The following is a 72089-nucleotide window of genomic DNA, read 5'->3' as shown; positions in this document are numbered from 1 at the left end:
AAGGACACCATAATTTCACATTAATAAGGCTCATGAAATAATCGAACAACTGCATGAAAACTCAACATAGCATTCACATTTTAAAAGTTATGATTCACGTTGTAACTTCCAAAAAAATCACGAATAAATAACCGTTCAACGAAAACTTGAGTTATATTACTTTTTATAATATACAGAGAGTTAATAATTCGTGAGAAAAAGAATGAGGTCCAAAGCTCAAGAATTCAATTTTTAAAGGATTTTACAACTCAGTTGGTCCAAACAAGTATGTGACAGCAATTGGTCCGAAACTTGGGTCAGTTTGCAAAACTTACCATTTAATATAGAGACATCAAGAATTTTCGTGGCTTATCAATTTGAAAACATATGCGAATCTTTTGATCGATGGAGTTGGAATTATGCAAAAATTATTAATACAATTTAAATGAGGATTTTTACAAAATCGTTGGTCGAAACATCACTGCACAGGAACTTCCTGACCACAGCCCACTAAAATATTTATTACTCCTAATCCATATATCCTATAAGCATGAAACCAACGCCAAATGAACACTAACTCACGAGGCTATCTCTCGTAAAATTTTCATCCATAGGCAATAAACAGAAAATAAATGGCAGTAAGGTCAATTAAAGAAAAAATCAAACAAAACGAGTTTCAGCACTAGGTCATTCTTTACTATGTTACAAGCTCTTATGAACATACTATGTATACTAACCCATCCCAACTTAAATCTCACACTTTGTACTTACGTAAACATCTATCCCATAGAATCCCTTCGCATCTCGATCTACTCCTTACATCTAAATCACGATTGCTATGACTAGAAACAAGCAATTCAATAGTGTTTCTGATTACTATCACAATACTATACTAGCATGGCTTCGGGATCACATAACCGCATATCACTAGACATAATAGCACTATCAACACGTCATTCACATCCATCCAGATAAATATCATCAATTCGCAATTATTTTCACGCTCACGATTACCACAATCCAACACTTCATTGATTATCAATCTGAACACGAAAATTTATTTCTCATGTCCACAACATCATATGATCACGTCATCATTCATACAAAATACTTACCGTGACGTTGTCCTGCAGAATGGTTAGAATATATGGGTCTCAAGGTATACATCAACTCGATTATATCCAAGGTTTTCCTTCTAACTACCCCATTCACTCAATTTTCTCTCGGGTTACCTGGTTCAAAACTGAGAGGGCAAAAGAGCACGTATTAAGGGCGCCTTCTTAACCGCACTGTGAGCTCCTAACAGTTTATTCCCAGGGGTTCATTTTATTTAGACACATCCTACGTTCATTGGGTTCATTGGTTTAGGCCTGAGGATCGTTCGCTCTGATACCACTTTGTAACACCCCGATTTATGAAGGAGCCTTTAGCAAGACATTCCCTAATAAACCGGACTATTACCATCTCGGTTTCCCGAGGTAGTGAATAACAAATTAAACTCCAAGGCAAAATATATAATAACTTTAACTTAATTATTACAAAACCTCTTTTACATCAAATTACAAGGAACTAACATAAATGAAAGTGAAAGTCTTCTAAATGATGATCTAGCTACTAAGTCTTCGATCCAAAGTGTCTCACGCCCATCAAGCTCCCAACCTATCTCATAAACCTGTCAAGCCTGCTCCCCAATATTTGGATCGTCACAGGTGTTCACGAATACACAGGGTCAACCACGAGGTTGAGTAGGGAATACAATGAAACAACAAAGTATGATATGTATGCTCCTCCGTCACCTCCATCTCCATCTCAACTCATATCTCATAACCCGAACACCCACCATACCGATCCCCTAGACTATATATCGACCGTAGCCGATCCGCCATTTCCTTGTTGAGGACACCAGGGCAAGTCCTGCAGAACCCGCCTGGGCCTTATCACAACATCATCTTCACCACACCACATCACCACAACATCCTCCATCTCCAATGCATATGAATGCTCAAAAGAAATTAATGCAACACAATATATATATCTTTGAATTGATCAATCATAAAATCATGCCGGTTACCAAATGTTGTGATAACATACTCAATACGATCAATTCAGTCAATCACCTTCCAAAGATATGAATCATAACGTAAATCAACAGCCACGAAGCAAGTCAACGTTCACCGTTTGGTCATACGAAACACAAACAAGTCAACACAATTCAACATCAACGATAATAAGTCAAGTGTATTTCCCTACCTTTTCGCAATCCAAGCACACACAAGCAATCACTTATGATCCTTCACTTATCCATCACCTACATAACATAATTATGTATAATTACCATCTACTCAGTCAATTAATCATGCACATAACCTAGAATCATCATAACTTAATAGGAATATCAATTTAAAGAACAAACACGACTTTTCCTGATTTTCCTGCTCATGGCAGACTCGGTATAAAATGAATAACTAATTCCAGAAAATTCGAATTGATGCAAGGCCAATTGAATTAGAACCCCATGAGTCTTAGCTACAATTTATATCTAACGTGTTTTTCTCAAATTTTAAACTTATCAAGGGTTTTCAGACTGATTTCCAAAAACTGACAGAAACCGTCGCATAAAAAGTATTGATTCATAAAACGAGTTTGACAAATGATTCTTAAGTAAAACCAACGCCTAACTCATCTAAACTCTTTAAATTAAATATATGAAAAAGACCCAGCACCAATTAAATATGTAAATTATGTTTTAGAAGTAATCTTTCAGCCTCTACTGATTTGCGGACTTTTTAGATAGACGTTCACAAATAATTTCTTCAGGAAAAACTACACGGTGAAATGCTACCAATTTTCACAGGAATAAACTAGGCTTGGAATAAACATGAGTCTCTTCTTTAACTTTTTGCATCCCACGGCTTTAAGACAGGTAAAACACTCAAATAACACAGACCAATGAATCTGTAAATTGCTGTAACTATTCCATTCATTTATCTCATACAATTTATAATCAAAAACCCCCAAATCAATTCTAGGGTTACGAAAATTATCCCAATACTACTATAATTATGCTAATAATTGAATAAAGAGGTAATAGGATAGTCTACTTACGAAATAGGATGAGAATAGGTGAGAAAATCGCCTCGCATTCCTCACGCGCTCCCTTCACACACGGCTCCCTCTTCTCTCTTTTCTCTCTTTTCTCATGGTTAAAATGAATATGGTGATAGGGAGATTAGGGTTTGGTTAGATGGGTTATACATATAGGATAGGTGCTATTAAGACGATACGGGCCTAGCCTAGTTAGATTAATTAAAACCCGAGTCACATAATTACCCGAGTCACAAATACACTACACGACCCAGCCGGTAACTCGGCCTAATATAATATCATATTAAAAAACCGGGTATTACAGTTTCTTATGGTGAGTTTCTGCTCACACTCTTATTGTAGTGTTATTCTTAAGTTCTTATGTTTTTCTCTAATTTTCACATTATGTTACCTTTTTTCCTTTTCTTTTTGTACAACTTGTTTTTCCGGTGTTACTCTGAGTTTTTTTTACTTTAATTTTTTTTACTCTTTTTTTTTTACCTCGTGTTATTGTGTTTTTTTCTTTTTTACTTTGATTTTCTTTACGACTTTGATTTTTTTTTCTCATTTTTTTTACCATGTGTTATTGTGCTGTTATTCTGCTGTTATTGTTATTCTGGTGTAATTGTGATGTTATTCCAGTGTCACTTAGATTTTTTTTACTACTTAGATTTTTTATTCTTTTTTATCACATGTTATTGTGCTGTTATTCTGGCGTTATTGTTATTCTGGTGTTATTGTGATGTTATTCCGATGTGACTTTGAATTTTTTTTACTACTTTGATTTTTTTACTCTTTTTTTACTACGTGTTATTGTGCTATTATTCTGGTGGTATTGTTATTCTGGTATTATTGTGATGTTATTACGGTGTCACTTTGATTTTTTTTACTCTTTTTTTTTCCCGTGTTATTGTGCTGTTATTGTAGTATTATTGTGGTGTTATTGTAGTATTATCCATGTGTTATTAGACTATTATTCTGATGTTATTGTTGTGTTATTGTTATCTTCTGCAACTTCAATTTTCAATAGATGCAATATTGACTCGCGCACTCACCAATCAGTGTCATCATCTCCTCCATCTTTAATTTTATAAAGACTAAAAATCGATTTATCTAGGCTTTGAACGATTGTCCTTTTTAAACTTCAAAAAGATCGATTTCAAGATTTAAATTTGTCCATTCACCACCATTTTTATACACATCCCACAAATACCACCTCATATATAACATCATCAACGCATCACCATCAAGCCGTCATGGCTCGAGCATCGAGTCCCGTTCCCGCCTTAATAGTCAATACAACCATGTGGAGCAACAATTACATGACTCGACTCCAATCTGCCACACACTTTGATCGACCAGCCCATAAACGAACCCAATTCGAGTCGACACCAACATCATCAACCGTATGTCCGTCTCACCCGACCATCAGCAGCAACACGCCACAAGAGGGCTAGAGGAGCAACCCATATTCGACCTCCGACAACATTCGTCTCCTTTAACAATTTAGCTATCAATACTATATATTAATTCCAAAAACCAAGGGACTTCAATGTAATTAAAGAAATCTATACAAATTAATTATACTATATAATTTTAAATCGATAGCACCGAGTGATGGACCTGATAAAGGGACCTCAATATAAATATTATATAGTTTGGTTAAAAGTATAATATAAATATGCCTTGATGAAGAATATTTTTGGAAATTACATTAAATTAAGGTAATTAAATTTAGAAAACACAAGAATATAGTGATTTTCCTTAAAATTTACATGCCCCGCTTATGGAATTAATTAGTATCATCATAGAATTATACATTAAATTAAATGTAATAAAAGTAATAATAGCAGCAACAAGATTAATGAAAATTAACGGTATTAATGCGGGAGTAGTGACAGTTATAATAATGATAGTTGGAGTAGTGAAAGTAACTACGAATATAGTGAAAGTAACGGTGGTAACAATGAGAAAAAATATGAACAATTAAATAACCAATCGACTCAAGAAAATATTTTATTTATTTAAATATAGGCCGGATAAAATTAACGGGAATAATGAATTTAACAAAAAAAAATAGAGGAATTAGTAAAAGAAACAATAGTAACCACAGGAGTAGTGAACGTAATGATATTGAGAAAGAATGTCGTGAAAGTAATAATATTAATAGCGAGGTAGTGAACGTGTCTCATAATTTGAAAATAAATTTTACATTTCATCATAATTACAAGATATGCCGTAGAAAAATATATTACAAATAGTAAACGTGTGAGTTAGACAACTCCAACATAGTTTATTTCATTGAAAATAAAATTTAACAGTAAATAGAGGTAGCCCGGGCGAAGCCGGGCACCAAACCTAGTAACTACTCATTTGGACTACCACTAACTTCTGCACCAATAACTTCCATCATGCTTCTAAAGTGCAACTTGATGCTTCTGCACGGATGAACATAATGATGATTAACCGTGTTTCGTTAATATAAAATTAGTATGATCAGATTATCTGGTTATTCGTTAATACGGAGTATAAAATTAGCAGCAGTGATAGCGTGAATCCAAACCCGACATCGACAATAATCGTTTGACTCTCCACCGCCATGCTCTCACTCCGTGCACCACTTTACGACCCACCAGCCTCCAATCGATCACCAGGTCGTCCGAATTAAGACCACCACGAGTCCACCTTCGGGGACCACTATTAGACCACTGAGAGCACCGATGCATCATCTTCAGCAATTCGCCCCGATTCATTTAATTCGTACCTGTTCTCTCGACTCCTCAGTGAACTGCACCACCGCCTTTCGGTGGTGACCCAGAAAAAGACGACTAGAACCTACCAACAACGTGTACTACCAATCCGTGAAATTCGGATTCTACTGTAATTATAAACATTTTTACCTTATTGTATTGTGTTCTTCGTCTTATAATCGTAAATCCTCAAGTAGATCGAAATTTCATCTGGAAATAAATAGTACCGAGTGCAGTAAATATTGATTTTGATTGATTATGGTTAAATGATGAAATTTTGATTGAAGGTGATAAGAAATTTATCTTAGGGAAGACATAGCAGCATATGAGAAGGAGGAGAGAGATACAGAGAAGGAGATCTGTTTTTTTATTTGGATATAGGATCACATGAGTCTACCCTATCTTTTTGAGTCTCATGAGTCCACTTATGTATGACACGCTTTACACAAAAATATCACGTTTTTTTTATGAATAAAAAAAAGTTTTTTTTTTTTTTAAGTTATGATATTGTTTAGTATATCCTGTGATATTGTTTCTGAGTCTGTGAGTCCAGTAAAAGAGTATCACAAGTTATACAAAATAATATTACACCTTACGATAAACAATATCACTGGTTGTACTAAACAATATCACGGGTTATACTATACAATATCACATCACTGAAGCTAACTTCGCCTTTCACTCCGCCTTTCACCATCTTCATTGTCAGTCATCTTGTCCACCATTGTAATTCACTATTATGTGTGTCTCCTCTGTTAGATAGCTCAACCTCATTAGAGAATAGAGAAAGATAAAAAGACGAGGATTATCATAGTATATACTAACTAATGTATTTATATAATATATTATTATATATTATACAAATACATTAACTTCCTCCATTTGTTTAGTACAAGTGGACTGAAAGGGAAGTAGGAGTAGCAGAAGAAGAAGATGGTACATACATGAGGTTGGGCAGAAATTTTGACTCTTAAAAAGGGCAAACATTTTAGGTTTACTACAACTTAAAAATTATTTATTTTAACCAGTTCAAAATAGCTCAAGTGAAAACTCCAATCTACTCCTCTAATCATAGTATAAACGTCGTCTCCAACAACCCTAGATAACGGGAGCTTCACAACTTCAACTTGGCTCAAGCACATTCAATTTCTATCCAATTCAGCAAGAATGCATGACATGTGAGACACGTACAGTATCAACTATTGCACATTTGAGTCCTTATTCTCTAAACCACAAATTCATGTAGTTTGAGGTAGCCGCATTGTTACTACCCCCACTGAAAGAGCATTGTTGAGCCATCCTTAAAGTGTCTTAGAAACTTTATCAGCTAGAATCATTCCAGTCCCACATTACATGCAAAAGACTGTACTATGCGGCCATTCGCCATCCACAAAATAGGATTATTGAGTTACAGTTTCACAGCTAGCATACAACTCCTGAGTTGCACATGTCAACAATGCTAGATTGTTACCTATAGTAATATTTAGAGCAAACTACTATGCTCCAGTATAAATAGAATCGTAGTCTCAAACCCATTGTTATTCAATTCGTGATATTCTTGTGTACAGCGTGTGTAACATAAGTGGACTCATGAGACTCAAAAATATAGGAGGGCTCACCGGATCTTGCCTCTCTCTCTCTCTCTCTCTCTCTCTCTCTCTCTCTCTCTCTCTCTCTCTCTCTCTCTCTCTCTCTCTCTCTCTCTCTCTCTCTCTCTCTCTATATATATATATATATATATATATATATTTTTTTCGAGCGATCTGAGAGCGTCCACATCATCAAAAATTAATTTGGGAAAATATCATAAATAATAATTTTTGATGTAAAAAATAAAGTGAAGAATCTTTTAGTTATTATAATATATATATTTCCTAAATTATATTCAAGTGATATTTCCAATTTTTATATCAAACTTTTACATTTCACTTGGCAAAAAAGTATCGTTAAAAAATTATTAAAATAATATAATTAGCTTCGTGGTAAAAAATGCTATCATTAGAGTATAGATTTCATATTATTTGCACATATTAAAACTTCTTAGTATGTAAAATTGTGTAATTTTGAGTATGTTTTGTCCCACATTGGAAAATAACGTAGGTATAGTGAATATACTACATATAAATAGTAGAATTGTTCCACATCAAAAGATTTGTATAAGGTGATGTGATCCTATGATTATAAATAGGAGGCATACTTGGAACTTATGTATCCACCCAAAATTTTTTGAGTCTCATAAATATTGTTTTAAAGAGCTCTTATGATTTTCTATCATTATCTACGATATGATATAAAAAAATAAAGTGAAAATCGTTGGGAACTACAGGGAAAAGAGTTAAGAACATGAACAAGAAGAGTTAAAAACATGAACAAGAAAATCAAAAAATACAAAACTAAAGGTTTTACTAATGGTAGTCTCCTGACACAGTACAAAACTAAAGATTTTACTAATGGTTGTCTTCTGAATGCAGTAATAGAGCGTTAATTAGTCGTTATATGTACGATGTAGTGATCTCTATCTAATGATCGAGACTAAATGGTTTTACCTTCAAAGAAAAATAATATGTATATAATAGTGGTTTTTTTAAGAAGAGACATGTACTTCTTTGGTATGTTATATCTTTCACATTGAAAAATAATGTAGACATGATGAACATACTACGTCTAAATAATTAAATTATTTATCTCACATCAAAAGAATAGTATACGGTAGGGTGATTCTATAAATATAAATAGGAGGCATCCTTGAAACTTAGGTATTAACCCAAAAATTTTTGATATAAAAGATATGTACTTTTTAGTATGTTATATGTCCCACATTGAAAAATAATGTAGGTGTGGTGAATATATTATGTATAAATAATAGAACTGTCCCATATATATATACATTTTCTATATTATATTAAAGTGATGTTTATAATTTTGACATAAAAACTTTATATTTCGTTTGACAAAAAAGTATCATATGAAAATTATATAATTAGATTGTGACAAAAAAATGCTATCATTAGAGTGTAGATTGTATTGTATTTTCTCATTATTAAATCGGGTTGATGTCAAAGTAGGTACGAAAAAAATGGTGTACTTAGTTTGTTATTTGTCCTACATTGAAAAGTGATAATGTAAGAATATACTATGTATAAATATTAGAATTGTCCCACATCGAGAGATTACCATAAGACAGGGTGACCTTATGATTATAAATAGAAGTCATAACCCAAAATCTTTTGATTCTCTTAAGTATTGTCAGAGAGAGCTCTCAAAAGAGTTTGTATTACTGTCTCTACAATAATGATTTCTAACCTAAGTTAATCTTTGGAAAATCTTTTAGTTATTATAATATATACTCTGTATTTCTTATTTTATATTGAAGTGATGTTTCTAATTTTTATATAAAACTTTTACATTTCATTTGGCAAAATAATGTCGGTAAAAAAATTATGAAAATAATATTATTAGATTCATGGTAAGAAATGCTATCATTAGAGTATATATAGATTTCATATAATTTGCACATATTAAAGATGGTGTATTTCATAGTATGTTATATGTCCCACATTGAAAAATAATATAGGTGTGACAAAAATACTACATATAAAAAATAGAATTTTCTCACATCGAAATATAGCATAAGGTGGTTGATTCTATGATTATAAATAGGAGACATCATTGAAAATTAGGCATCAACCCAAAATCTTTTGAGTCTCTTAAGTATTGTCTTGGAGAGCTCTTAAAAGTTTATATCATTATATTTTCTACCTATAGATTTTATATGTCCCACATTGAAAAATAATGTAGGTGTGGTAAATATACTACGTTTAAATAATATATTTAGAATTGTTTTAAAAAAAATTCTATCATTAGAGTATATGTTCATATCATTTACACATATTTTAATTATGATAAAAAAAACATATGAATATTAATAGATAATATAGTATTTGATTATTATTAAATCGGGTTGGATGTCGAATTATGTTAAAAAAATTTGGTGTACTTTTAAATATGTTATTCATCTCACATTGAAAAATAATGTAGGTGTGATAAATATATACTACGTATAAATAGTTGAATTGTCCCCACATCAGAAGATTATCATAAGGTGGGGTGATCTCATGATTATAAATAGGATTTATCCTTGGAATTTAGGTATCACCCCAAATATATTGAATCTCTCAAAGTATACTTATTATATAAGAGACTTTAAACATAATCTTGAATTAAATATTAAATTTTTAAAGTTGTAACATTTTTTTAGGTGGGAGAAAGAGCGATAAAATGGTCAATATTATAACGGAAATTTTTCATGGTACCCTCGAATTTTGGTAGATTACACATAATACCCCTAATTTTAAGTTTCTCCATATAATATCCTTGTGTTTACTTTTTTTCATAATGTCGTTACTCCTGTGAATAACTAGATGAGTAATTGAGCATGACATGCTATTTGTGTTTTGTTATTTAGGTATTAAATGTTAGTTTATTAAATAAAATATGGATTTAGGAATTAGATGATGAAGTGTTTGTGTAATAGATAACAAAAGAAAAAGGCGTCACAAGTCATAGGAGTAATGGCGTTACGACGGAAGTTGTGAAATGGTAATCTGGGAAAGAAAAAGATGAACAAAGGGGTACCATTTGTAGAAACTTAAAATTATTAGGGGTACCATGTGTAATCTATCAAAGTTCAAGGTTACCATGAGAAATTTCCAATATTATAATGATATAGTTAATTAAATTTTCATTTAAAAGAGAGAGATATCTGTACCAATAAAACAATAAAGGGGGTATTATTTTTTAATTATTATTTTATTGCCACGCCATCAAAATTAACGCCCATTTAACAGTCTTTACATTAGGGAGTACCATGGGCAAAAAAATGTAACCTCAAGGGTACCATAGGGAGATTCTTAAAAGTAGGGGTAACCTGGAAAATCTGACAAAATTAAGGAGTACCACGGGAAATTTCCGTATCTCAATTATGATAAATTTTTTTGAAGAAAAACAACGTACAAATATTAATGGAGAGTACTTGATCATATTATTAAATTTAAATATAACTATTAGATATAATGAGTAACAATTGTCCGTATTCGGTATTTGGGATTTGGTTGGATGTCGAACTAAGTGCAAAAAAGATGGTGTAATTCTAAGTATGTTATTTGTCCCACATTGAAAAACAATGCATGTTTGATGAATATATACTACGTATAAATAGTAGAATTGTCCCACATCAGAAAAATAATCCAAGTTTGGTGAATATATTACTTATAAATAGTAGAATTGTCCCACATTGAAAGATTAGTATAATGTGAGGTGATTATATGATTATAAATAAGAGTTAACTCACGTATATATTAATCTTTTATTTTTTTTGAAAGAGATATTTTAATAATATGTAAACAAATCATTAGATATAGAATGTAAACATTAAACCCTTATAACGTTTTTTTTGTATTATAAATAAGTTAATTACCCCGTTGCAACGCACGAGCATTCAAACTAGTATATCTATCTATATTATTAAAGGAAGCTTTTTTCGAGCGATTATAGAGTCTCCAGCTTCTGCAAACTACCTAAAATAAATCTATTCAGTTTTAATAATTTTTAATATAGAGGTAGAATAATAGTCCGTATAAACAACTACATATTCTAAGATAAAATAACAAAAAGATAGTGTTAATGAGCAATAAAAAAAGTAAAAAATAACAATTATTAGGATTTATGTTTAAGAAGTTCAATAAGACTCTAACATATTACCTTCAAAGCTATATATATTGAAAGCTCTTACTTGATCGTCATTCAACTTCTTTCTATTTATTGTTCCACGTAATTTTTTTATTTGCTCATTGACATTGATTCCTTTGTTTGCTGCTTTGACAACATTATTCGTTTTGCTTAGTTCACTGTTATGATGATTATGATATGATGATGTATGCATAATAAGTTCTTTAATTAATTTAATTACAGGCTTTGGTATTTATTTCTTTCCTACGTACATAATTTCTGACATATTTATGTTCTAATTGATGACTTTTCATAATTTTATTCAGGGTACAATTTGCAATATTATGAAAGATTGTGACTTGCCTTTGACAAATACGTAAGTGATTTGAAGCCCAAAAACAAAAATCGCCACATATCATCGATATCGTGTATGTAATTTTGATCTCTTAACTCTGCTGTTTTGCATTCAGAAGCTTATATTTAAGGGTTCATTAATTCTCAAATATTAACTCTAAAGTATTGTACTCCGTAATCAAGGTCTTATATTATGTGTTTATGTCGACTGATTATTTCTCATATGTCAAACACAGGAAATCGAGTTGGAAATCGAGTTAACGTGAGCGAGCAATCGAACTTTGTAGAGACTCTATAATGAATTTAATTGGCTTAAGAATTTATATACTACGAAAGATGTTACAAAATGAAAATATGATTCAAATAAAATTAGCTACCGTTATTATATTTAATTTGCTAATTGCACGTCGAAGGGAAGTTATGACGTACGTACGGCTAAATCTTTTATCACATACGTAGAAAGTATATCTATGTAGGACGATGTCAAAAATTAATATATACAACGTAGTAGTATGATTTTAGCTATCTAGCTAACTCAATTTGGGAATTGATAAAAAAGACAATTTCAACGCGAGGACCAAGGGCTGGGTTAAATCTTTCATACTCCTATTAATATTGATAAGTACTCTCTCCTTTTGGACCGCCTTTTACCTTTCAGGAAGAAAACTTGAAGTGCAGGCCTCGTATTAACGACAGTGTTTGCATGAACTCAGAGTCAACTACTTAAACCGGGACGGGCCCATCCTTCACCTCGGAGATTAGCGCTAGCAGCTTAATTGGATTCAACTTAACCATAGTGTTATAGTTGTATTAGAATTGAACCTAGGCTTTCATCTTATCTTAAGTGGTTAGCATTCATTTGTTGCATTCGGAGTTTATAGAATCAGTAATATTGTCCCAATATTTGTGTAAAAAAAAATTATTGTCCCAATATATTTGTATTTTAGCTTTTATTAAAGAATTTGACGTAAGTGACTAACGTATTGACACATTAGTTTTTTGTTTTCTCAATTATAATCTCTTAACCAAATTCATATAGCTTGGATAGTTCGTAAATGTTGGTCTCTCTCACGTTAATCAAAAGCGTTTCATAAAGACACTACTCCACCATTCCCGAATCAAATTATAAGTAAGATTATCACTTTTTTAGGTTAAAACCCAAATCCAACCGAGCTTATAACGAATGAGGTCACAAATATGTAAAAACAATTAAGAAAAAAACTCTCTAAAAGCTCAAACTCCGGTCTTCACTATGAAAAGTGGGACAATCACTAACATATTAATCAAAACATGGAATAGATTTGATTTCAACAAAAACATTACTTCGTATTTTTTATTTTAGTAAAAATCGTGACATTAATTAAAAAAATCACCAAACAATCAATTTTTATGATAAAATGTACTGTTGACCTTAAAAAAGAATTAAATAAAACGATATTATTTCTAGGCACGTGCATTGCACGGGCATTAAATCTAGTATATATATAAAAGAGAGTTTTTTCGAGCGATATTAAAGCGTCCACATCATCAAAAATCAATTTAGGAAAGTATCATAAATAATATTTTTGGTCTAAAAAATAAAGTGGAGAATCTTTTAATTAGTATAATATATATTTCCTATTTTATATTCAAGTGATGTCTCTAATTTTTATATAAAAAAAATTTACATTTCATTTGGCAAAAAAATGTCATTAAAAAAATAATAAAAATAATATAATTAGATTCGTGGTAAAAAATGCTATCATTAGAGTATAAATTTCATATAATTTGCATTTATTAAAGATAGTATACTTAACTTCTTAACATGTTATATGGCACACATTGAAAATTGTCCCACATCAAAAGATTAGCATAAGGTGGGGGATCATATGATTATAAATAGAAGGCATCTTTGGAACCTAGGGACCAACCCAAAATCACATTAGTTATGAAAACTAATGTAATCGCCTAAAACTTTAGTTGATTCCACTTGAATTGACTTGAGGTTTCATTATATATGATTACATTTGTAAGATTACATCTGTTTAATCTTTGTTGAATTTGTCTCATTTACATTTTCATTTTACATTTGAATTCTTAAGAGTTTATATCATTATCTCCACAGTATGATATATATTTTCTATATTATATTCAAATGATGTTTATAATCTTTATATAAAAACTTATACATCTCATTTGACAAAAAAGTATCAAAAAAAAATTATGAAAATTATATAATTAAATTTGTGGTAAAGAAAATGCTATCATTAGAATATAAGTTTCATATCATTTGCACATATTTTAATTATGATAAAAAAAACATATGAATATTAATAAATAGTATAGTATTTGCGAAAAAGATGGTGTATTTCTAAATATGTGATTTGTCCCGCATTGAAAAATAGTTGAGTGTGGTAAATATACTACATATAAATAGTTGAATTGTCCTACATTAGAAGATTATCATTAAGTGAGATGATCACATGATTATAAATAGGAGTCATCCTTGAAATTAGTATCAATCCAAAATCTTTTAAGTCTTTTAAGTATTGTCTTGGAGACCTCTTATAACAATTTGTTTAACGGCACACATTAGTTACAACAATACCATACAAATATTAATCACGTAAACATTTATATACATTTATAAAGGCGATTACATATTATTGATACTAAGTTAGGTCACCTTCTTCTGTTTTGAAACATGTTCCACTGTTAGAAGCAATTAGTTGTATACTTAGTGCTACACATATTCATTTTTCTCCCTCTCCCTTAGTAATTTCATGCATGGATATGATATGAATGCTTAACTATGTCGAATTTTCACGAACTTGCCATCACATTGCATCGATTTGTTTAGTTTTGCAAGGTAACAAATCAACATATAAATAGATAAAGGAATTACCTGAGTTTATTAAATTAGGGCCTTAAGGGTTTACGGTAAAAATTAATAGATAGTCGTGCAAAAAAGATGGCATACTTTTTCGTATGTTATTTGTCCCACATTGAAAAATATTATAGGTGTGGTGAATATATTATATATAAATGTGGTGAATATATTATATATAAATAGTTGAATTGTCCCACATCATATGATTATCAAAAGGTGGGGTGATCCTAAAAATTAATTTAGGAAAGTATCATAAATAATATTATATTCAAGTGATGTTTCTAATTATTATTTAAAAATTTTTACATTTTATTTAATAAAAAATATCGTTAAGAAAATTATGAAAATAACATAATTTAATTCGTGGTAGAAAATGCTATCATTAGAGTATATATTTTATATAATTTGTACATATAAGATTGTGTACTTCTTAGTATGTTATATATGTTCCACATTGAAAAATAAATGTAGTTGTGGTGAATATACTACATAAAAATAATAAATTGTCGCATGAAAGATTAGCGTAAGATGTGGTGATCCTATGATTATAAATAGGAGGTATCCCCACAACATCTTTTAAGTCTCTTAAATATTGTCGCAGAAACTCTTAAAAGTTTGTATCATTATCCCCACATGACATGATATATATATATATATATATATATATATATATATATATATATATATATATATATATGAGGTGGGATCCGGTGAGAACGAACACTCGATGAGAACGGTGAGAACGAACTACCAAACAAATTATTAACACGCGACATTATCAATTTATCATTACCCACCAAATTTGTAACACACAACATTACGAACCCCATTGTTGACTACTCCAAACTCAAATCTGATACATCTACCACCACCAGAATCCGGCAAACGCCACTCACACCGACACCGAGCTCCGACACATACCGCCATTGACAAGACGCCGACAAAAACACGCCCACTGTTGTCGCCCCTATTCCATTTGAACGACCTTTTATCCCAGATCTACCACCTCACAGGCGTCACCGTGGTCAATTAACTCGCCGGAATCGTCATCGTGGTTATGTGAGTGGTGGTGGCCGTGGTCGTGGAAGCGAATTTATATGGTGGCCGATGTTGGTAATGGTGTGTGGTGTTGTTGTTGATATCGATAGTAATGGTGGTTGCCGGTGATGTTGATAGTACAGGTGGCTGCCGGTGATGTCGAAGGTTGTGGTGGCTGTCGGTGATGTCGACGGTGGTTCCGGTGATGCTGAATTTGATAATTTATTTTTATCCCTCAATAGACGATTCTCCATTTTAATTCATCAATATCTTGGGCTCTTGGCTATGGCTTCAGCAGTCTTCTTAATTCAATTCCTTTTTTGCTTTTTGAGTTCCGAGTTCGTTGGATTAACTTAGTTTGCTTGGATTAATTTATGTTCTTAAATTATTGTACGTAATTTTGCTTATGCTCACTAAGTTTAGTTTGTGTCTTTATTTGTTCCATTAATGTTTGTATTTGTGCTTGAATAGAGTCATTGTTGTTGGAGTATAGTTAATGATTAGCTTAAATATGTAACAAAATGGGTTTCTATAAGTGTATCAAACTTTATTGGATACGGATTACGGTATCTCTCAATTATATCTCGTACTCCGTAGAAAATATATTTTGGATAGAAAAAAGTGTATGTGCATTCTTAAAAGTATACATGTATATAGAATTCGGGTAAAAAATGTATATAGGATAAAAAAAGTGTATTTACATTTTCAAAAAGTGTGTATAAAATTTAGTTTAAAAGTGTACCTAACATAGAAAAAAGTGTATCTATACTCATAAAAAGTGTATAGAATTCAAGTAAAAAACGTAACTACGATAGAAAAAAGTGTATCTATACTCGTAAAAAGTGTATATAGAATTCAGGTAAAAAGCGTACCTTCGATAGAAAAAAAGTGTATCTATACTCGTAAAAAGTGTATATAGAATTCAGGTAAAAAGCGTACCTTCGATAGAAAAAAGTGTATCTATACTCGTAAAAAGTGTATATAGAATTCAAGTAAAAAGCGTACCTAACATAGAAAAAAGTGTATCTAGGATTTGGTAAAAAAAAAAAAAAAAAAAAAAAAAAGTTGCACTTGGTATATATTCCAATGATTTTAGTGCGTTCTCACCGTTCTCACCGAGTGATCGTTCTCACCGGATCCTAATTCTATATATATATATATATATATATATATATATATATATATATAAATTCAAGTGATCTTTCTAATTTTTGTATAAAAACTTATACATTTTATTTGACAAAAAAGTATCGTAAAAGAAATTATGAAAATTATATAACTAGATTCGTGGTAAAAAAATGTTATCATTAGAGTATAGGTTTCATATCATTTGCACATATTTTAATTATGATAAAAAATAGGAAAAAAAACGTATGAATAGTGATAGATAGTATAGTATTTGTTTATTATTAAATCGGGTTGGATGTCGAATTAAGTGCGAAAAATATGATGTATTTCTAAGTATGTTATTTTTCCCACATTGGAAAATAATGTAAGTGTGATGAATATACTACATATAAATAGTTGAATTGTCCCACATTAGAAGATTATCATAAGTTTAATAAATATATATTACGTATAAATGTAACGTTGCTTAATGTTAAATCTTCATGTTAATTTTTAAAGTTTTAACATTTTTTTTAGGTGGGATAAAGAGTAATAAAATGGTCAATATTAATAAAATCTCTTATTTATTATAATGATATAGTTAATTAAATTTTTGATTTGAAAAGAGAGAAATATCCATACCAATAAAACATTACTCCGTATATGTAATTTATATGATAGCATGATTTCAAATTATCATTGTTGGAAATCTATATCTCATTATTCAACATATTCTTATATGTTTCAAATTTAATTTGTCATAAAATTAATAAATGAATCTTATGCATGCAAACTTTAATAAAAGGAGATAAGAAAATCAATTTCTTACCAAATGAAATTCGGTTTTATGGGCACTAACAAATTCACCTATTTGTTAGTTCTTGAGCTTTCCCTTAAATGGATGAACAAAAGGTCCAAATTAGAACCTCTCCCAAATGTGAATACCCAAGGAATACATCTTAAAGACTAAAATAATATGATCTAGTATTAAGATTAGTCTACTTAAAATTGACACAAAACATTGATTTTACTCTTGGAATTTCGGTTCAAGAGATAGTAATTTTGTGACTTTATTTCTCTAGAATTATCATAAATTGTAGAGAGTTTGATGGATTTTCTTACACTAGAAAAATAATTAGACAAAAGAATGAATAATATGGAGAAAACATATTGGTTGCACACAAGGGGAAACCGGTTGGGGGAGGCTCTTTTAGGGGAGCCTATGCATGCAATAGTTGCTCTTCTCAAAAGCTATAGGGTTGCATGGCTAGAAGGTAGTCTTTCATCATTATGTTTTCCACTAATATGAAAACACAATATTAACCCCATACTCCTTCTAATTTCGGCATTTTCATAATTAAATGGATGGTCCATTTTATTTTGTCATTTGTCAATTTTGTCACATGTAACATGTTACATGACATGTCACAATGTAATGTATTTTTAACATATTAAAAATCAACATACTTATAAAATATGTCATTTACAAAATCGACTAGTAATTCATAATTACTTGTGCCAAAAGTGTTTCCGAATTATAAACCACAACATTCTGTATTTATAATAATTTATTCATTCCGTTTCAATTGTTTCTGTAAACAATAATTTCATCTAAGTAATAAAACAATTCGATTACTGACCGTGTCTTATTTAATCATATTTACAATAAAATACGTAAATTATACTCACAAAATCATCCGTCAATTTTAAGCAATTTAATTAACTCGTATCGGTATACGATTAATTAAATAATAAATTAAGAGTATTTCCCTATAGGTATGACCTAAGGGGATCAACTGATCACCACCGTCGCACGACAGTAATGTCAAACTCTAGTCAGCCAATCATTACCGATATGTGTGGACCAGTTGACTGTAAAATATTACATCCCACATGTATTCTTAAAATGAGATTTAATAATGATATTTAAATCATGTGATCGCACTATTGTTGAGGACACATTTCCCAACAATCTCCCACTTGTCCTCGACAAGTGTGCGTCACCAATTCTCTTGTCCTATTACTATCTCCCACTCAATGCAAGGTGTCTTTCGGGTCGTACTTGCAAGTGATCATATCGAGAGTGGTTTTCTCGATCCGAGAATAATCGATTGACCGGATTTATCTATCATAGATACCTTCCGAGCGTGGCCATGCATTTCCAGTTCATTACTCCTCGAGTGGCCCTGAGATATTGTTTTAACCCTGACAAGGGGGTGGACAATTCCTATTGCACTTATTCCCTTCGACTAGCCACAGCCATCATAACCCAAAATATGCCCATTTGACCCCATTTAAGAAGGTCGTAGTAACACAAATCAAAGTTAATCAAATCGTGCCATCTTAGGCGAATGGTCTTTAGTCAAAAGAATCGACTCATTAGAATACTATAGTAGCTCTCGCCACGACCAGGCTATATAAATTTCCAGAACTCTATAAGCGGTCATAAGGCCCGACAAAGTGTTCCTAACAGTCTGCCTATGTGATCGACTAGTCATCTCACATGACTCTATGGCACTTGAACTTGCCATTAATCGCATCACACTCTAGTCACTTCGAGACGTCACCTCATACAAGCGACTATGGGGTAATACTATGTTAATCCGGGTTCACTTTAACGGGGTTCAACGTTGTCTCTACAACCCGTTTGGATGTAACAAAGTATAATAAAAGAGTTTTAAAGTAAAAATCGAACGACAAATGCGATTATCACATATGAATAGTCAATGCCTGATTACTATTCATGTTCTATAATCTAATTTGATCTTGTACGTAGTTGTTCATTTCAATTCAATTGAAATGACATGACTCATCATGTTTAGCCTTTGAGAAGGCTTTGGTTAGTAGGTTTTATCAATTTCTTGTACCTTACTCAACCTTACTACATACTCGTTTTCCTTTGTAATGTATACATTTGTATTACAAAACTTTCTGAGTACATGTCGAGATCCAATCAAGACATAGGCCCTTTAGCCTAAGAATAGCTCCCACTGTTTTCACAGTGTGCGGGACTCATCCTTCTTGCACATCTCATGATAGCAAGTGTACTCAATTTCCGTTATAAATATCTCTCATTGTTCTTTATTGCCTAGAACGATTCTAGAAAATCTACTTCTTATTTAACATTGCCACAATGGTATCTTAACCATCCTAATGTGTTTTGATTATGGTTTCGTCATAAACCATGCGCAATGTCAATTGTCAATTGTCACTTGTGTAACACCCTTACACAAAATTGCATCAAAAACAATTTGCTTTACTTCCTTAATGCTTCTGCAAGCACTTAAGGGTAATCTTTATGGCTTACTTGGTAAAGATTACTTAAATTCGATTTTGAAAACAATTCATCATACTCAAGGTATATGAAGTGTTATACATCATTACTTATTTAATTGATCCGGTAGCGGAAGCAAATGGAATCAATCAAATATGTTCAATTTAATTGAACTAGTCATGAATCTTATCAACATAAGACTTCTTATTGACGCCAATATCATGTGGATTTATCTTCATAAATCCGGATATTAAAGATGTATTATAATACTCCAAAAGTCTTACATCATTCGCAATGATCAATATGTTATTCACATATAAGACTAATTAACATTTTCGTAACTCCCACTAAACTTCATGTATAAAGACAACTTCTCGACTTAACGAGAAAAGTTTTATCACATGATCAAAATGTTGATTCTAACTCATTGATGTCCTACTTAAGATTCTCTCTTAAGTTTCACATTATCTTAGGATTGCAAGAATCTATAAAACTCAAGACATGTATTGAATACATTCCTTCTAAGTGAAGAAGTGGGTTTTAGATTCACTCGCTATGTATTTCATAATAATGAAACACAATCCCTAAGAAGATCCAAATAGACTTAAGCATTTCAATTAGTGCAAAACCCTTTGCAACCAATCTTGCTATGAAATCTCTCTTTATTAGTGCAAAACCCTTTGTCACTAATCAAGCCCTTTTGTTTCGGATTTTCATGGCTCTAAGCCTTGTATTGAGTTGTGACTTAAACACTCTTATGTAAGTCATATGTTCATTACTTTCTAGAAGTAATCAATTTGAATCAAACAATTTCTTTTGTAAGTTATAAGCTCTTTACTTTCTTAAAAGTAGCATAAATTCATCATTTTTAACAAGTGACGAATTTAACCTCCTAGGTTTTAAAGAAACAATGTCTTACACAAAACGTCTCATGTAGCCAAGAAAGACCAGTTTCTTGTAACATAACATTCTTTGTGGCTCTCTTGAATAATTTCTCCCACTCTGTCTTCTAGAAATAAACTTGTATTTTAGAAAGACAGCTTCACGAGCCGCAAACCCGTCGTACTCGTGATAATTGAAAGGGAAAAATGAGCATTTGTTTCTTGTGAAAACTTACAAACATGGTACCCTACCATTTCATATCTCATATGAATCGTTTTATATTTAGTGGAAAAATAATCTAGACAAAATGATAAAATCCCCAAAAGGATCAAGTAACTCAAAGTAACTTGATCGAAGTCCAAACCATATCGAATAGCGTTTGATTTCTTATCCAACCACACATTATCCCATAATGCGTGCTAAGAGAGATTAACTTGTGATACTATATCACATTTCTTTTTGCTTATATCAAAGTCTTCACTTTGATAATCCCATCACGACTAAATCGTGATTCCTTGAACTCTTTGAAATTCTTCAAAGATTTTTCTATTTACCTTATTAAGTGAACATATTAGTGTCAACTTAAATCGTTGGTAAAAGAAAATGATCAACCTATTTTGGATCGATGATTTACAACCTCGATCTCCTTTTCAATCAAAAGGCACGAGACATCTTGCTTTGAATACAAGATACGCATATACCATTAACAATCTAATGGTTTCAAGAGTACTCGATAACTCTTTGCGTTAATCATTCTAGAATTTAAGGTTTAATCTTGGGTTACCAATTTGAGTCTTGCATCATCTTCATGATATATCATTCTAGTTTGGTTTAGAATATAATCACTTTGATAATGGGCTAGCCATACATCAAATCGTGGTGTATAGGGTCACAAAAGTGAAACCTCTTTTGTATCTTAACAAGTTTGTATTCTTATTTAGAGTTTATGTACTTAATAGTCACAATTAAGTACAACTCCAAACCCGAAAACTAGATTTAGTACACAATGACTCTATCTCTCGACTTCATTGTTGCTAGTCGTCATATTTTAATCATCCTATGTATCAAACATAATGATGAAAACCACCACCGGTTTCCAATATTGACGAAGTAGTACTAGCAAAATTTTATGTCAATCAAATAAACATTTAAAGAAGAAGGTCTCATTAGATGTCCCACAACTAACTTGTTGATTCTTCAATAATTTGGGGTAGTCTCCTTTCTCGTGTCCAACATTTAAGACAATGGAAACTTATCGGTCGGGATTGATAGGTTTAGTATCGTCATTCTCAACAACTTTACCTTTAACATTACCTTTGTATCAATTCCATTATAATCTTTACTTCTTGAACCACGTTCCCATCTTAACGGTTTAAGAGAATGCTCCCACTTATTTCAATGAGTCTTTGCTTTGAGAAGCAAAATTGAATTCATAAAGATTACTCTTCATTTGTTCGTTTTAGTCTTAAAACTTTCATTGAAGTGGTTGCGTTATTTTGGTCAATTACGAATTCTGACAAATCTAATTACCAAAATAATTTATCGCTTCAAGGTACTTAATTCAATTAAGTATATGAATAACAATCCATTGTAAGTAGATGTGTTAGTCAAGAATCAAAAACCTGTTTGATAATGAATAACTTTAATCTATACTCTTTACAAGAGATCCTTAGCAATGGTTCTTTCGAGGTCTTTAGAAGAAAATTCAAATTTTGTCTTTAGTTACGATGTTTTAATGGAGTTTTGAATCAAAAATCGAAATGATATCGTATATGAATTGTGGTAAAGAAATAGAACAATATAATAACGAAATAATGGAAAACTTAACATTTATCGTTTTATTAATACTTGGAAAAACAAGTATAGCATTTACATAGTGACCTCTACCCAACTATGATAAATGATTCCAAGATCCAAATTCATATTAACTTGGGCACGGTGTGGCCGATACATCCCTTATCAATATAACTCGGTGGATTAACTCTTTAATCGATTCTACTCTTAGAACTCTTGGTCGATAAAATTACATTAACATTTATCTTTAGCCCAAAACACATCCGACAAGGGCACGGTGTGGCCGATACATCCCTTATCAAAAACTTTTGTTGAGTTCAATCCAAATTTCGAATAAATGTGTCCATGATCCAAATCCACATCAACTTGGGCACGGTGTGGCCGATACATCCCTTATCAACATGAATTCGGTGGATAGACATTTATCACCCACTTCCCCTACGTAACAAGGTTTGTACCCCGGTGTGGCCGAGTGTACTCCCTCACGAAATAGGTTTTCATGGTTTCTACTCTTTGGTAAGGCTATGTCTCAATTGTTTATTTTAGCGAGAGGTCATGTCAATTTATTATCTATCACGTTTTAAGTGAACTAAAGCGGTGAACTATGATAATTATAATTGACACGGTCGATATACTTGATTAAAAGATGATGCATGTTTTAGTTATGGCGATTTAGCGATGCATGCAACATATAAATAAAATGCAAAGCATAAATTAAATAAAATCCTAGTATGGCCTTCCTAAAATAGAAAATCTAATTAACTATTACATATTCGGAAACCAACTCCATTGGTCCCTTGAACTTCGGTTGTGGCACGCATCTCGAGGTAACACCGTCTTTATGTATCGCCTTCTTGAAGAAATCCGTCTTTGGGAACTCCGAAATGAATAAAATTACATAATAAATTACATAATTTCCTATTATACATTTGTAACTATAATAAAATAAATCTATTAAATTACAAGACGGTGATACGAGATCACAATAAAATTACAACCGAATCGATATTCCCATACATTTCGGGCAATACTAATTAAAAACTAAGGCCATATTAAGTAAAAATTACATAATTCAAAAATTACATAAAATAAAATTATGACAATCATAAATAAAATGCAGCATTAAAATATGTATGAACATGCCCAATTTTATGCTAAATCGCCTTTAATTAGCCAATATCGTATATTACTCGGTTTTTACGGATTTGCGTGATTCAACATTTTATAATCACAAAAATTACATAAATTCATATTTATGCACAAGTTAATTATCCTAACTTCTTAGGACTCAAAATTAGTCTCCACTAACTATTTGACCATAATTAACTCATATTTCTTAATATTGTTCATAAAAGGACTCAAAATTACAATAAAATGCTATAAACTTCAAATAAACCACTAAAATTTCAAATAAATTCAAAATTTGAAATTTAAACTCATGAACATTCTGGAAAAATACCATGACACTCATAATGTTCAAAAACTTAGGTTAAATATTTCGAAAGTTATCGGGAAAAACAATGTTGCGGTTTATCGGATTTATCAATAAAAATCATAAAAACATGAGAAAAATTATATTCATCAACTTTTCAATTTTAGATCTGAAAAAGATAATAAAATGCAACATGTGACGTTTTTCCTTAGTCATGAAGTATGTTTTAGCAATTTTTCACTAATTAAGTCACTATTTATGCTATTTTTCATCAAAAATCCATAAATCATGCATGAAGACTTCATTATAGCCTATTATTTTACACACATCTTGTAAAATTTCATGTGACAACATACTAAATTTCTATGATCAGATTCGAAATATTTCTCATCTTAACCTATTTTTCATCTAAATCCGATTTTTATCATGAAAAATCCATTTTTCGAGCATAAGAACTCATAAAATTATGAAAATTTCCATATCATCTAAAAATAATATATGTGAAAACATACCCAAAAACCACTTGAAAATTCGAAGTTTAGCTAATTTTCGTCCAAAAATGACATTTTTATCATAAAAATCACATTTTAATGCCAATATTATATAAAATGAACAATAAAATCCATAAATTAACCAAAATATCCTAAATACATTTTAGGATCAGAAACTTTAACATGAACAAATTAATTTGGTGATATATCATAATAACACAAATTATACAAGTTTTATATGTTAATCTTTATAACTCGGAAAAACTTTTAACCGATTTGCATGCAAACAACCATGGCTCTTGATACCGATTGTTGGAAATCTATATCTCATTATTCAACATATTCTTATATGTTTCAAATTTAATTTGTCATAAAGTTAATAAATGAATCTTATGCATGCAAACTTTAATAAAAGGAGATAAGAAAATCAATTTCTCACCAAATGAAATTCGGTTTTATGGGCACTAACAAATTCACCTATTTGTTAGTTCTTGAGCTTTCCCTTAAATGGATGAACAAAAGGTCCAAATTAGAACCTCTCCCAAATGTGAATACCCAAGGAATACATCTTAAAGACTAAAATAATATGATCTAGTATTAAGATTAGTCTACTTAAAATTGACACAAAACATTGATTTTACTCTTGGAATTTCGGTTCAAGAGATAGTAATTTTGTGACTTTATTTCTCTAGAATTATCATAAATTGTAGAGAGTTTGATGGATTTTCTTACACTAGAAAAATAATTAGACAAAAGAATGAATAATATGGAGAAAACATATTGGTTGCACACAAGGGGAAACCGGTTGGGGGAGGCTCTTTTAAGGGAGCCTATGCATGCAATAGTTGCTCTTCTCAAAAGCTATATGGTTGCATGGCTAGAAGGTAGTCTTTCATCATTATGTTTTCCACTAATATGAAAACACAATATTAACCCCATACTCCTTCTAATTTCGGCATTTTCATAATAAAATAGATGGTCCATTTTATTTTGTCATTTGTCAATTTTGTCACATGTAACATGTTACATGACATGTCACAATGTAATGTATTTTTAACATATTAAAAATCAACATACTTATAAAATATGTCATTTACAAAATCGACTAGTAATTCATAATTACTTGTGCCAAAAGTGTTTCCGAATTATAAACCACAACATTCTGTATTTATAATAATTTATTCATTCCGTTTCAATTGTTTCTGTAAACAATAATTTAATCTAAGTAATAAAACAATTCGATTACTTAGACCGTGTCTTATTTAATCATATTTACAATAAGATACGTAAATTATACTCACAAAATCATCCGTCAATTTTAAGCAATTTAATTAACTCGTATCGGTATACGATTAATTAAATAATCAATTAAGAGTATTTCCCTATAGGTATGACCTAAGGGGATCAATCGATCACCACTGCCGCACGACGTAATGTCAAACTCTAGTCACCAATCATTACCGATATGTGTGGACCAGTTGACTGTAAAATATTACATCCCACATGTATTCTTAAAATGAGATTTAATAATGATATTTAAATCATGTGATCGCACTATTGTTGAGGACACATTTCCCAACAATTATCACTAAACTAATTCAATGCTCAGCATCAATAGAGTGTTATCTACCTTATTCATTCCTTATTCCCATGTGTTTATTCATATTTTTTGTTTTGTTTTGAAAGAGATATTTTAATTATAGGTAAACAAAATAATTAGACATAAGATGTAAACACTAGGGCCTTATAACCATTTATTTTATTATTTTAATTTTATTACTAAGTTAATTACCCCATTGCAACACATGGGCATCCAAACTAGTATATATATAAAAGAGACTTTTTTCGAGCGATTATAAGCTGTCCACATCATCAAATATCAATTTAGGAAAGTTTTATAAATAATAATTTTTGATGTAAAGAATAAAGCGGAGAATCTTTTAATTATTATAATATAGTATATAGTATATATTTCCTAATTTATATTCAAGTCATGTTTCTATTTTTTACATGAAAACTTTTACATTTCATTTGACAAAAAAAGCATTATTTAAAAAATTATGAAAATAATATAATTAGATTCGTGGTAAAAAATGCTATCATTAGAGTATAAATTTCATATAATTTGCACATGTTAAAAATTGTGTATTTCATACTTCATAGTATGCTATATGTTCCACATTAAAAAATAAAGTTGGTGAGGTAAATATACTATGTATAAATAATAGAATTATCCCACATCGGAAGATTAACATAAAGTGGGGTGATCCTATGATTATAAATAGGAGCATCTTTCGAACTTAGGTATCAACCCAAAATCTTTTGAGTCTCTTCAAATATGCTATATGTCCCACATTGAAAAATAATGTTGGTGAAGTAAATATACTATGTATAAATAATAGAATTGTCCTACATCGAAAGATTAAACATAAAGTGGAAGTGATTGTAACACCCCCATACTCCAAGTGCCTTACCAGAACCACTTAAGGCATGAGAATGCTACCATCTCGGTTACCCGAGGCAATGTATATCAAATAGAGAATAACGAAACGTACTTAATTAAGTAAATGAGTTAAACTGATTACAATCCAAAACCAAAACTGTAAAACCAATACAAATGTTCCAAAACCAAACACTTAAAGTAAACTAAGTTCATGACAAATCGGAAGACTCTAGTGACTCATGTGATGACTCCATCCCAGCTATCCCTCGTGCAAGCCATCTCATACCTGCTCAATAACTGCTCACCATCCCCGAATGGATCACCATAATTTTCAAAACATTTAAACGGGGTCAGTACTGATTACACAAACAATACAACAAAAGCAATACAACAATCCAATCCAACCAAACCAATCTCCATCATATCACCACACACCTGGCTACACACTAAAGTGTGTAGTCCTGCCAGAATACTCATCGCAACAAGTATTCCACACCGTCAGTGGGGGACCGAAGCCGTTCCCACCTAAGCCCTGCTCATCTCATCCGAGCGATAACCCAAGTTCCTAAATGTGCACATCCCTTCTGGGGCGGGTTCCACAGAAGGTGAATCAAGGGCGTGAAGCCACTCCCGCAAGGGACTCCACTCAGCCGAGGACGCACCTTGCAAACCACAGACACAATTATACAACAACCACATTATACAATCAACAATCACCAATTCCCAAATCCGATATGACACAAATCAACAACGATTAATCATCAACAATTCCATATAAATAATACTGAGTAGGGAAACCCTACCTGGAATAGCAACCACAAGACCGTCACAGTAGCTAATCAATAGTGTTCCTCTACGAATCCTCCTCCTATAACACATATGCATACAATTATCACCTAATCAATATAATCCTCCCAAAACCCCCAAATCTACACAATTAGGGTTTTAAACAAACTTATCAAAACATTATAAAAATTATACAAGAAGCTTACCCTTGACACGACAATCTTAACGGCGTAAAGAACAAGATAATCCGACGATCCTAGCCTTGAGATTTGTTAACAATGCGAAGAATGAAGACAACGTAACTCTTTTTCTCACTTGAAAGGTTTTAGAAAAGTGTAAAGATGATTAAGGAAGATGACGAAATCCTTTTATACAAATCACGCGTTATTAACGAAACCCGGATAAAATAACCCGTAAGACCAACTTACTCGATCGAGTGAGCCTTACTCGATCGAGTGTCATACGTACTCGATCGAGTACCTATCAGGCAGACTATTGTTTTGCGTAAAAACACACTTACTCGACAGAGTAAGCCCCACTCGATAGAGTACCCATAGACATAGAAAACCGTAATATTACAGTCTTCCCTCATTAAAAAGAACTTCGTCCCCGAAGTTCAACCCATACACAAAAACAAAACATACTATCTCAACTCCGACACAACAACATAACCAAAACTCAAAACAAAACTCCCAACCAAAACTCAAACCGATTCAAGGCAACTACTAACTATACCAAAACTAACATAAAACCACAATAAAACTTTATGCGACCATCTCCTACCCCCTTAAAAGAAAACATGGTTACATCCCCGTAACCACACATACCTGATCAAAAAGAGACGGATACCGCTCCCTCATAGACTCTTCCGCCTCCCAAGCAGCTTCATCAACCTCATGGTTGGACCAAAGAACCTTAAGCAACACTGTTTCCCCATTCCTAGTTTTTCGAACCTTGCGATTAAGAATCTGTTTTGGCACCTCAAGATAAGACAAGGACTCATCCAACTCTATGTTCTCCACCTCTAACACATGTGAAGGATCGCTCACATACTTCCGTAACTGAGATACATGAAACACATTATGCACCCTATCCAAAGCTGCTGGCAACGCTAACCGGTAGGCAACCTCACCCACGCGATCCAAAATCTCATATAGTCCGATAAATTTCTGGCTTAGCTTCCCTTTCTTACCAAACCTCATGACCCCACACATAGGACACACTTTAAAAAGAACTTTGTCCCCAACCTGAAACTCTATGTCACGACGATGTAAATCTGCATAACTCTTTTGTCGATCCTGGGCCGCTTTCATCTTTTGCCTGATCAGCCTAACCTGTTCTATCATCGCCTGTACCATCTGTGGTCCTAAAACCACTACCTCATCTCTATCATCCCAGCAAATCAGACTCCTACACCTCCTCCCATACAAAGCCTCAAACGGTGCCATCCCAATACTCGTGTGATAGCTGTTGTTATAAGAAAACTCAATAAGATCCAATCTATCCTCCCAGCTATCACCAAACTCCATCACACAAGCTCACAGCATATCCTCCAAAGTCTTGATAATCCTCTCTGTCTGCCCATCTATCGCAGGATGAAAAGATGTACTCATCTTCAAAGTGGTTCCCATCAACTCCTGCAACTCTCGCCAAAACCGTGATATAAACCTCGCATCTCTATCGGACACTATATCCTTAGGCACCCCATGCAAACGAACCACATGTTTCCTATAAGCCAACGCTAACTGTATCTTGGTTCAAGTATCTTTCATCGGAATAAAAAGAGCTGACTTAATCAGACGGTCCACTATTACCCATATCATGTTGTTACCATGCTGACTCCTCGGTAAACCCACTATGAAATCCAAAGAGATAGACTCCCATTTCCACTCAGATACCTCAAGAGACTGAATCTTACCTTGTGGTCGTCGCTGCTCTCCCTTAACCCTCTGACATGTCAAACATCGAGCCACAAACTCAACTGTTTCCTTCTTCATCCCAGGCCACCAGAAAGTCTTTTTCAAATCTTTATACAACTTGTCACCACCTGGATGTACCGAATATGGTGTGCAATGAGCCTCTGTTATGATCATCTTCCTCAACTCCTCATCATTAGGAACACTCCATCTCCCATCAAATCTCACACTATCATCTGTATGAATAGAGAATCGAGACACTTTCCCTTTCTCTACTCCAGCTCTCCACTCCTCAATCTTAGGATCCAAAGCATGTTTCTTGCAAATATCATCATAAAGATCTGGTTCCACTGTTAAGTCACCTCTAGCATCCTCTTTCTGTATCATATGTATCCCCATCTTCCCCACCTCATCTCTCAACCTCATCAAAGACATAGTTGTGCATAAATAATGCACACTCTTCCTGCTCAACGCATCTGCAACCACATTTGCCTTCCCTTCATGGTATATAATATCCATGTCATAATCCCCTATCAGCTCCATACACCTCCTCTGTCTCATGTTCAACTCTTTTTGAGTGAAGAAGTACTTGAGACTCTTATAATCTGAAAACACCTTAAAGGTCGCCCCATAAAGGTAGTGCCTCCAAATATTTCAGAGCAAACACAACTGCACCCAACTCTAGATCGTGTGTCGGATAGTTCTCCTCATAAGGCTTCAATTGCCTAGAAGCATAGGCAATTACTTTCCCATTCTGCATCAACACACATCCCAATCCATTCTTTGAAGCATCTGTATATACCTCAAAGTTCTCACAACCTTCAGGTAATTCTAAGACTGGAGCTATGGTCAAACGCTCCTTTAAAGTTTGGAACGCCGTCTCACAACTTTCGTCCCAACGAAACCTGTTCTCTTTCCTCATCAACGCTGTCATAGGTCAGGCTATCTTAGAAATGTCTTTCACAAACCTACGATAGTACCCTGCCAAACCTAAGAAACTCCTGACCTCTGCCACATTCTTCGGTGCCTCCCACTTAGACACTGCTTCTATCTTTGTCGGATCCACAGCTACCCCATCCTTTGAAATCACATGCCCCAGAAAGGCAACTTCCTCGAGCCAGAACTCACACTTAGACAACTTTGCATATAGCTTATTGTCACGCAAAGTCTGAAACACTAACCTCAAGTGCTCCTCATGCTCCTCCTTAATCTTAAAATAGACTAAGATATCATCGATGAAGACCGCAACAAACCGATCCAAAAATTGACTGAAGACCCGGTTCATAAAATCCATAAACACTGCAGGTGCATTAGATAACCCAACGGCATCACAACATACTCATAGTGACCATACCTCGATGTAAAAGCTGTCTTCGGTATGTCCTCATCCCGAATCTTCACCTGATGGTAACCTGACCTCAAATCAATCTTAGAAAAGACTGCTGCCCCGTTCAACTGATCAAACAAATCATCTATCCTTGGCAAAGGATACCTATTCTTCACTGTAACTCTGTTCAACTCTCTGTAATCGATGCATAACCTCAAACTCCCATCTTTCTTTTTCACAAACAGAACTGGTGCTCCCCACGGTGATAGGTCTAATGTATCCCTTATCAATCAAATCATCCAGCTGTTTCTTCAACTCCTCCAACTCCTTAGGACCCATGCGGTACGAGGCCTTAGAGATTGGTCACGTCCCTTGTTTCAACTCCACGCTGAAATCTATCTCCCTCTTTTATCTCCTCCGTAAATACATCTGGAAACTCTTCCACCACTGGTATCTGATTAACTGTCGAACTTACCATATTATGGTCTTTCATATGGCATAGGATCAACGGACACCCCTTCCTCAGATAAGACTTCAATGTCACCGATGCAATCAACTTGACTTTGGGTTTGACAACAAACCCACGATAAGACACACTAACTCCCTTAGGACCCCTCAAAGAGACTCTCTTTTGGTGATAGTCTATTCTAGCTTTATACTTACCCAACCAATCCATGCCAACTATCATCTCAAAACCATCCAGAGGAAACTCTAACAAGTCCACTGGTAGGTTAACCTGCCCAACTATCATAGACACACCCTTATACAACCTCCCACTAGATACAAACTCACCCGACGGTATAAAAACTTCCTCTTTTACAGACTCAAACTCTCTCAAACCCAAAAGCTTAGCATGACCCGACGATACAAAAGATTGTGACGCTCCCGAATCAAACAAAACAAAGGTAAAGACATCATTAACAAGAAAAGTACTCGTGATTACGTGAGCATCATCCTCAGCTGCTTTCTTTTCCATCATGAAAAGCTTGCCACTGGTCTTCTGTCCACCTTCCTGGACAGTACTGGTAGAAGTAGATGGCTTAGCAGCCGACCTCTGGTTGTTGTTCATCGCTGGTCTCTGATATGAGTTACCGCCTGTGCGGTTAGCCCCACCGTTGTTGTTGTTCTGGCCACCCTGATTATTCCACGACCCAGCCGGCCTGTTACTCGCATAACTCTGAGACGTACCCTGAGAGAAACTCCCCTGTGATGGTCTCTGGAAACCCCTGCCCACAGCACTGGTACACTCATGTCTCTTTTGGCCCATACCGCCACAGTTAAAGCAGGATATTCCCCAGCTGCTACCACCACCACCGCGGCCATGCCCAAAAGAAGCTCCACCACTAAAGATCGATCCCGATGAATAGGCCCTTGCCTGGTTATGGCCACTCCTCTTATAACTAGACTGACCACCACCCTCACTCTCAGCCTTCCTCTTCTCAGAACCTCTCTCACTATTATCTTTAGCTATCTCAACCAACCTCTTAGCTCTCCCAGCGCGCTCATATACCTCCTTAACATCAGTAAGGACTCCTACAGGCAACTTCTCCATGATCTTAGGTGTCAGAACCTTCTCAAACCTCAATGCCAAGTTCTCCTAACTCAGCCCCATATCCTCTGCGTACCTAGACTTCTCATTGAACTTGTGATAGTACTCAGCTACTGTCATATCCGGAGCCATCTTGAAATCATCAAACTCCTCCCTCAACTTTACTACGGACATGTTCCGGCACAAACTCTCGACGCATAGCCCTTTTGAACTCACTCCAAGGTATATCAGACATCCCCTGTTTCACATATAGGTCTAAAGCAATCTCTCTAACCTTATCACACCATTCTCCAGCCGCATCCCTCAAGTAGAACGTAACTTGTTCCACTCTAAAGTCCTCAGGGCAATGAACCACATTAAGTATATTCTCCATCTCTCTATGCCAATTATCAAGCAAGATTGGCGCATATGTACCCATCTACTCCAGCCTCTTTATCCTTCCCAAACTTCTTTAAAGCATCAGTGAGAGCGTCTTGGTGCTCTAGCATCTTAACTATCTATTCAATACTCATATTCTCAGCCCTAGCATACAAAGCATTTCTCTTTGGCGGCATCTTGAAACTACATAAGAGAAAAGGTAAACATAAACACACATCCCACAACTCAAACACGTATATAACCTGTGCAGAACCTACTCGATGGAGCAACACAATCTACTCGATCGAGTTGCCCACTTACTCGATCGAGTGCCTCGACTCCAGAACCTGACCAGAATGCACCAAAAACTTTACTTGATCGAGCCCACTACCTACTCGATTGAGTTGACCTCGCTCGATCGAGTCCCCTATCCTACTCGATCGAGCGCCTAAAAACAGTACACTGCCCAGAAACGAAAAACCCCCCACTCGATCGAGTCACACCCACTCGATCGAGTCACTCAACTTACTCGATCGAGTGCCCCTCACTCGATCGAGTCATGCCGACTCGTATACTACCCGCATGCTTGTCTCAACACTTTCCAACCAACTATATATATATATATATATATATATATATATATATATATATATATATATATATATATATACATATATATATATATACATATATATACATATATATATATATACATATATATATATATATATACATATATATATATATATATATATATATACATATATATATATATATATATATATATATATATATATATATAGTGAGCATCCCATGAGTCTAGCATCTTAGATGAGTCTAGCATATCAATAAGAACCGTTGGATCTTATTGATCCAACCGTCCTGATTATGACACGTGTGTTTATTTAAAAAAAAAAAAAAAAAAAAAAAAAAAAAACTAGGCGCGCTGATATATTAAGAACGACACATTCATTATTCATCATAAATTCACTTCCTTTTCTCTCTCTAAAACGCCTGTATCTCCCTGTACAAACCGCTTCACGTTCTTTTCTTTTGCAGTTAATTCACTAAACCATAAATTTTTTCCGTAAATTTTATTACATCAAGCAAAATCGCACTAATCAAGTGAAGATCATTATTATATTTACTCAGAACAATCGTTTCGAAGATGACGAAGAGGTATAAAATCGCTCTATTTCATTATATTGTTTTTAAACTTATTTCGCCACTTCATGTTGTTGTTTATTCTATTGTTGTTGTTGTTATTGTTGTTGTTTTTAGTGTTGATTATACTCTTTTTTCTTCAAATAATCATCGACTTAGGGTTCCTATTTTGCTCAAAGCAGGAAATTGATTTTTCCGCGAAAAATTAGGTTATTATTGTTGTTGTTGTTATTCTTGTTGTTGTTAGTCTTGATTATAGTGATTTGAAGCGTTTATTAATTGATCGAAGAAAGAAATTGAGTTTTCAGTAAAAAAAATTAGGTTATTACAGTTCTTGTTGTTGTTATTGTTGTTGTTGTTAGTCTCGATTATAGTGATTTGAAGCGTTTATTAATTGATCGAAGAAAGAAATTGAGTTTTCAGTAAAAAAAATTAGGTTATTACGCTTCTTGTTGTTAATGTTGCTTTGTTGTAATTGATTTAGGCTAACTGTTTTGCTCAAGAGAGTAAATCGATTTTCTCGCGTTCTAGTTTTTCGCTTCAAAATTAGGGTTAATGATTTGTAATAAATGAGCAATTAATGTGTATTACCGTTCTGCTTTCGATTGATTTATTTGTTCGTCGTGTTGAGTTATTTGTGATTTGCAGGGAATGTTCATTTTCCTGAAGTTAATAAAATTTCGAACAAATCTCATAACAATATTATTGAAAAACTGCATCATAGTAAAAGTGTATCCCCTATCGTTTTAAAGAGTAGCAATTACTTCAATAAAGATTATTACTTGTAGTTTTATATCAAAACAATTGTTTGACAATATTGTAACACTGTCTCATTCTGTGAGGATACTATCATTCTTATTCCATTCCACATTCTTTCTAAGACTCGTCCCACCATCATTCCTCTTGATTTAATAGTTTGTAATTGTTTTAGTTTTAATGTTATTCTGTTTTGGTTTTTTGATAAACAATCTCGGAAAGCGAGGTAGTACTGAAAAAATCTGATGTCGAAAAAAATGCCAAAGTGGAAGCATCGGAAAAGACAAATGAGCAAAAAAGCGCCGACACGTAAGCCTTCCAAACCGTCGGCCAGAAAAACGTCGAAGCATCTCATGCTGATCAAGATGTCCCTATAACTCTTCGTCGTCTTTGAGTGATTTGCATGAAATGTCCCTTTTCCTGAAATTAATAATATTTCTCAACGTATCTACATTAACAATGTTATTCTTTGTAACACTATCGGTAAAAGTGTATCCCCTATCCTTTTCAAGGGCAAAGAATTGCTTCAGTAATAAAGTGTTCTTTAGTAGTTTTATATCAAAATAATTGTTTGACAATACTGTAACATTGTCTCATTCTATGAGGATACTATCATTCTTGTTCCATTCCACATTCTTTGTCGACTCGTCCACCATCATTCTCGCTCATTTAATAGTCGTAATTGTTTTAGTTTTAATGTTATTCTGTTTTGGTTTTTTGATAAACAATGTCGGGAAAGCGGTAGTAATAATGAGAAATCTCTTTGTCGAAGAAGGCTAAAGTGGAAGCTTCGGAAAAGACAATGAGCAAAAAGCGGCCGACACGTAAGCCTTCCAAAATGCCGAAACGAAAAACGTTGAAACATCTCATGCGGATCAGTATGTCCCTATGACTCTTCGTTGTGTTGAGTTGTTAGTGATTTGCATGAAATATCCCTTTTCCTGAAGTTTATAATATTTCTCAACATATATACATTAACAATGTTATCAGTAACAACGATACTGAATAAAAAGTATACTACCCCTATCCTTTTAAAGAGCAAATCATTACCTATCGAAGGTAGTAGTCTGTAATTGATTTACTTTTAATCTTATTCGATTTTGATTTTTGGAAAAACAATGTCGAAAGCGGAGGTGCCCGAGAAATCACCATGCGACGAAGAAGGCAAAAGTAGCGAAAGATCGGAGAAGACACCTAGCAAAAAGGTGCCGACACGAAGCCATCAAAACCAACAAAGACAGAAGGAAGTCGAAGCATCTCATGCATCTGAGTATGTGTCTACAAATCTTTGCTCGACCGCAAGTCACTACTATTAGGGTTTATGATATATTGTCTCATTGTTACAAAAAATGTAATCAATTGATCTTTAAAAAATTATTCGACCGCCATTATTCGTATCCCATTTGTCATTTCTTCAATGACTTGACTACCATCATTCCTTTTCAATTTAATTGTTGTCATTATATTGTTATTGTAAACTTCTGATTTTAATTTTTGAAAATAACAATGTTAGGAAAGAAGAGGTACTTGAGAAATCAGCTCCCACTAAGAAGGCTAAAGTGGCCGCATCAGAGAAGCCACAGAGCAAAAAGGTGCCGACAGAGAACTTGCCAAAGTCGACTAAGAAGATGCAGACCAAAAGCTTTCAAATCCTACAAATGAAAAGGCGACGAAGGTGCCTACAGAGAGTCTACGCTGGCAACACCGCTCCTTCAAAAAAGGTGCCAAAAGGAAAGTAAGGTGCCTGCGAAAAGGTGCTTAAGCCACCAAAGAAGAAGATACCAAAGGAGCAGTGCGAATGTTCCGATCCAAAGAAAAGTAAAAAAGAAACCAATGTGCCGAGGAAGAAGGCGTGCGGAAAAGTGTCGCATGATGTACCAGTGTTGTCGAAGGAGCAATCGGTGCCCATTGAGAAGCAAGCAAGTGCACCTCCTCAAAAGGCAGCAACTGTGGCAACGTCAAAGGCAGCGACTAAGCAATCAAAATCGGTTGCAAAGGAGACAAAATAAGAGGTGCCCAAAAAAGTTATCAGTAACAAAGAGTCGGACCCCGAAAACAAAGAACGGCCAAATCTGCGAGTTGGTGACGAAGAGGTGGCAAAGAAGGTGCCCAAACAAAAGATGGCGGAGAAGGTTGTACCAAAAAAGAAAGTTTCAGCGGCAAAAGAGCCAATAGCAGAAAAGCTAGTAAGCAAGAAAGAGAGCGTGAAGGTGTCTGTAAAAGAGAAACCGACAAACGCAGTGCCAAAAAAGGTGGCGAAACAAAGAAGCCGATCGAGTAACAAAAAAGAGACCTAGAGATAAGCCCATGTCATCTGAAGATGAAAGTGATAGAGATTATGAGGTTTCGGATGACTCGAGCGTCAGCTCCAAAATGTCGAAGAGGGCTAAAACAGAGAAGAGACCAGCCAAGACGGTGGTGAAGGCTGAAAAAGAAGAGGTCTTAAAAAAGTATGTGTCTTTCTAGTGGCCAAAACTTGTATGTTTAAACTTTCAATTTCAGTTTCAGTGTTACAGTAACACCTATACTGTAACATTTTTATGCTGTTTAAGTGCTACTGTAACATTGTCGATTATACTTGTTTGTTAATTGATCTTAGAAGGAAATTAATTTTCCATTAAAAAATTAGGTTGTTCTTTATTCTTGTTGTTATTGTTGTTGTTTGTGTCGATTATACTGATTCGTAATAAATTTAGCCTAACTGTTTTGCTCGAAGTGAGTAATTGATTTTCTGCGTTCTAGTTTTTCGATTCAAAATTAGGGTTAATAATTTGTAATAAATGAGCAATTAATGTGTGTTACCGTTCTCCTTTCTACGATTTATTTGTTCGTCGTGTTGAGTTGTTTAAAGTTTCGATGTTACAAAGTAACACCTTTCTATCGTATCCTTGTTTTGTTGCTTTCTTCTTCTGGTTTGTTGGCATAAAATAGTGTCACACTGTTTAAGCAGTGGTGCTAATTTACACTTCCTTAATACAGTAGGATAAATACCCAACTAAGTGCGGGGCCCATCGTTGGTCGATGTTATGAGCAAGTTTACCGTAAAGCAAAAGAAAGCCATTAAAGAAATTGGTTTTGGAGGACTATTGAAGATGAATATATCGTAGTCCCTTCCTTCCGGCTGAGACTTGCTTGTTGAGGCTTTTGATTGCGACAGTTTGAAGGTTCATGTAATCAAAACAGAGGAGTTTGTCTTTGTCACGATGATGTTCATGACCTATTTTTACCGCTGTGAAGGGTAATAATGTGGTCTTGCGACGCGACCGATCGGTCGCGATCCCATCTTGAGGACACCGAGTTAAAAAACAAATGGAGAAGGAAGTTCAACATCTCTACAAAGACAGAACATCAAGCTAGATTTGGTGACTAGTTGGTTTAAGAATAACAAGGGTGGCTGCGGTGATGAGTTCAAGCAGATGTTCGTTCTTTATGCGCTCTCCACTTTTTTAGCGCCGACTCCAAATTATTCTGTTGATTTCAGATTGTTGAAGGTCAGTGGGACGATGTTGAAAAAATAAAAGGTTTTAATTGGTCAAAGTATGTCTATGAGAAGGTAGTTGAGGGTGTCAAGGGGTTGAAGACAGAACGATTAAGTGTCTTTGTAGGTGTATTGTGGTGTTTCTTTGTTGGCCTACATTCACCGGTTTGAGTTCCATGGCGAGGTACAACCAACTAACTTACCTCTGATACAACATTGGACAGATGAAAGTCTTTCAAAAAGAGTCAAAGACGAAGGAAGATTGGCTGTCTAGGAGCTAATGAGATGTCGAAAAGCTGTCTATCCTATTTGCCTTGGCAAGGATCCCAAATGAAGGTAATGTGGCACTGTCGTGTAATATCGTCACTTAATATGGTCACCGTAATATCGTTCTCGTAATGGCTTTACTTGTAATAAAATTATCATTACCTTACTATATTGTTAATTATTAATATTAATTACTAATTACTAATATGTTTAATAAATAGGATGGGCGAGAATCATGAAGGTGAGGATGACGAGGCAGTTTTTCTTAAGAGTAGTGAGGGAAGGGAGTACATCTTGATGGAGAAGCTTCCCGGCATTGAAACAGATGCCGAGTTGAAGGAAAAAGTCATTGATGTGAGTTGTTTTTATAAATTTAATTGTCTGCAATTGTTACAACTCCCAAATCTGGTATCTAATTCATTTCTTTCTGTCTGGTTTATTGACTTAGGAGACCGACCGATGTTGCTTGATGTATAGAAGGGATTCCAACCTTGTTCACGAGAGATTTGCTCAATGATCAAGGTTTTCGAATCAAAGCGAGAAATCACCACTAAAGCCTGAATACCTTAAATATGCCGAAGATGTTGTGCGAAAGGCTCAATCGTTGAAGAGGAGGGCGAATGACTTCCCGGTATATACAAGGTCCAAAGTCGAGGGAAGTTGGAACCATTTCCAATAGAGAAAAGTCCTAGGACAGTTAAGTCAGAATCCCTGGTAAAGGAAGTATTGAGCAGTTTAAGTGAGCAACATCATGAAGAAGATGATGAAGAGGATGAGGAGGTTCATGACGAGGACAGACAAGATGAGATGGAGGACGGAGTGGAAAGTGATGATGAGGACGGGACTGATGATGCAGAGAATGATGATGATGGCAACGATGATGACGGGACTGATGATGCAGAGGATGATGATGAGGACGGGGATGACGATGGCGGCGATGTTGAGAGTCGTCTTAAAAACAAGAGGCTTCAAGAGGGTGGCACGGACATAGATAACGATGAAGAAAGTGCCGATGAGGAGGAAGACGATGAACAGGATGAAAAGGAAAAGGAGGACGAAGAGGAAGAAGACCAAGAGGACAAAGAGGAGGATGTAAAGGATCTTTGAAAGCCAATCTGTGAAGGTAATAGATCGAGTAACAAAGATTATTCATTATTACTTTTAGTTATAGTTTTACAATAACACTGATACTGTAATATTTTATATATATTAATAGTTAGTAATATAATATTCAATTGCTTACTTCTGATGCAGATGAAGAGGATGATGCAGAGGAAAAGTATGATGCAGATGAAGACAATGATGCAGATGAAGAGGATGAATCTGGCAAAGGTGAAGAGGATGACGGAGATGAAGAGGAGGAGGATGATAAAGAAGAAGAATATGAAGACGACAAAGAGGGGAGTGGCGAGGATGATAAAGATGCATCTGATGAAGGTAATATAGTAACAATACTACAATAATCTAATCACTTGCACTAACACTCATTACATGATCGTTTGTTATAGAGTTTTCATTTTACAAATAATTACTAATAATCAATTACTTTCCTTTTAGATGAAAACGATGATGCTGATGAATATGATGCGTCAGGGCAGGGTGACAAAACAACCAGCGAGCCAGAAGATGGATCTGGTGAAGGTAATAGTGTAATGTTGTTATAGGCTTTCTGTTACTGGGTGCTTTTTTAACAAACAATTTAGTAATATATTTTCATTCATTATCTGATACACAGATGACAAGGAAGAGTCCGAAGGTGATACATCAGGCCAGCCTGAAGATAACCCAACTAGTGAGGCAGGTGAAGCGGCATCTCCTGAAGGTAATTGATGAATCTATTTAAACTCGTTGTGTAAGAGGATGTAACTGTAACAATTTTACTGTGACGTAATTTTAACAAAAATTTACAGTGTATCTATTGTGCCTTTTTTGGTTCAAAGAAAAATTGTTAATATATATTGAATCCAATTACCTGTGACACAGATGACGAGGAAGAGGCGGAAGTTGATGAATCAGGCAAGCCTGAAGACAACCCAGCCAATGAGGCAGCTGAAGAAGGATCTCCCGAAGGTAATAGAGAAATCTATTTGCACTCGTTGTATTAGCTGATGTAATACTGTTAGCACTGTTATTGTAACACTGTTATAGTAACGTTGTTACTGTGTCGTAGTTTTATCAGAAGTTTACAGTGATATATATATTCAATTATCTGCTACACAGATGACAAGGAAGAGGCCGAAGATGATGCATCGGGCCAAGCTGAAGAGAACCCAACGAGTGAGGCAGCTGAAGAAGGATCTTCTGAAGGTAATTGAAGTAGCAAATTTACAGTAACACTGTTAGTATAACTATGAGGCATTGTTGGTCCGAAAAACATTAGTAATTTATATTCAATTCAATTACTTGTGCCACAGATAACAAGGAAGAGGCCGATGATGATGCATCAGGCTAGGTTGATGACCAACCAACCAGTGAGGGAAATGAAAAGGAAGATGACGATAAAGATGAAGAAGAGGATGGGAATGAAAAACCAGATGAAGAGAACGATGATGATAAAGATGAAGACAGTGCTGGCGATATAAACGAAGATAACAGGAAGGAGTATGAAGCAACTGGTAATGAAGACGCCGATGGGAATGATAAAAAAGGCGAGGAAGGAGAAAAACCCAGTGAGGCTGATGATGAGACAGTTGGCGACGAAGAACCAATAACTACTCGGTGCGGTCGGTAGCGAGAAGATGACGACGATGATGAAGTTGATATTGTCGATGATTGCGATGATGAGATCTGTATGACAATTACGACGAAGATACTGGCGACCACTATTTGTTACATGTCGAAACAACTGAAGACTGGATGCGCGTGATGGATCCTCGCTACGGCTGCACAATCGAATGTGGCCTACCAGCTCCGGATCTAACACTTGTGTCCAAGAGTATGATAAAACACAAGGAGATAATGGCGCCTATTCTTGAAGTTAGGAAAGAAACAATTGACTATTGTTTTATCGACGATGACGAGAACCTCTCAGATACGTGAGTACTTTATTTACTCTTGCACTGTGATAAACAAAACGTTTTACTTTGCAAGTGAATACTGTTTCAACTGAATAGTTATTACTTGTTAAATCAAACTCTATTAAAAGGTGTTCTGACTATTAGATCTCATTGTCCAACAAGGAAAGGCTTGTCTCGTATGGGAAGTATCACTTCATTCCAAGGGAAGATTTAATTTCATTGGCTCCTGGTGAGCTTATTTATATAATGGTGACTGAATGTTGGTCAATGTTGCTCAATGACCTCATCTCCAGAAAGGTAGCAAGTGATACACCATTGAGGATCTTCATGGGCTTGGGTCAATCTGTATGTTACTGTAATAAATAAATTTTTATTCTTATTGATTTTGTGTTTCTATAATGTTTATTGACTTTGTATTTATATTTATTTTTGTAGGACGCATTAGCAACTATGTCTGTTGGAAAACCCGTTCAAAACAGACATTTAGAAAGTGAAGTTTTGTCTTTGTCCTTCACACAAAGGATCAAATACAACCCGAGTCCACCGAATTTCGATTTGTGATATGGTAAACCACATTACTGTTAATAATTTTTTTATTCTTATATAAGTAGACTCAGTATAGAAGTTCTCTTAGCAATGATATATATCATGCAATTGCGATATTCATTCCACTCATTCTAGAGGACCACTTTTTCTGTGCTTGCATAAATTTCATGTCGAAAACCGTTGACTACCTAGACAACAAACCCTTATATGTCAGATCCCGAAAAGCAAAAATGGCAAGAAATGCGGTAAGTTTCTCTACTTACAAAATAATGTTATACCTTTAAATTTCCATTAAAAAATTTGGAAATCATTGTTACAATAACATAGATACAATAATGATGTACTTTTTGTGCAGGCAAATATCATGGGGAAAATGTTGTCAGAAATGCAAATTGCAAAAGGCTCCAAAGTGGAAAGTTTCCCACTCTAATGTGAAATTTAAATGGCAGAGCATTGCAAAAAATGTGGATTGTGGTGTTTTCATGATGATGCACATGGCTTTCTACACGGGAAGGTTTTTGACTCGAGTGGGGATGAACGGAAAAGAATGTTGTACCGTCTTTGAAATATGTGCAATACTTGTTCTTAGCGACTTGAATCAAGTACGAAAAGAGGTGCAAGGGAGGATATCAAAATTCAGGAATGAAAGGGAACAAAAGAAGGAAAAGTCACGCAAAAAAAGAAGGCTGGAAGAGAAGAAGGAAAAAAAGGAAGAGGAAAAAACAAAGAAGCCAAAGGAAAAACAAAAGGAGGAAGAGCCCAAACAAAGTAGAGGGTGAAGTCGGTTGCTTACAAGCATTCTCCTAGAGCAATTGGTGAAGATGAGGAGATAATATTTAAATTTCATAAAGATGATGCTATGGGATGTTCTCTAGGTCACGGTGAAATTGACGGTGATATATTCCTAGTCTCTCGAATTTATGAGAGCAAATCGAAAATCTAACATCGATCAACTAATTTGAGAAGGCACGTTCTTGATTATGCGTTTATGGATGATATCGACTTCCATAAAAGGTAAAATACTTGTTACTTGTGAAAGTGTTACTTTGTTACATTTGTTTTACGTAAAAGTGGTTTTTAAACACTGTTTATGTTACACTCGTTTTAAAAAACTCTTGAGTAATCCGACTCTTATGGTTCAGAATGCGGTGAGATCCTGGCTGCGTTTGGAGACAACAGGAGGTTGACAAGAGCTGATATACTCTCACTACGTCCTAGGAGTCACACAAATTGGATGGTGTTTGAATGCTGGTCTCTACTCTTGAATTATGTCGAGAACAAAAAAGAGGCACAAGGGCAAAGGGGCCAACCATACTTTACTTAGGACTAGGTCACATGGTAAGTTGCATCGGTGTTAAATGTCTGCTTTTGTTCAATAACATATGATTCTTTTACAAGGGAAATCTAACCCTTACATTTTTTTTTTTTTTTAAAAACTACAAAGATGCTCTCTTGGGCCGTGATGCGGGAGGATAGTGAATATCGATATAAAGAACGAGTTGTTTGAAATTTGGGATAATTTCATCAACGCGAGCAAGGCAAATTACAGACTTGATGCCGAACTTATTTTTATACCTTGTTTGGCTGGCTATCACTACTTCTGTGTGTGTATTAATTTCCTCAACAAAGAGATTAGTGTGATCGACATATCAATCGTATGCTAATCGGGAGTCTTCATTCACTTACGACATCGCAATGACAAAGTGATAAGTCCCCGAGTTGTCGAATTGTATGTTTACGATTTGATTTGATTTCGATGTTACATGTACGTATACTTTGTAACATTATTATGTTGTTTCAGTTGTTCTTGTTACACCTATCTTTGTAACATTGTTGATTAATCAGATTTCTTAATTGATAGTAAAAGGAAATTAATGTTCTTTTCGACGAGGCCGGTTGCATGAGTCACTACCTGGACACAAAGGGCGACGTGAGGGTAACTGAAATGCTCCGCTATCCCGTGGTAAATGTGAAGTTTAAATGGCGAAACGGGCTTCCGTATTTGAAGAGTCACCAGTATCACTATGACAGCCGTCTCCAATGTTTTGGGATATGCAAACAAGTCTTCTTTGCTCAACAACACATTTTATCGGCGGGCATGTGCTTCCCAAATTGCTGCATGTTTGCTCATGGTCGACATCAACAAAATACGGGCTGAATTGTTGGACGCCGTTGAAATCTTCAAAAATCAAAGAAACCAATCGGCCGATATAGTCTGCAAGGAGGGAAGCCGCTAGAATGCTCAAAGGAAGGCAACGAAGAAGATGAATTGTCAGACAAAGAACCACCGATTGAGAATGAACCGAAGCCACTCAACACCGAAATGCCCGTACTTCGTTTTAAAGTGAAAATCAAGTGATGTACTCTAAAACAATGTTACTTTAACAACGTAATAGTGGTGTCATAGACATGGAACATATTTTCGAATATTTTGGAATATATTACAAATAAGTTTTCTTATTAATAAAGAACTTAATATATGCAAAATTCATTAACTATGTTATCAGAATAAAGGTGACAGTTTTAGAGTGAAAAGAGAAAACATAATTTGACGTTTTGAATTCTTCACTCTTGCAAAATTGCTATAACTCGCACTTCATAGGGAATACGAAACATGGGTTGGATAAATTTCATGTCTTATTTTGTCTTTTCGAATTCAAAAATTAACTGTTTTTTTAAAGCATTTAATTTTGAAAACAGTTTTTAAAATGTAAGTGTTTTTTTAAACAAAAAAAGTCGAGACAAAATGAAAATAATGTTATTGTAACAACGTGATAGTAATAAATGAAAATTATAATAAAAGATTTTGACGCTTTGAATTCTCCACTCGTGCGATTTATAATGGATTTAATTATGGGGAACATGCACGTGGTTAACATCAATCATCATTTAAAAACAGTTTTTAAAGCGATTAATAAAAGTGGTTTTTAAAGCGATTAATTTTTTTAAAAAAATAACTGTTTGTTTTTCACAATTATCTATAAATAATCTCGATTTAAAAAACACAATTATGTTCTTATGTAATGAGACGGTTTTGACGCTTTGAATTCTACAATATGCAGCAGTTATCTTTCTAAAACAGTTTTGCACTTTGTTCAAAGTGACATTTTTCAAGGTAGTTATTTTTTTTTTTTTTTTAAAACTGTTCTGTTTTTTTCAATTATCTATAAATAATCTCATTTTCATTCATCATTTACACTTCATTTTCTAAACAAAAAAATAAGCCAAGACAAATTCAAAGGTTTTTCATGTCTAATTTTTTTTTAATCTTTTGTAATATTAAATATCTATAAAGATTATGGATGGTTTAATATTACGACTGTTGCTAAAATGTCATTTATTATATGACTACCTTGCTCTAATTGAGGGAAAACAGTTTCTGTTTGTTTATAAATAGATTTTGTTTTCTCTAATTTAGGGAAAACAGTTTATTTTTCTGTTTTAATGGGTTTTTTTTTGTTGCAGCAAGAGAAAAATGGAACAAATTCAAAGGAAACTAGAAGACACCAAGTTTGAACTGGAAGAAATGACAAGGCATAGAGATTCATTACTTGAGCAGGTTATATCATCTGATGGTAAGGTAATAGAAATGGTAGAACGAGTACAAGTGCTTGAAAATGACTTGAACAATGCTGAAGCCCATATCAAGTTTCTAATGGCGGAAAACAAGTGTATTGGGAAACAGCTAGAAGAAAATAAGCTGAAGAAATACACTGAAACTGATTTAGACCGTCAATTTCTCCTTGGTGTTACAGCTCTTAGGGAGTCATATGCTAAACTCAACCCTTCGATTAACAGGAAGTGGCCTCTTGTTGTCAAAGCTATTGAAGAGATGGAAGGTTACGGAAGAATCGAAAAGGGAGTTACTAGAGGGCGGCAATGTTCATTCTCCTCCTGTGAATAAACGACTAAGAAGGGAGTAAAAGATTTAATATTTCCTTGACTGTTACAGTTTATGCTTACTGTGACAGCTAATATTTAAGTTAACTACTGTTACTGTTTCTAAGTATTTCGTTTGTAATCAGTGTTTGTAACACTTGTTTTTAATGAATGACATCTTAATTCGGTTAATTGTGCAATTTACTATTAGAGGTGTGGTATATTAAATTGAACAACGATTATGTAACTATGTTTAAAATTCTCAAAAAAAAGCTCCTAAAACGGGACGAAAAAGGGTTTAGGGTCGGATTACGCGGCACCGCTTCGCGGAGCCGCGTAATCCAACCCTAAACCCTTTTCCTTAATAAATCGTGGTGCAAAAAAACCAAAACTAAACCCTAGGGAAGGACGGGTGATACCCTGTCGTGGACGGGATTTAAATTTGGGGAAAAACGCTCCTAAAACGGGACGGAAAAGGGTTTAGGGCTGGATTAGGCGGCACCGCTTCGCGGAGCCGCCTAATCCATCCCTAAACCCTTTTCCTTAAACAAAGGTTGTTCTTAGTACAACAGTGTTACAGTAAAACCAAAACTAAACCCTAGGGAAGGACGGATGATACCCTATCGTGGATGGGATTTAAATTTGGGGAAAAACGCTCCTAAAACGGGACGGAAAAGGGTTTAGAGTTGGATTAGGCGGCTCCGCGTAAACCCTTTTCCTTAAAAAATCGTGGTGGGAAAAAACCAAAACTAAACCCTAGGGAAGGACGGGTGATACCCTGTCGTGGACGGGATTTAATTTTGGGGAAAACGCTCTAAAACGGGACGGAAAAGGGTTTAGGTTTGGATTAGCGGCACGCTTGCGGAGCCGCCTAATCCAACCCTAAACCCTTTTCCTTTAAAAATCGTGATGCAAAAAAACCAAAACTAAACCCTAGGGAAGGACGGCTGATACCACATCGTGGACGGGATTTAAATTTGGGGAAAAACGCTCCTAAAACGGGACGGAAAAGGGTTTAGGGTTGGATTAGGCGGCACCGCTTGCGAGCCGCCTAATCCAACCCTAAACCCTTTTCCTTAATAAATCGTGGTGCAAAAAAACCAAAACTAAACACTAGGGAAGGACGGGTGATACCACAGCGTGGACGGGATTTAAATTTGGGGAAAAACGCTCCTAAAACGGGACGAAAAGGGTTTAAGGTTGGATTAGGCGGCACCGCTGCGCGGAGTCGCCTAATCCAACCCTAAATCCTTTTCCTTAAACAAAGGTTGCTCGTAGTACAACAGTGTTACAGTAAAACAAAAACGAAACCCTAGGGAAGGATGGGTGATACCCTGTCGTGGACGGGATTGAAATTTGGGGAAAAACGCTCCTAAAACGGGACGGAAAAGGGTTTAGAGTTGGATTAGGCGGCACCGCTAATCGTGGTGGGAAAAAACCAAAACTAAACCCTAGGGAAGGACGGGTGATACCCTATCGTGGACATGATTTAATTTTGGGGAAAAACGCTCCTAAAACGGGACGGAAAAGGGTTTAGGGTTGGATTAGGCGGCACCGCTTCGCGGAGCCGCCTAATCCAACCCTAAACCCTTTTCCTTAATAAATCGTGGTGCAAAAAAACCAAAACTAAACCCTAGGGAAGGACGGGTGATACCCTGTCGTGGACGGGATTTAAATTTGGGGAAAAACGCTCCTAAAACGGGACGGAAAAGGGTTTAGGGTTCGATTAGGCGGAACCGCTTCGCGGAGCCGCCTAATCCAACCCTAAACCCTTTTCCTTAAACAAAGGTTGTTCGTAGTACAACAGTGTTACAGTAAAATCAAACCTAAACCCTAGGGAAGGACGGGTGATACCCTGTCGTGGACGGGATTTAAATTTGGGGAAAAATGCTCCTAAAACGGGATGGAAAAGGGTTTAGGGTTGGATTAGGCGGAACCGCCCGCGAGCCCTAATCCAACCCTAAACCCTTTTCCTTAAACAAAACAAATCGTATAACAAATTGTATAACACAGTGTTTGTAAAACTTAGGAAATATGCTCCTAAAACGGGACGGACAATGGTCCTAAAACAATATTTATTGCTTTGTATAAAATGTTGTAAGTCTTTGTATAAAATGTTAACTATTATGAAGGAAAATCGAATGACTTTTTCTTGTGACATGTTATTGCCACAAAGAACACACAATTCTAATTTTTATTTTTACTTTGTGACATATTATTGTCACAAAGAACAACAAAAATCCTACTAATTATTGCTAAGGTCACAATGTTCTTGTTACATCATAACAAAGATCAAACTTTTTTCTTTTTAGTCGCTTTCTCGGCAGCTACATCATCACTATGCGAAGAGGGCATGTTCTCCTGTCGTGGGTAACTCTTTCTTTGCAGTATGCACATAGCCTCTTTGGCTTGGCTGCTTTTTCAATGGCCTCGTTGTTTAGCCGACTTCAATCTTTTTCCGCCCCTTGTTGCGTGCTTGTTCCGGAGGGTGGATAGTGACTTGAGACGACGAGCTGCACCAAACAAAGATCTCCATCTCGTGGTTTTTTGTAAGCGGTTCAATACATAACTTCTGCCGGAACTCAACTAGGAGGATGCTAACTCTTCCGTGTGTTCGGTAGGTAAAGTTTTGAGAACACTAACTATCGACGGAACTCGACCATACGTTGCACAAATGACATTATCGAGGCGTAGCCATATATGAATCCTCAATGACATTCCCATTCGAATCAAGCACGGAAGTAAAACAAAGAGTTACTTTTATCATGGTGACAATGTTATCTTGAAAACAATTACTTGTAACAAGTCAAAATCATCCTTTGTAATAATGTTGTCGAATCAAACCTTTCGCTGCGTGTGTGTTATTTAGCCAACGATCTACAATGTACTTGCTTGGTATTCGCCCAATTCCTTTGCCCTTGTACACCCACAGAATATGCCTGCAGAGTAATCCAATTCTTTCGAACAGTTTACACTCCCATACTGCATCTGTGCTTCTAAGGTCCAACCTCACCTTGAAAATTCTGTCTGTCTCAGCATCGATTACATGAATTATGCGCACATGCTCCTCCTTCTCAAAGTCATCAACACCACATGAATCGGCAGCCATTACTTCTTCTTGAAACACCTTGAACACAGCATGTGTGTATATAATAGCGCCATGCTTTTCTATAGGTAATTCTGTCTTAAGCTCAGGGAATGAGTGGTCGCTGTTATAATCATCGCACCTTCGTGTATAGCGCTGCTGGTCCATAGCAGTTTGGAACCTAGTGTTAATGCAACAAGGATTCGGCAACAAATTATTTATGTAACAATGAAACAATGGTACTGTAACATACACTGTTCCCGGTGTGCGTAAGGAATGAAAAAGAGTTGTTTACCTCATCCAAAATTCGACCAGTGTACCAAAGTGATTCTCATAGCGCTTGAAAAACGAATTTGTACTTTCTACGATCGCTGTGTTGTTCTTAATATGCGGCCCAAGGCAAGGTCACGATGGTAGGCGGGAATCCAATGGTGTCGTAAGTCGAACATTGTAGTCAACCAATCATTATCTTCCACTCGAAAATCTGAAATGACCTTCTGCCACTTCTCTTCGAACTCCGACGGCTCCATATCAGGGTCCCAAACAACGGCGTTGAAGCGAGCAAGGAAGTCCGTGTCTCTCGCAGAGTCTTGAACCAACTTTGTCCGTGATCTTTTGTGTAATATGCCACATACAATAACGATGCCTAGCTGTCTTGAAAATGAAGGGAAAGCTGTTGTATGCCGGCCATAATGAAACAAAGACAAGTCGAACGTGATATTGACCAGTGATAGGGAAAGAGCAAGTGAGTAAATTTAAGTAAGTCTCATTCGATAACATTGTCACACTATTACCTTCTTTATGCCAGGGCATTGATCCGTGATCATGAATCGGCTCTTTTTGTCCCATGGCGAGTCAAGAAATCTTTGAAAGGTCCATTGGAAGGAGATGTCATCCTCGTGTAACGAGAGACAACCGGCAAATAACACCGACTTTCTGTGGTGATTAACACCTGTGAATGGTGTAAAAACCATATCATACTTGTTGGTTCCGTAAGTAGGGTCGAAGCTCACATCATTCCCAAAGAATGAGTAGTTTCTAATACATGTAGCATCAGCCCAAAAGAACTTTGTTAGACGGTTTTGCGGATCAACATCATAGGCGAAGTAAAACTGCGGTTGGGTCGCTTTGAGTTTCTCGAGTCGATCGATGAAAAGGTCAGCATCTCGTAACCCAATGTAGCACTTGATATCTCTTTGAAAGTTCTTAAAATCTATCAATGTAGCACCGATATTTTCATACCCATTGAAAAGTTCCTTAACCTGTCTAAAGGTCAATCCAGCGCCAATATTCAACTTGGAGTTGTCCAAGATAAGCGTCTTCTGGAACATATCAAGGGATCGTGAAATCTTATCGAGATCTCTGTTACGAGACGAGAGGTGAGACGATGATTGTGGACTTGAAAAACTCGTCAATCATAGTTTGGGCCATCAAGGCCATGTAGAAGGGCAAATCCGACGTACGCTCGGCATCCAATTCTTGTGATTTTAACTCGCCGTAATCGAACTAGCGTGGACGAACCATCACCCATATTCTCAACATCCTTGGTTCGGGACGCTGTTTTCGGTTTAGATTCCCTGAACCCTTGACGGTTGCGGACTCACGAATTTTTGGTGTGCAACAGCACCTCGTAGTGTTTTCGTATTGTGCTTCCGAGGGGTAAATCCACATGCCCGAGCATAAACCTCATAGAACTTGATTCCAGCCTCAAGGGAGGTGAAAACTGCACCAATGGTAGGTCTAAACTTGTGCTCAACCACACGCATCCAGCGCTCACCTCCATTAAGCGTGTGAGATAGAACAAGCTGATTATTTGGTTGAGGATTGGGTCGCTCTTGGACAATTGGCGTAGAATGGGGTTGAGTGACGATGATTGAGTCTCGTAATACAAAGAGGAAAATACGAGTATTAGTGACATGAAATACAACGGTGGTATTACAAAGAGTAACATTGTTACAAAGAATACTAGTACTATGACAATGTAGTGACATAAGGATGGACGGGAGAACAGGAATATGCGAAGAGGCCGGACTACAATTTAGAACAAGAAACTAAAGTACATTGAAGTAACAATGAGAACAAGAGGACATCCGGAAGTGGTACAAAAGATATGTTATATGTGCAAGGAAATGAATATATGTGATTGTGTTACTGAACATTGATATTGTAACAAAGTGAGCTGTAAGCATTGACAGAAGTGAAATATACGAGGCAGGGGAACAGGAATATGCAAGACAGGAAAAGAGGTCAAATATAATGAAATTTGACCTAAATTGAACGTAAAAATCAACAAATACAAGGATATTTGACCTAATATTTAAGACAAAAGAACTAGGAGTATAATCAAAGGAAAGGAGACCGTAAATTGAAGTAGAAGTGAACGGATTTCATTAGAATTGAAGCAAACAAAAATCGATTAACCTAAAAAACGAAAAGCAACGAGAATAAAGACAAATTAATCAAAATTGACGGAATGTGACGATAAAGCAAATGCGATTGTAAGCGAAGCGAGAGGAAAACGCAAATATGAAAATTCGATAGGAAAAACAACAAATACAAGGAGATTGCACCTAATATTTAAGAGAAAAGCAAATACGAGAATAATCAAAGGAAAGGAGACCGTCAAATTGAAGTAGAAGTGAACGGATGTCATTAAAATTGAAGCAAACATAAAATCGATTAATCTAAAAAATTGAAAAGCAACGGAGTAATGAAATTACAATAGCGAATGATCAGCGACATAGAATCCAGATGAAATCGCGAAAAGGAAAACTGAAAACGAAAGGATTACGGAAATTACCTGTTTGCATGTTAATGTCGGTAGAATCTGCACCCATTGTAGCAACGAGAACCTGAAAAACACACGAATTTGATTGATTTGTGAATGAATTGATAAAAGCGAGTAAAAAACAGGAACCTAGGGTTTGTTTGCTTGATTCAGAGGATTATTTTCGACTTAGAGAGAGAGATAGAGAAAGCGAGGAAAAGAGACGGAGGAGAGAGAAAGTGAAACTGAATTATGAGAGACAGGTTTGAATTCTAAGCTTTTATACGTTTGTTATAATTTCTGAGATTTAATCTCAGCCGTTGATTAGGAGTAGATCTAATGGATGAGATTAAAATGCTAGACTCACCTAAGATACCTAGACTCACTTGATGCAATTTCTATATATACATATATATATATATATATATATATATATATATATATATATATATATATATATATATATATATATATATATATATATATATATAGTAATAAGATCAAATGACTCCTCCTCTTACATGTGAGTCCATAAGTCCCATTATGGGCCATTGGATCTTGGAAATGGAGGGCTAAGATGAGAACAAAAAAATTAAGGTTAATGCTCTAATTTTGCCATCTTCCTCTAATTTTCTCATTAACTACATTAATCCTCCTCATCTTTCATTCATCAACTCATTATCACATCTCCTCATTCTCTCTCTATATCTCACTTCTCCATATTCTCTCCAAAAAAAACTAAGAAAAAAAAAACCCAAAAAACCAAACAAATAAAAAACCCAAAAAATCCAAATAAATCATTTACTCATCTTTTCCTCATTCACCACCCACCGGAAACCACCAAAGTCGCCAACCGCCACCGCCGCCACCACCACCACCGCTGCCGCCGCCCCGACGTCATTTTTCTAATTTTTTTTTCTTTTTTTTTTTAAACTTGATGTTTGGGTGTTCTTTTTATTTTTTTTTTTGTTTTTTTTCTCCTTATATCGTCTTGCTATATAATATTGTTTCAAATTTGTGAGTTTTTTTTTATTTTAATCTTAGATCTACTAAAATAGATTAATTTTCATTGACCCGTTTTTTTTTTCATTTCCGTTTTGTTTTTTTTTTTTAAATTTTGATGTTTTGGTCTTTTTTTTTTCCGGTTATTGATATATGATTTATTTACACCTAATTTTCCCTCTTCTTTTACGCATTCCGACTCATATCGAGTCGGTTTTGTATGCCTTTCCTTGTATTTTGTGCCCGATCCCCGTATCTCTGATTTGGTGTATCTTCTTGCAGGAATCGAGTCGAGTATGGAGGAATCGGGGCAAGAAAGGCATCCCAATGCCTTTACATGAAGAGGAGGTGAGAATTGTTGAGTGTAGTGTTCTACCGGAAGACCGGCAGCCGGTTTGCCCACCGGCAGAACACCTTCCCAACCCTGCCAAAGAAAAAGGAAGTAGAGGACCTGAGTGTTGTGTTCTGTCGGCAGGCCGGCAGCCGGCCCACCGGTAGAACACAGCAGCTTGAATTAAATTGAATTGGAAGAGAAAAAGAGGCTTGACCTCGCTACCGGTTGGAGCACCGGTAGCCGGTCCACCGGCAAGACGCAACATCAAAGGGATTTGAAGATTCTGAAGACAGTGTTCTGCCGGCAGGCCGGCAGCCGGCCCACCGGCAGAACACACTTGCCAGCTAAAATTCCAAATTTGAAGCCAATTTGACCGCCCTGCCGGTAGGCGAACCGGCAGCCGGTCCACCGGCAGGACGCAGCAGCTGACGGATTCGGGCTTTTCTCCTCTTTACTCATCTTTTCTTCTTAATCTTGGGCAAGACTATAAATACCCCCTCCTTAAACCCTTTGTACACACAACCCTAGATCTGAAAATCCTCCATAATTATTGTAATCTTTCCTTAATCAAGCTTTAATCTTTCCTTAATAATTAGTAATTACTTAGTGAAATTAGTTAGTATTAGTGAGTATCAATTGTTTACACTTGGTTTTTGAAGATTGTATTGGGAGATTTTGGAAGTTTTCCTTCATATTATTCAATCAAGCAATCACCTTTACTTTGTTGGTACATTTCTTCCCTTATTCACTTGTTAATCAATTGTTTACATTTTGGTTTGTCTCTTATAATTGCTATAATCATTTCCATGTCTTCTCTTTATGTTGTTTGTTCTTCTCTTTTTGTTAGCATGATGAATTTCAACATGAGTGAGTAGTTACCCTTCTTGGGTTTAGGGGGAGTCTAAATCGGATTATTGGGCATGATAGGTTGATAGTTTTGAGTCTTTGGTGTAGAAATTATCTTTCTTTGCATTTCATACAAGGTGTTTGACGATTTGTGTGAGTGAAAGCTTGTACCTTTTCTCTTGATAGCTTAATTCCTCCATTAAATGAGAGTTTGTTGGTGGTCTTGTTGCATGTTTTAGAATGGGTAGTTGCTCAATGAGAGTTGGTAATCGCCTATAGGATAATCAAGAGATTGAATCCCGTCCTAAGACAAACCTACACCTTAGACTAGGTTAATCGACTTGTTTGCCCATAGTTCGTTTAGATGACCCCGAAGACCCTAGTCCTTTAATCAATCGAATACATACTTCTCTTAATTACTTACATTAGTTACAACTAGTTTAAACCAAACTCACCTCCTTACAATTTTTGACTAAACTTGACCCTTACCTAGACTAAGTAGAAACCCCCGCCGTCTTCGTGTTCGACACCCGACTAAATACTACATTTAATTGGGTTTTGATAAATTGTTTTGATAAGGGTAGCGACGACAAATCCCCATTATCAAATGGCGCCGTTGCCGGGGATGGGGTTAGGTTATGCTTAGTCTTTGCTTAGAGTCTTTGCTTTAGTCCTATCTTAATTGTTAGTTTGTTTTAGTAGTTGTGTGTTCTTTGTAGAGTGTGTGATTTCTTGCCTTCCCCTAGTGTGTAAAAACACTAGAAGACTAACGATTTGTCAAGTGCATGCCTAGAAGGAACCACCAAGCTCTTCTCTTCAACTCCGACCCCGAAAGGCTTTTTAGAACCTTGAGGACAAGGACCCTTGAGAGAGTTAGGAATAGTTCCCCTCAAGCAAACTTTGACCAACCAAATTCACACATCCCACGAAATATTGATACCACAACCACACTTCAACCAAACCTCACAATTGAGACTCTACTAGAAAACCCTTTTCATAACTTACCTATTCCAAATAGCCCACCTCAATCACCACCACATCACATGCAAAACCCTCCACCACAAATGGCTCTTAGAGATCATAACCGGCCTAACCATAATGATTTATGTAACCCTATCAATTTTGGCGCCTTGGCCCCAAACAACTTTGAAATGCATCCCGCCCAAGTCGGGTTAATTGAGAAGGATTTGTTCGGGGGGCATATTGAAGAGGATGCCCATGCTCATCTCCGGAAGTTTAAGAGGAAAGTTTCAATGATGAAGAAGAATGGGGTGTCTGAAGACACCTTGAGAATGATGTTGTTTCCATTTTCATTGACGGGCAAAGCGGACCGATGGTTGAACATTCACCCACCGGATACCTTCACTACTTGGGATGCCTTGGCTAAAGCATTCATGGCCAAATATTACCCTTCCTCAAAGACCGCGATGCTCCGTAATGAGATTCATACATTTCAACAAGAGGACGGGGAGTCTTTGGGTGAAGCTTGGGACCGTTATCAAGACTTGATAGCAAGTTGCCCCCACCATGGAATACCGGAATGGTACATCACTCAAACATTCTTCCAAACTTTGCTACCAAGGACTAAGGAGATGGTAAATGCCTCTGCGGGGGGAGGATTTGATCACTTGAGTGATGAAGAGGGCACGACATTGATCAAGAAAATGGTAGATTCGGAAGCAAACTATGGTTCTAGAGGAAACATGCTAAGAAGGAATGGGAAGTTTCCTAAGGAAAACTCATCCAACTCCGAGACAAATGCCAAGCTCGACTTACTCACAAAACAATTTGAGAAGTTTCAAAGAAATCAAGTGCACCAAGCCGCAACCTCACATGGGGCACCCATGGAGGAAGTGGCTCAAGTCTCAAGTTGTGAACTTTGTGGAAGAAGTGGTCACACATATGACTTGTGTGCCAACAATTACAATGGTGTCTACGATGAAAATGTTCAAGAGGTTAACGCATTTCAAAGTTTCAACAACAATTCAAGACCCACAAGACCACCTTTCAACAACCCGAACGTCTACAATCCAAATACCAATTTCTACCACCCCGGTTTGAGGAACCACCCCAACTTTAGTTACAAAAGTACCAATGTTCAAAACCCACAACACCTTCAACCACAAGCCCCAAACAATCCACCCGGTTTTGCTCAACAAAGGGGAATATTCCCCAACCCAAGACCTAATCCCGGGAATCAAAACCAATGGCCAAACAACAATCAAAACCAAAATTATGGGAATCAAGCACAAGGATACCAAGATTTTGGTGGAAATCAAGGCAACCAAGGGTTTTACCAAGGGAATCAAGTGAACCAAGCAAACCAAGGATTTGGGCAAGGGTATGTTCAAGGGTTTCAAGAACAAGGTCTACGATCAAACTTCAACCACAATGGTCCTAGAGCTAACTTCCAAGGGGGGCAAAACAACAACCAAGGTTCCAATGCTCGGTATGACTATGGGTTCCCTTTACCCATAGCCAACCAACCTTATCAAGAACCCCAAGGTGAGCTCTCTCAAGTTGAGCTTTTGAAGATAATAAAGAACATGCAACTTCAACATAGTCAAGAGATGGCAAATTTTGCTAAGGCAACTCAACAAGAACAAGCAAACTTGAGGGCTACCTTCCTTAAGGACATGAGGGAAATGGAATCTAGGATGGCTTCTCATGCTATGGCTAACCCTCAACGGTCGCCCGGTGGTTTGTTGGCCCAAGGACAAAGCTCCAAGGATGCCTCAAATAGCCACCATGCTCATGCGGTAGTGCTAAGGAGTGGTGTAGAGCTTGAGGACCCCTACAAGGACCTTGTGGTGGAAATGGATGAAGATCCCAAGAGGAATGAGTTGGAAGTGAATGGGGAAGAGGAAAGCTCACCCATTAAACCATTGGGTAAAGCTAGTGAAGACAAGAAAGGGAAGAAAACTTGTGAAGATTTGTCTAGAAGGGTAATACAAGAAGACAAGGATGTTGATGGATATGTGGAAGACCTCCCTTATAAGGAGGAAGCTATTGAAGAAGTGCCTTTGCAACACTCTAAAAAGGTAACAAAGAATTCGGCTCCTCCAAAGGTACCTTCCAATTCTCAACTTGTTCAAAAAATTCCTTACCCTTCAAGAGCCATAAAGAGTAGGGAAAACCTCAAGTATGCCAAGTTTTGTGACATGCTTGAGAAGCTTGAGGTTACCCTACCCTTTACGGAGGTGATTATGAACATGCCAACCTACTCAAAATTTCTAAAAGATATTTTGACAAAGAAAAGAGTCTTGGGTGACCAAGAGATAGTGGCTATGGAAGAAGCATGTAGTGCTCATATCCTTAATAAAATGCCCACTAAGCTTGGTGACCTGGGGAGCTTTTCAATCCCATGTGTAGTTGGTGGTGTGCCCATATCTAGAGCTCTTTGTGATTTGGGAGCAAGTGTGAGTGTTATTCTTTTAAAGGTTGCCAAGAAAATCGGCATTCAAAACCTTGCTCCCACTTCAATGACTCTCCAATTGGCGGATAGGTCCGTCAAACACCCTATGGGGGTGCTTGAGGACGTACCCGTCAAGGTTGGAAAGCTTTTGATTCCCACCGATTTTGTTGTCCTCGATATTCCGGAAGATAGCCACACTCCCATCATCCTTGGTAGGCCATTCTTGGCTACCGGAGGAGTTCTCATTGATGTGAATAATGGGCGGCTAACCTTCCAAATTGAGGGCAACAACATCGAATTTAACCTACCGAATTTGATGAAAGGACCAAAGATGGAAAGGTTGAGCACTATTGAGTTGGTAGATGAGGTGGTACATGAAGTAGCCCGTGAAGAAGCGGAGATGGAAGAGGTTTTTCAAATCTCCTTGCATGATGAAGCAATGAAGGAGGACCATGAAGTTGATGAGGAACTATTGAAGAAAGTGGAGGGCTTTCTCCCTCCAAAGATATAACTCAAACCCTTGCCTCCCTCACTCAAGTATGCTTTCCTTGATGAGGGGGAGGCCTACCCGGTGATCGTTAATGCTAACCTAAGTGAGTCCCAAGAAAAGAAGCTTTTGGAAATCTTGAAAACTCATAGAGGGGCACTTGGGTATAGCATTGATGACATCAAGGGCCTAAGTCCGAGTTTGTGCATGCATAGAATAGTTTTGGAAGAGGGGAGTCAACCCAAGGTTGACGGTCTTAGGCGGATTAACCCAAAGATGGCCGAGGTGGTGAAAAATGAAGTGTTGAAACTTCTAGAGGCCGGTATTATATACCAAATTACCGATAGTAAATGGGTTAGTCCGGTCCACGTGGTACAAAAGAAAGGGGGGGTACAAATGGTTGAGCAAGAGGATGGCACCACCCTACCTACTAGACCCGTGACCGGGTGGCGCATGTGTATTGACTATCGGAAGCTCAATGCCGCCACCCTAAAAGACCATTTCCCGATTCCCTTCATTGACCAAATGCTAGAAAGGCTCACGGGCCATGCATACTATTGCTTCTTAGACGGTTATTCCGGGTTTTCCAAATTCCCATCCACCCGGATGACCAAGATAAGACGACCTTCACTTGTCCAATAGGAGTCTATGCCTACAGTTGGATGCCATTTGGGCTTTGCAATGCGCCCGACACCTTTCAAAGGTGCATGATGGCAATCTTTTCTGATTTCCTAGAAAAAAGCATGGAAGTTTTCATGGACGACTTTAGTGTCCATGGAGACTCGTTTGAACATGGTCTTGAGAACCTGACTAGTGTATTGAAGCGATGTGAGGAGCACAACCTCGTCCTTAATTGGGAAAAATGCCATTTCATGGTAGAAGAAGGGGTTGTACTCGGTCACATCGTCTCAAGTAGGGGTATTGAGGTCGATGGGGCTAAAGTTTCCGTCATAGAGAACTTGTCACCCCCTTCCAATGTTAAGGGAGTGAGAATTTTTCTAGGCCACGCCGGGTTCTATAGGCGTTTTATCAAGGATTTTTCAAAAATAGCAAAGCCATTGACCTCACTACTCCTTAAGGATGCCCCCTTTGTGTTTGATGAATCTTGTCTTGAAGCTTTTCATAGGTTGAAGAGAGCATTGGTCACGGCACCAATAATCTGGGCTCCGGATTGGAACCTTCCCTTTGAGATCATGTGTGACGCTTCGGACTTCGCGGTTGGTGCGGTACTTGGGAAAATGGTGGATAGGAAGCACCATATGATATATTATACAAGAAATACCCTTGATCAAACACAATGCGGGTATTCTACAACCGAGAAAGAGATGCTAGCAATTGTCCATGCCGTGGAAAAGTTTCGGCAATACCTTGTTGGGTCTAAGGTGGTGGTTTACTCCGATCACACCGCCTTGAGACAATTGATGGTGAAGAAGGATGCTAAACCCCGACTTTTGAGATGGGTGCTACTCCTTCAAGAATTCGATCTAGAGATCAAGGACAAGTCGGGATCCGAAAACCCTGTTGCGGATCATCTATCGAGGTTAACTAAGGAGTCCCGAGGGGACAAAGACGATGGGGTCCCTATTGATAAATGGTTGCCCGACGATTCTATCCTTGCTATTACCCATTCCACCCATTGGTATGCGGATATAGCCAATTTCTTGAGTTCTAGCTTTATCCCCGAAGAATTTGATAACCAAGCTAGGAAGAAATTGAGATATGAAGCAAAAAAATATGTGTGGGAGGACCCTTACCTCTATAGAAAGTGCAATGATGGGATTTACTGGAGATGTGTTTCTCAAGAAGAAGGCCGTGAAATTCTCCAAGCTTGTCATGCTACCACTTATGGAGGGCACTTGTCCACATCTAGGACCCAAGCTCGGGTTCTTCATTGTGGCTTCTATTGGCCCTCCTTATTCAAAGATGCTTATGCCATGGTTCACTCTTGTGATTCTTGTCAAAGAAGAGGTAACATTGGAAGAAGAGATGAGATGCCGTTGAAAAACATTTTAGAAGTTGAGCTTTTCGATGTATGGGGTGTGGATTTCATGGGACCATTCCCATCTTCATTTGGCAACCAATATATATTGGTTGCGGTGGACTATGTGTCCAAATGGATCGAAGCAATAGCCGCCCCTACCAATGACTCAAAGGTTGTTTCCAAGCTTTTCAAAGACTATATTTTCCTCCGTTTTGGAGTACCCCGGGCCGTTATAAGTGATGGTGGTTCATATTTCATCAACCAAACCATTTATGCACTCCTCAAGAAGTACGGTGTCCGGCATAAGGTAGCTCTAGCTTATCACCCCAAAACAAATGGGCAAGTGGAAGTCTCCAATAGACAAATCAAGGCTATATTGGAGCGGGTTGTGAACAAGTCTAGGAAGGATTGGAGTGCTAAGCTCAATGATGTGTTGTGGGCTCTAAGGACCGCATACAAGACCCCAATCGGCACTACTCCTTACCGGTTGGTCTATGGCAAGTCTTTTCACTTACCTCTCGAATTGGAACACAAAGCAAGATGGGCTCTCAAAGAGCTCAACTACGACTTGGATGTCGCGGGAAACAAGAGGTTTCTTCAACTCAATGAACTTGATGAGTTGAGGATGGATGCTTATGAGAGTGCAAGACTTTACAAGGAAAGGACCAAGAAATGGCATGACTCGAAAATCACAAGGAAGGAGATCGTTGTGGGTGACAAGGTACTACTCTTCAACTCCCGTTTTCAACTATTCCCCGGGAAGTTGAGGTCCTGGTGGTCGGGACCCTTTGAGGTAGTCGTCGTCTTCCCTTACGGTTCCTTTGAGTTGAAGAATGACAAGGGAGAATGTTTCAAGGTGAATGGTCATCGAGTTAAGTACTTCTATGAGGGTCTACCTATTGATACCCGAAATGAAGTTGATTTGGAAGACCCCCCATCCTTGGGGGATGATTGATTTCAAAACTAAGCAAGCCTTGGTTTGGTGGAGTTCCTCAAGAACCACCATTTGTATATAGCATGCATTTTAGGTAGATAATGAGAGATTTGGAACCATACTTTGTCAACTTTGGATTGGTGACGGAGGTCACATTTGAAGAAAACAAGCATTATTTTCGTTTGACCCGAAATCCCGACATGATGCGTCAGCGTAGTTGTGGAAAACACGAATCCCGAGGTCAACGAAAAAGCTCGAATTCCGAGTTAAAGAAAATTGAGCAAGTTGAAGGAAAACAAGTGAAAAAGAGCTGAATGTAGTGCTCTGCCGGTAGACCGGCAGCCGGTGCCCCTACCGGCACCGAGACCAAATTGTTTTGGTGAAAATTAAATGAGTGTTGTGTTCTGCCGGCGGGCCGGCAGCCGGCCCACCGGCAGGATACACGTGCAGACTTGAAGAAAAATTGAAACTTGGTGAAAAGGAGTACTCTGCCGGTAGGCCGGCAGCCGGCTCACCGGCAGAGCACTCATGGCAAAATGTTGGGAAGTTTATTTTATGAATGGAGTGGTGTTCTGCCGGTTGGCCGGCAGCCGGCTCACCGGCAGGACACACCTGTCAAAGGGAAATTGGAAATGAGAGGAGCGTTCTACCGGTGGACCGGAAGCCGGTTCGTCCACCGGTAGCGAGGTCAAAATTCTTTGAGAAAAATTCACGAAATAGAAAAATTTGGGGGTATGCTCAGCCGGCAGACCGGCAGCCGGTTCGCATACCGGCAGAACACACCCATCAGACCAAATTAAAACCCGTGAGACCCTTCTTTTCTCCTTCATTTCAACGACACCCTCCTTCATTCCTCCTTCATTTCCTTCTTGTTTTTCCCCCATATCAACCCTAACTCCCTCAAATCTCAATCAAACTTCCCCCTACCTTCACCAATCACCTCTAATCTTCACAATGTCGGGAAGAAGGACTAGAGCCGACGTAGCAAGGGACCAAGCGGAGTTGATTGCTCGAGCCGCTAGCGATACTAATCCCGACCCGGATTTTCCTACAGTTGAGTTTGCCACCCAAACTCAGAAGGGTAAGTTTATTTTATTTAAAAATCGTCCCCTAAGCCCCACTAAGTTTCTTCATCATCCGTCCTTGTCGGCCCTCGGGTTAGCTAGGGAAACGGAAGCTCTTTTTGCCGGGGTAGGAATGAGGGGAATGTACTCAATGCATGAATATACTTACCCCCGTATCACTTGGGAATTTTTGAGTAGTTTGCGGATTACAAAGCACCGACAAACAAATTTGGTGGCTACCCTTAGTTTCCGCCTTATGAACCGGGAGCACAATATTACATTGGGTCGGTTGGCTAACATGTTTGGGTTAGAAAATGCCCCATCACATAACTCACCCGCTGATTTTCATTATTCCCGAGTTTGGAAAGCAATTTTTGGTCTAGAGGATAAAGTTGGAGTGAAAAGGGCTGCGATTAGTTGCCACAATCCCGTCATTCGGGTGTGGCATCGATTTATGGGATGCACTGTTATTGCGGTGGATGAGCCGTGGGTTTTCCGGACCAATGAACTTGAAATTTTGGGGTCCTACTTATTTACAAAACCCACCGCCTTCAAAATTAATGTGGCTCACCACCTTGCCATTCATTTGTCGAAAATTGCAAGTTCCCCAGGGCAAAAAGTCCCAATACATGTGGGTGGCATCATCACCCGTATTGCCCGTAATTTGGACCATCCGGTAGACCTTTCTACCATGAATTGGATACCCGGGGACACTTATTTGACTAAGCATTACTTGGGCACCAAACTTGGTTGGCTTAAGACCAACCCCATTGACAACAAGGAGTATTGGCAAATCAATTACAAGAATTCAATCCCGCTCCCCAATGTCACGGCAATAAAAATTGAAAAGGACAAGGATTACTACCTCCTTGATATTAAAGAAGAACCACCCATCGACCAACCTCCTCCTAATATTCCACGTGTATATACACGAGACCGTAGAATGGACACTCCTTCCTCCCTCTAATACCCACCTCAAACCCACCAACCCCCACCATGGCAATTCCAACAAGGTGAGGGGTCCTCCTCGATCCAACCTTCCTATCCTCCCTTACCACCTTCTCTTACCGAGTGGATGGAGAGGATGGATATTGCCACGGCCAAGGCCACTAGCGAGAGGGATATCTTGGGGTGGAAATTGGACCGCATTTATTATGATCAATCCACCGGTACGTACCCGATCTACGACGACTTTTGTAGACGGGATTACATGCCCTTTGATGCCCCTCACCCTTCCTACTTTACATGGCCCGGTGGGAACTACCCGAGAGCGGATGGGACGATGGTCCACGGAGGTTTTAACCTCCAACCGGACTACTTTTCCGCCCCTATCTTTTCACCGGAGGGGCATAACGCCCATTGGATAGGGGGCATTCGGCCCTACTTTGCTAGTGATGTGGGTGCTTCGGGGTCCGGTGGGGCCTTTATGGGAGATGCTTCTACGGGAGGTGATGGCGGTGTGATGAACATGAGTGTAGACTTCACGGGAGGTCTCATGGGCGGCGGTAGTGGAGGTGACTTCACCTTCAACCCCGATGACTTGATTCAAGGCTCCGCGTTTACTACCGGATAAAATGATGATGATGATGATGAGATGGACTCCTAGTCCCGAGGGCGGAGTTGGTGGCCCAATTTCCTCTCTTTTCAATCCAAAATGACAAGTATGACCTCTCCCTTAATCCAAATTCTCTCATTCATGTTTAATTTTTCGCATGCATTTAGTTAGAAATTCACTTAGTTGCATTCATATAGGATTGCATTAGATTTCAAATTTGTAATATATTGTCACATTTAGTTATTGCATTCATATAGTATAGCTTGTATTGTATTTCAATATTGCATATAGATTAGATCATGCATTGCATGCTTATTTGAAAAAACCACTAAAAATTTGAAAAATCAAAAATCACCAAAAACACGTACTTCATTTTCGAATTTCCTCCACACATTTATTTCCATCGGATATATGTAAATAAATGAGTGTGGGGAGGAAATTCCGCCAATTTAAAAATACAAAAACATGTTATTTCTTTTCAAATATTTACAAAAATCCAAAAACAAGTTCTTTTATTCCTCCAACTTGCCCTCCCATGTAAATGAATAAGTGTGGGGAGGGCCTAAAAAAAAACTCAAAATATGTTATTTCTATTTTCAAAAATTTCAAAAATACAAAAATATGTTCCTTTCTTTTACCTATTCTCTCCCTAGACTTGTTCCCTTGGAGACTTACTCAGGGACGAGTAATGTTTAAGTGTGGGGAGGGAAATATCCACTTTGTGAATATTTGTTTATATTTGTATATACCTTTAAATTTGATAAAAATTCAAAAAAATGCCTAAAAATTGAAAATTTTCAAAAATTACAAAAACATTGCATTGTATATATATGTTATTTGTTGGCTAACCTTTGGCATAGACATCGACCATTCGAGACAAAAAGGAGCTAGAAGACGCTTGGTAAACTCGTTCTAATCTCTTACTCCTTTACCGTTCTTTCTTTTTATCTCTTGAATACATGAAGGAGGATGGGATTTTGTGCCTTGGATGTTCCCTTGGGGAACTTGTGGATTGTTGGTGTTGATGTGTTGCTAGGATTAGTCAAAGTCGTTGCATGTTTATCTTGTGTTCATTTTCGATTCTCGCATGCATATGTCCTTGTATATATATGTTTTTCAATTTAAAGTTTCACATCCGCTTGTATATAAATGTTTTGCATGAATGTGGTCTAGGAAGGGAACCAAGTACCCCCGTGATGAGTTATGCGTCCAATTGTGCCTTCCCCTCCCCGTGACTCGCACCCGTGACCTCTTAGTTAGCCGAGGGAAGCGGGTTTGACCAATGAGTTTAGACCGACCTTGTGAGACCTAGGGCTGTAGGCTAGACCTAAGGCTCGACTTAGCTACTCAAAGGTAAGGGTAGAGCCTCCTAGGGTGGGTACATTCATACCCCACCCTCATCTAGGTTTGAGAGTAGGCCTCCTCGCGAGGCGTGTCACATCAAGACGCATAAGTGTGTCATTTTGTCCTTAGACCGTGAAATTGCATTATATTTTGAGCACATGATATGAAGGAAAATCAGTTTGTATGAACCTCACATAGCCAAATAGCCTTGTTTTGTCCCTTCCATTATCTCCCTTTTTGTTTCACCCCCTTTGAGCTTTAGCCTTTCCATTTGGCAAACCCACCAAAATAGCTACATCCCATAACCACCCTTCCTTAATCAAGAATTGGTCGGTTTTGTAGTTGTGTTATAGGAGGTGATTTGGGTCTTGATGGTGGATAGTGTACATGTCCACTCGGGTCAAAAGCTTGGTGTTTTCGGCATTGTAAATAAATAAGAGGTTTTGAAAAAGAAATGAAAAACGAAATAGAAAAGTGAAAAAGTTGTGGAAAATCAAAAAAATATTAAGTCATGCGTGTTGTATATATTTGTTGTCAAGAAAAGAAAAAGGCAAGCAACACCCCTCCTCATCATTAAACGGGGAAGAAAAAGCCGTTGCTAAATAAACGGGCAAATTGATGTTTTTCCAAAATGAGTCGGGTTTACACATTTTTTGCATGGTTTGAGAAACCGAGCCTTTGTTACGGTGTAGACGTTACCATTTGTAGAAATAAGAGGAGTACTTTCAAAGTTTTTCCAATTTGAGTTGGGTTTATGCAATTTTTGCATAGTTTAGGTGATCTTTGCTATGTTAGGGCATAGACGTGTCTCATGTGTTGCAATAAGAAATGGGTTATGATGTGTCGGCAATTCTTGATTTGAACTCCACATATCCAAACGGTTCTTGCACCAATCCCGTTTTGACCTACTCCCTAGCCCCGTTACAACCCTTGCTTCATATCGTGTGCACTTTACTTTTGTTTGCATTTCGTTGGACATAGGACGATCTTACACATTAGATTGCGGGCACGTTTTCGCTAGTCGAGTTAGGAGAGTGATTTTGGTTACTATGTGTCACAAAAATCACCTTGTTCTTTCATTAAGTGACGAGTGAAAACCGCGAGGATGTCGTTGCCTAGGTCCCCTTAGTCATGGGCCCGTTGGTTGAATCTCGTGTTGGTTCGGTAATTCTCTACGGACTTGCCTACTTCCCCTTTCCCCGCTCTTGAATGTGTTTCTTGAGCATTGGTCACACGAGGGTTGCTTGAGTCATGCTTAGGGGGTTGGCACCTCCATTGGAACTTCTGAGACGGTACTCCCGACCACGGCCACATTTAGTTGCTTGAAAATTCGGCCACTTAGATGAGAAAGTGGACCATTTTGTTAGATGCATTCTATTGCTTGGTTACGTGCTTTCATGATAGTTGCATCACATTTTTGTAGCAAGACCCAACTTGCCTTGCAATAGGGCACTTTTCCCTCATGAGTGTCAAATTGTGAGTTGAAGGGGCGTTGAGTGCGCTAATACTCGATCGGCTTAGGTAGTAGCTTAGTTGAGTGATGCTTATATTGTGCACCCACTCTCCATATCTATTATAGTAGGGACTTGTACATTGATTTTGGACTTACTCGAGGACGAGTAAGGTTTAAGTGTGGGGAGGTTTGATATATGATTTATTTACACATAATTTTCCCTCTTCTTTCCCGCATTCCGACTCATATCGAGTCGGTTTTGTATGCCTTTCCTTGTATTTTGTGCCCGATCCCCGTATCTGTGATTTGGTGTATCTTCTTGCAGGAATCGAGTCGAGTATGGAGGAATCGGGGCAAGAAAGGCATCCCAATGCCTTTACATGAAGAGGAGGTGAGAATTGCTGAGTGTAGTGTTCTCGAGGCCGGCGGCGGTTTGCCCACCGGCAGAACACCTTCCCAACCCTGCCAAAGAAAAAGGAAGAAGAGGACCTGAGTGTTGTGTTCTGCCGGCAGGCCGGCAGCCGGCCCACCGGTAGAACACAACAGCTTGAATTAAATTGAATTGGAAGAGAAAAAGAGGCTTGACCTCGCTACCGGTTGGAGCACCGGTAGCCGGTCCACCGGCAAGACGCAACATCAAAGCGATTTGAAGATTCTGAAGACAGTGTTCTGCCGGCAGGCCGGCAGCCGGCCCACCGGCAGAACACACTTGCCAGCTAAAATTCCAAAGTTGAAGCCAATTTGACCGCCCTGCCGGTAGGCGAACCGGCAGCCGGTCCACCGGCAGGACGCATCAGCTGACGGATTTGGGCTTTTCTCCTCTTTACTCATCTTTTCTTCTTAATCTTGGGCAAGACTATAAATACCCCCTCCTTAAACCCTTTGTACACACAACCCTAGATCTGAAAATCCTCCATAATTATTGTAATCTTTCCTTAATCAAGCTTTAATCTTTCCTTAATAATTAGTAATTACTTAGTGAAATTAGTTAGTATTAGTGAGTATCAATTGTTTACACTTGGTTTTTGAAGATTGTATTGGGAGATTTTGGAAGTTTTCCTTCATATTATTCAATCAAGCAATCACCTTTACTTTGTTGGTACATTTCTTCCCTTATTCACTTGTTAATCAATTGTTTACATTTTGGTTTGTCTCTTATAATTGCTATAATCATTTCCATGTCTTCTCTCTATGTTGTTTGTTCTTCTCTTTTTGTTAGCATGATGAATTTAAACATGAGTGAGTAGTTACCCTTCTAGGGTTTAGGGGGAGTCTAAATCGGATTATTGGGCATGATAGGTTGATAGTTTTGAGTCTTTGGTGTAGAAATTGTCTTTCTTTGCATTGCATACAAGGTGTTTGACGATTTGTGTGAGTGAAAGCTTGTACCTTTTGTCTTGATAGCTTAATTCCTCCATTAAATGAGAGTTTGTTGGTGGTCTTATTGCATGTTTTAGAATGGGTAGTTGCTCAATGAGAGTTGGTAATCGCCTATAGGATAATCAAGAGATTGAATCCCGTCCTAAGACAAACCTACACCTTAGACTAGGTTAATCGACTTGTTTGCCCATAGTTCGTTTAGATGACCCCGAAGACCCTAGTCCTTTAATCAATCGAATACATACTTCTCTTAATTACTTACATTAGTTACAACTAGTTTAAACCAAACTCACCTCTTTACAATTTTTGACTAGACTTGACCCTTACCTAGACTAAGTAGAAACCCCCGCCGTCTTCGTGTTCGACACCCGGCTAAATACTACATTTAATTGGGTTTTTATAAATTGTTTTGATAAGGGTAGCGACGACAAATTGTGTAATTTTACTCTAAATTTAGTCGTAAATAGTGTATTATTAGTTCAAAATTATTCGTAAATAGTGTATTTTCAGTCCAAAATTGTATTTTTAGTCCAAATTTAGTCGTAAATTGTGTATTTTTAGTCCAAATTTTGTATTTTCAGTCCAAAATTGTATAATTTTAGTCCAAATTTAGTTGTAAATATTGTATTCAATTTAGTCGTAAATAACTCCATTAGTTAGTCCAAATTAGTTAGTCCATATTGTCCAAATTAGTTAGTCCAAATTTTCCAAATAGTCCAAATTAGTCTGTGTAACTTTAGTCCAAGAGTGTAACTTTAGTCATTAATATAGATAAGTGTAATTTTAACAGGAAAAAGTGTAATTTTAACCGAAAAAGGTGTAATTTTAAAGTAAAAAAGTGTAATTTTAAAGGAAAAAAATATAATTCTAACAGGAAAAAGTGTAATTTTAAAGGAAAAAAGTGTAATTTTAACAAAAAAAGTGTAATTTTGACAAAAAAAAAAGTGTAATTTTGACAAAAAAAAGTGTAATTTTAACAAAAAAAAGTGTAATTTTAACAGAAAAAGTGTAATGTTAACAGAAAAAATATATAATTTTAACAAAATAAAAGTGTAATTTTGACAAAAAAAGTGTAATTTTAACAAAAAAAAAGTGTAGTTTTAACAACAAAAAAAGTGTAATTTTAACAGAAAAAGTGTAATTTTAACAGAAAAAAGTGTAATTTTAACAGGAAAAAATGTAATTTTAACAAAATAAAAATGTAATTTTAACAACAAAAAAAGTGTAATTTTAACAGAAAAAGTGTAATTTTAAGGGATATTAACAAGGCGAGATTTGTTTTAAGTTTTAACACAACAAATAAGCACAAAATAAACACCAACCAAACCAAAATAAAAAAAAATAAACACCAACCAAACCAAAATGAGATCTGAAAATAAACACCAACAACAAATAAGCACAAAATAAACACCAACCAAACCAAAATAAACCCAAATATAGTAACATTAATATGTAATTACAAAAATAAAAAACCAAAATAAACACCAACAATACTAGATCCAAAATAATAAAAAACCGAAAAAAAATAAAAAAAACCCAAAAAAATAAATCTGGAAAAAACCCAAAAAAATAAAAATAAATGAAAAAAACAGATTTAAACTCAAAAACAAAACAACCCATATTTGAACAAAAAAAACAACACACGTACATCTGAGAAGACAGGAACGAAAAAGAAAAAAAAATAAGAAAAAAAAAGACAACAGCAACGACATTCAACAACAAATTTATTGCCAAAAACCAAGATCTCAGATGAGAGGAGGAAGGAGGCGGCAGTGGTGGAGGAGAGGAGGGAGGCGTGGGCAGGTGTGCCGTTTTTTACGCAGGCAGGTGGCGGTTGGTGGGCTTGTGTGCCGGTTTTTGACGTGGACAGACGGTGGTGGTGGTGGTGTTTGAATGGTGACTGTGGTCGTGAATGGTGGTCGTGAATGGTGCTGTGGTGGAAATGGCGGGAGGCGGTGTCGGGGGAGATGTCGATATGATGGCTGGGTGAAGGTGGTGTCGGGGAGGTGGCCAGAAGGGTGGTGTCGTAGGGTCGGCTGGTGGTAGCAGTGGTGGGTGTCGGGTTTGGGGGTGAGGGTGAGATGAGGGGAATTTTTTTGGGTTGGATTGGTTTTTTTTTTTTTTTTGTTTTGTTTTGTTTTGATTTTGTTATTGAGAGAGAATGAGAGGAAATGAAAGTTGTGTTTGTGAATGATTAGTAAGGGATGAGGGAGTGGGTAAAGAGAGGGGATTAGAATGAGGAGGGGATTAGGAATGATTAGGGAGTGAGATTAGCTAGATTCATTTCTAGCCGTCCATTGAGATGCAATTTCCTCCTTCCATCCCTTTCATCCAAAGGGACTCAATAGATGTAAGGGACTTAGGAGAACTTTGTTCTCTCTCTCTCTCTCTCTCTCTCTCTCTCTCTCTCTCTCTCTCTCTATATATATATATATATATATATATATAAAGTGATAACATACGTGTATACGTAACAAACAACACCCTATTTCACATGTTTCTAATAAGCCACATTAGAAATCATCTATCATGTAATTCCATCATTCAATCAACATACATACTCATATTACTCATCATCTTTCACCACAACATCCCCTATTCTCCACATGCATTCATCCACCGATTCACACAACACATTTCTATATAGATATGCAATTTACATAGATAATCACAGAACAATCCCAAGACACACCCCATAGTGACCGGTTCAAAGTTGTAGGACGAGATCGCGACTTTAGGACGTCTCCCAAGTCTTTGCATTAGCTCCTAACAACTCCTACCCGGGTTCATTTTATTTTGACTCCCTAAGTTCATTGGGTTGATTAGTTACAGGTTCTAAAATCATCGCTCAGATACCACTTTGTAACACCCCCATACTCCAAGTGCCTTACCAGGACCACTTAAGGCATGAGAATGTTACCATCTCGGTTACCCAAGGCAATGTATAACAAATAGACAATAACGAAATGTACTTAATTAAGTAAATGAATTAAACTGATTACAATCCAAAACCAAAACTGTAAACCAATACAAATGTTCCAAAACCAAACACTTAAAGTAAACTAAGTTCATGACACAGCGGAAAACTCTAGTGGATCATGTGATGACTCTATCCCAACTATCCCTCGTGCAAGACATCTCATACCTGCTCAATAACTGCTCACCATCCCCGAATAGATCACCACAATTTTCAAAACATTTAAACGGGGTCAATACTGATTACACAAACAATACAACAAAAGCAATACAACAATCCAATCCAACCAAACCAATCTCCATCATATCACCACACACCTGACTACACACTAAAGTGTGTAGTCCTGCCAGAATACTCATCGCACCAAATATTCTACACCGCCAGTGGGGGACCGCAGCCGTTCCCACCTAAGCCTCCACTCATCTCATCCGATCGATAACCCAAGTTCCTAAATGTGCACATTCCTTCTGTGGCAGGTTCCACAGAAGGCGAATCAAGGGCGTGAAGCCACTCCCGCAAGTGACTCCACTTAGCCGAGGACGTACCTCGCAAACCACAGACAATTATACAACAACAACATTATACAATCAACAATCACCAATTCCCATATCAGATATGATACAAATCAACAAAAACGATTAATCATCAACAATGTCATGTAAACAATACTGGGTAGGGAAACCCTACCTGGAATAGCAACCACAAGACCGTCACAGCAGCTAATCAATAGTGTTCCTCTACGAATCCTCCTTCTATAACACATATGCATACAATTATTACCTAATCAATATAATCCTCCCAAAACCCCCAAATCTGCACAATTAGGGTTTTAAACAAACCTATCAAAACATTATAAAAATTATACAAGAAGCTTACCCTTGACATGACGATCTCAACGGCGTAAAGAACAAGACAATCCGACGATCCTAGCCTTAGGATTTGTTAACAACGCGAAGAATGAAGACAACGTAACTCTTTTTCTCACTTGAAAGGTTTTAGAAAAGTGTAAAGATGATTAAGGAAGATGAAGAAATCCTTTCATACTAATCATGCGTTATTAACAAAACCCGGCTAAAATAACCCGTAAGAACAACTTACTCGATCGAGTAAGTGACTTAATTGTTGGGGCTGGTGTCCTTTACAGTTAGTGCAAGGACTTATAAATCTCTAAAAGGATCAAAGGGCATACTTTTGGTATT

General features: G+C 36.7%; 1 long non-coding RNA gene and 1 other non-coding gene across 2 annotated transcripts; one reads left to right on the top strand and one right to left on the bottom strand.

The window, feature by feature from the left end:
• Positions 1 to 40811: 40811 nt before the first annotated feature.
• LOC141621531 (uncharacterized) lies at positions 40812 to 41323 on the top strand. Its single transcript, XR_012532419.1, has 3 exons — positions 40812 to 40894; positions 41045 to 41131; positions 41239 to 41323. It is a non-coding gene; the product is annotated as an uncharacterized LOC141621531 (long non-coding RNA).
• Positions 41324 to 55727: 14404 nt separating this feature from the next.
• On the bottom strand, positions 55728 to 55834 carry LOC141625036 (small nucleolar RNA R71). Its single transcript, XR_012534835.1, has one exon. It is a non-coding gene; the product is annotated as a small nucleolar RNA R71 (small nucleolar RNA).
• Positions 55835 to 72089: the final 16255 nt, after the last annotated feature.

The sequence above is a fragment of the Silene latifolia genome, chromosome X, assembly GCF_048544455.1.
Source record: "Silene latifolia isolate original U9 population chromosome X, ASM4854445v1, whole genome shotgun sequence".
Classification (NCBI taxonomy): domain Eukaryota; kingdom Viridiplantae; phylum Streptophyta; class Magnoliopsida; order Caryophyllales; family Caryophyllaceae; genus Silene; species Silene latifolia.
The sequence above is the reverse complement of the archived record's forward strand: the minus strand, read 5'-3'. Positions and strand labels throughout refer to the sequence as shown.